At 43.0% G+C, this 72,089-nt stretch overlaps 1 protein-coding gene across 2 annotated transcripts; it reads left to right on the plus strand.

Annotated features, from left to right (window-relative positions):
* The first annotated feature begins 15,460 nt into the window (after positions 1-15,460).
* TBX18 (T-box transcription factor 18) lies at positions 15,461-55,886 on the plus strand. 2 transcript variants are annotated; one of them, XM_048495047.1, is made up of 8 exons: positions 15,461-16,083; positions 18,222-18,408; positions 20,760-20,861; positions 25,113-25,284; positions 35,029-35,196; positions 37,064-37,128; positions 49,712-49,806; positions 54,616-55,886. In XM_048495047.1, exons 1-8 carry the CDS (start codon positions 15,807-15,809, stop codon positions 55,338-55,340), a joined length of 1,791 nt encoding a protein of 596 aa, XP_048351004.1. In that variant the 5' UTR covers positions 15,461-15,806; the 3' UTR covers positions 55,341-55,886. The 2 variants fall into 2 exon arrangements, with proteins under 2 accessions (XP_048351004.1, XP_048351013.1); XM_048495056.1 differs by having other exon boundaries at positions 49,712-49,830; positions 54,616-54,710.
* Positions 55,887-72,089: the final 16,203 nt, after the last annotated feature.

The raw sequence follows: 72,089 nt of genomic DNA on the forward strand, positions 1-72,089 counted from the left end.
AAAATGCATGTTGAAAAAACTTGGGAGGCTGTCGGCCAGATGGAGTGAAGGCTCCTCCTGCGACCGTGTGCACGCACTCACTCACACCGTAGAGATCATTTGTACATAGAGAGGAGGGGGAGAGAGGGCCTTTTAAATGAGTAAACGGCTGCCAGCACCTTCCCGATATAAAACGCAGGCTCAGTTATCTCGTCCGGAGCATAATGGGTACGATTTGGAACAACAGGCGTCAAGCGGAAATCCAGGGGACAGTCTTGACGTCTCCCTTCCTGCGCTCCTTGTGCGCCCCGTTGGAAATCGCGGGTCTCCCTTCCCAGTAACGGGCGCTGGAGATATCGGAGTGTCAGTCAAGGGCCGTCGAACTGCTTCCCGAGCCTCCCCGCAGGGCCCTGGAAGGGACTTCGGTGCAACCGGGCAGCCAAGTGGCGGGCTCCATCCCGCCCTTTAACTCCTTTGACTTACTTGACCTAACATTGTAAGCGGCATTTTAAATATATATATATATTGGCTTAGGCGGGGTAGGGTGCGAGGTGGGGAGGTTAATTTGTTTTTAATAGCTGCAATTATAATCGTTTGATAATTTTTAACGAATGTCATTTTACCTCGTTTATCATATCTGGCTTTGTGAGCCGCCTGGAGTAGATTTTCTGGCGAGGTTGCATATTACAATTTCTAAATAAATAAATACCGTGCGAATAGAAAGGTAACAGGACTCAATCTGAAAACCAGAACTGGAAGCAAAGCGATACTTAGACGTGGCGTTTTGGGAGGAATAATTGAAAGACAAGGATACTCAAATAGCATAGATGTAAATCTCCGTGTCTGTTCAAGGAGTGTAAATGGGTTCGCTCGCTGTGTACCAAATTCTTAGAACTGAATCAGGACAGGTGTCACTTGAAGCTCGTCGCTGGTGTCAAATTGCTCGCTCGCTCGCTCCGCTCCCCCCCTTCCCTTGGGTTGTAACAGCGATGCTCCATTTTGCATACTTGAAAGATGCGTGGGGAGGAGGGGGGGTACCTGCGTGGGACTTTTCCTTTTTTTCCTTTTTGTCAAGGTTCAAACCTGACCCACCCTTATAGGCTGAAGGGAAAGAGCGCGCGTTGGCCACGTAGCCCCCCTTTTTTTTGGCCACCCGGCAAGGCCGGGACAAAAGGCCCTTTGACTCAGCAGAGGGGCATAAGGCAGGAATCAGCTCGGCTCCTGGTCCAGAGAGGGACGGAAGGCCCGGAGAGATGGCTAAGGGAGGGCGACTGAGGAACTGTGCAGAGAAGAGTTGTGGAGGAGGAGGATTGTAAGGATGCGGGTGGCGGGCGTGGGGCTGTTGCTTTGGGGTGGGGGGAGGTGGAGGGGGTGCAGTTGGCCGCACAGCGTTGAAGTGGAGGGGGGCACGTGCGAATTGGTTATAGTCGGTGCAGTGAAGAGGAAAATACTCCGAGGCATTTTTCCTGCGCGATTGCAGGCTCGGCAATGCAAACATCTGCTGGGGTTGACTGTCGGCGAGCCTTGCTTGGCCTGCGGGCTTGGGTCGGGGCTTGCGCTTGGGGGCAGCAGCAGGCGCTGGTTCTTCGGGTGATCTTCTTGCGGCTTGAAGGAAAACAAAGAGGGACTCTTGGGCGCCACGTTCTGCCAGCACCTGAAGGGTGCTGAAGGGAAGCGACCCAAACAGTGGAAGAGCAGAAGGAGTGGCTGGAACGGACCACGCCGCGAAAACGGTCTATTCTGCGTGTCTAGAGGTGGGCAGGAGTTTTGCCAAAGCTGGAGGAGGGGGGGGGGTTGACATTTAAAAACTTCGGTGGCCCGACCACTAGTCCTTATGGTCGTTGTCCGATGGGCCAAGGCCCCGATCCAGTCTTAGAGATCCTGTTGGCCTGTTAAGGACCACACGCACAAAAAAAAAACCCCTCAACATTTATGCAGCGCGACCCGAAACTCGGCTAAGGTGTGCGTGGGATTGAAACGGGCAATTGCGATCCTACGCCTGACCACAGCGCTAGACGATTGCTTGAGCGTTAGAGGACCATTCCACTGAATTCAATGGGGCTGGCAAGCAAGTGGGTCTAGGTGAGCTCGGTCCCAGAAGGGACTCCTCATCCCACCGAAGCCGATGCATTTAAACCAGGCAGAATGTTGTTTTGCCGTGTTGCTGGAGACTGGAGTGGGCCCGCCTGTCACTCCAAGCCTAACACGAGTATGGCAATCCGGTGTAGCACAAGCGGCTTGTGAATAGGGGTCGGGGGGCAGTGCAGAGGATTTAAGGCCGGTTTGGGGAATGAATTCTGAACTCAGAGCGTGATCTTAAAACACAGGGGGAGACTCTGTCTTGCTTCATTCCTTCCATAGAACTTGACACTCCTCAGGGCCCTTCCGCACATGCAGAATAATGCACTTTCAATCCGCTCCCAACGCACTTTGCAACTGGATTTTACTTTGCACAATAGCAAAATCCACTTGCAAACAATTGTGAAAGTGGACTGAAAATGCATTATTCTGCATGTGCAAACAAAATGCAAACAAAATGCCCTTCGGGATTAAGTGGGAGACCACAGAGAGGGATCCTTCCTTCTCTTTCGTGTTCCTTAGGCGCTCCTCCTCCGACCCTAACCGTCCTTGGAGGTCCCTTGCACAACTGTCCCAAAGCAACAGCAGCTTGGAGTGAACACAGAAACATAGCCCAATCTTCAACCGGTTTCTTTGGAAACGAACCTTTCGACGACATTTACAGGGCGTTAAGGAGGGCTGCGCACCGACCCTCTGCTTCCTAAGGCGATCCGCGACACTCAGATAGACTTCCTTGCAAGTGAGCGGACGGGAGGACTGCAGCCAGATTGCGACGGGAATTCATTCGTGAAATACGCTTAGGCTTTGGGAGTGGGGTGGGGGGATGATTTGCACAGGAGCCGTTTGCCCACTTGCTTCCAAGCAAATATAGCTCAGGTCGGGCATCTTGGCCACCATCGGCTGGTCCCTGCTTCCCAGAGGAGCTTCTTTAATAGTAGAAGCAAAGACCAGGCGAAGAGCTGGAAGGAAGTGTGTGGGGAGGGGCAGGGGAGAGTATTATGGGGTTCTTCCCAGATTTTTTTTGTTCATAATTGAAAGTCAGCCACTCGGACGACCGTGGAGGGAAAAGACGGCCATTGTTCCATTTCGACGCCGGTTTTAGAAACCCGCGGCCATCTCTAGAAGTACCGAGAGCGCACAAGCACCCAGAGGGTGTCCTGGATGGACTGGCAAAGCGTCACATTTCACGCACGCCAGCCCGTCCGCTGCCCCCTCCCCAGCCAGGCACGGTAAGGCTGCTGAGACAGTCCCAGGCGGCGGCTGTCCAGCCCCCGGGCGCTCCTGCGGGGAAGCTTGCTTGAAAGTGGCCCGTCGGAGACGTGTGAGAGAGCCTGGCCCGGCCCCGATGTCAGTGGCCGGGAGGACCGAGGGAGCAGAGGCTGGTGGTGACCTTGCAATGCATGCGCTGGGCTGGGCCAGGCCGGCCGGGCCGGGCCGGGCTGAGCTGAATGGGGGTGGGGTTGGGAGGGGAGGGGCAGGGGCAGGGGCAGGGGGCATGGCGTCCGACTCCGGGTCAATTTCCCTGGCTCGCCCTGGGCGAAGGTTCACCTCATCTGCCCTTCGCTCATCCGCGTAGTAGAGTTGGAGAAGAAGGTCCTCCCCAAATGAGGCGCCTCCTCCGCTCGGAGTCTTGCTCCTGAGAGTGGGAGCGGCATCCAGCCAAGCAATCCCTCCTTCTTGTTTGCTCGCCCCGTGCAAGGCCGGCCGCAGCGACCCTTCGCCTGGAAAGCGCTTCCCTGCCCTTCCGAAATGGCTTTCAGCTCCAGGCTCTCTGATCCAGGGCACGCGCACGCGCGCCCCCCGCAGCCTAAGGCACGGGCTCCCGAGAGGGTCTTCTCCAAAGGAGGCCGTGCTTGGCTGCCGGCAGGGTCGCCACCCCACCCCACCCGTCTCCGCCACAATCCAACAGTCCTTGGGGTAGGTCTAGCGAGCGACTCCCCCTTGGAGATCCACCTGCCCCTCCGCCTCTCTCCGCCTGCTGCCCACACGCCCTGTAGAGGCATGTCGCAAACCCCAAGCGCCCTGCAAGGCGAAGGCCAGCGCCCTGGGTGCCATCTATCCTAGGCGCCTGCTAAAGTTGAATTTCGCTGCGACTAGACCCTAGACGAACCTATGGCACTCCAGATGTTTATGGACTACAATTCCCATCAGTCCCTGCCAACATGGCCAATACCGTCGTGCCCTCTGCTTCATTCCCTGGAGCGATTTTCTACCCAGATTTCTATTCCACCCCCTTCCCCAAGGACCTTCGTGATTTTAAAAATAAACAAATAAAATCATTCTGCTCTGTTTCAGGAGAAGCCCATTGCTGCCTTTGCAAGTTAGGTTAAACACGCGGGGTAATACCTGCTCATTCAAAACCCTAGTTTGGGGAAGATCATGCATAAATGTATTTGGAAATATTGCTCCAAAAGGGTATGATTGCATGATTTTCGTGCTGTTGGCTAACTTGGTTCTCTGAGCTGTGGAAATAATACATCGTCCTCCCAGGGCGGAGAAAAGGAGCCGTCGCCGCCGGGCTTCTGAAAGGTAGGGAGCTTGCTGTTTACGAGGAGAGGTTTCCTAGCCGGTCCGAGGTGATCTCTTCAACTCCGCTTGGCCTCCAGGGGACCCAAAGGACTTCAGGCCATGGAGGGCGGAGCTGGAGGAGCCCCAGGAGAAATGCGAAGGTTCCCTAGATGCGTCCACCGCCCTTCAGCTCAGGCGCAGGAGGGAAAGGGAAGGGCTGCAGCAGCGACAGCAGCGCCTGCCTATTTTTTACTCAGATCTTTGCGTTCCCGCGAGGATACGTCGGAGCTCTTCGCCTGTCTGTCTGGCTCTGGTCCTGAAAAGGTTCGGTTTCTCCTGAGCATAAGTAGCCCAAAACTGGGTCACTGGTCACCTCCTCCCTCTGCAAGGGCCTTTTTAGCCAATAGGTGGCACACAGTGCCCCACATTCCTTGGCAACAAGACTACTGGACCCACCCACCCGTCGCACACTTTCAAGACACGCGCGCGCACACCTGGTGGGGGCTAGTTGTTTCCCTGCCCTTGGCAGCTTATGGGCTTCGCCTGCCTATCCCTCCGGGCCTCCCGCAAGCCGAGGTATCTTCCAAGGAAGGTATATGGCAGAAATTAACATTACAGATGTCACACAACCTGCGAAGCCTATAAAAAAAGCGTTTACAATAGCGACTTGAACATCGACGTTTATAACTTGCACATGGACTTTCCCGGCGCGATATCTGCAGTGCAGCCTCCATCTGTTTCCTCCTTACACCATTCATGGCTCTCCTTCCCTCCCCGTCTCCCCCGCCTCTCCCCCCCCCCACCCACGCAACCGGAGCAGGTAGGGCTTCTTCCAGTCTGTGTCGTGCAAGAGGAGAGCCCGCCTCCCTTCAAGACGGAGGTTTCCGTGAAAGACACGCACGCAAGGCTTTCAAGCCCCCTTCCCCCAGCGATGTTCTTGCGGACCCGCGGGAAGCCCCGGCCCGGCGGACCCCAAACTGCCCAGGGAGCGGCAAAGCCACCAGCCCGGTTGCCAGCCTCGTAGACGTCGGCGGCGCTTCCACTGAGCGCGCCCAGGCTGAACTCGGGTCCTTTTAAAGCCCTGCTTGAGCCCCCTTTGCTCCTTCTCTTTGGAGAAAACGTTTGCAGCACCCTTTGAACCAATAATATTCAAGGGGACTGACTCCAGGGTGAATGCACGCACCTGAGCAGGTGCCCTCAGATTTCCAAAGCTCACTCTCGGCTGGAAATAAATGTCCTTTTGCATCTTCTTGCACAGCCTCCGAGCCAGGCCACATAGCAAGAAGCATCAGTTGCTTCGGCTTCCAGGGGGACACACCAGGCCTCCAGAAATACCCGCGGAAAAGGGATACTCTCCGGGGATGGGGCGGTATAAAAGCCTAATAAAATAAATAAATAAAATAAATAAATACTGCTGAGCATCCCCATCCTAAATACAAGCGGGGACACCCCCCCCCCCCCAGCGGTCAGAATAATTGTTAAAATCCACCATAGGAAAATGTATTCTGGAAGGCTTTCATGGCCGGATTCAACTGGTTCTGGTGGGTTTTCCGGGCTGTATGGCTGTGGTCTGGTGGATCTTGTTCCTAATGTTTCGCCTGCATCTATGGCTGGCATCTTCAGAGGTGTATCACAGAGGGAGGTCTGCTTTACACTGTGTAACATCATAGGAAAGTTAAGAGTTATCTGGAGCCTAAAACAGCCCAGGGCAGTGATCCGAATGTGGTAGCAAGAACGAAACAGAGCAAACCAAATCCAGACAGATCAAAACAACAGCAATCGCCTTCGTCCTCCTGCCCCAGCCAATGGAGGGTGTGAAAGATTCGCCCCAGCTCACTTGAGTCGGTTACTAGAGAGAATCAAACTGGGAATTGACCGATTAGGGATTGAGGGAGGGCGGGGCAGCCATGAGCCTCCTCCCGTTCACTTTCCGGGATCTCTGGTAGGGGTCCGGTTTTGCGGGTCCGGTTTAACTAAATGCTGAGGGCACGATCACCTCTTCCCCTTCCCCAGTACATTAAAATGCGGAGGACCAGGGCTTAATTTGAGTTGGACTCTTCCAATTTTGTAGGACAGGGCTCATCTTGGAACCTTGGAAATGACAATAGGATGTCTCTGGGCCTGTGCAGAGTGCACGTTTCTCACTACTCGGTAAACAACACCTCTGCTTTCTGAATAACATTTGGGACCTAGCTTATTCTCTCTCTCCTCTTTTGATTATCAATGCTGATAATCAACACAATCCTACCCAAAGTTAGGAGCATTTCAGTTTCCTTCATGTTGATGGGCTTCATTACCCTCCTCCACCCTAAGAACACTTCTCTGGAGTAGTAGTGGCTAGTGGTTAAGAGCAGGCACACTCTATACTGGAGGATACGGGTTTGATTCCCCCTTGGGCTAGTTGCAGGAGCTTTCTCTGCCCCACCCACCTCACAGGGTATTTGTTGTGAAGGGGGGAGTGTAGGGAGAAACAGCACCTCATAGTGTGTTTTCCCGTTTGCACAAGGAGCAGGGTGCACAGAGGCTAAACACAGCAGAAGCTTACCTGTGCACCTGTGTGTGAGCTTATGAGTGAGCTTTGGCACACAAAAAAAGTAGGAGTCGTTTGTAGTTTCTAATCTAATAAAAAGAGTATTTATTAGTGAACTCCATTCTGGGTAGAAAGATAGGTTCACTAAGCTATCTTATTCTAGCTGGATGGAGACGGATGCACGGAGCACCCATCCTCTCTCTAGGCATGGTGAAAATGAGATGGAGAGGTGTTGGAGAAGAAGATGGAAGGAAGGAAGTCCTTGAAAGTATCAATCTAATATCAAAGGGATAGAACCAGCATGATAGAGTAAAGGCGTCAATCCCTAGGTCCCTATCCAGCCACTGGCTATCTAGTAAAACCCCCTCTGTAGGTTGAGGCAGGAAACAGCTTAAAGTCCTTCTCTTCCAACAGGGAGGAGATTGTAAGCCCCTTTGAGTCTCCAGAGGGGGGGGGGTATAAACCCAAACTCCTCCTCCTCCTCCTCTCCTAAGCCCCACTGAATACACCCCAAGAGCATTCTGCGTAGACCCGTTTAGGATTACTCTCTGAAGCTTAATGATGCCGGAGCTTGTGCCCAGCAGCACTGAAGAGATTCGAGTTTCCCTCCACATCTTCCCTTCGGAGGCCCTTTCTGCAAAACTGCCCCGCCTTCCCCTCCGGAATTCTGGTTTTGGGCAGCGGCCAGATCCTCGTTTGTTAAGATGCCTTTTCCTCTCCCCGCTTCCTTCTCCTTTCCCTACGGCTGACTGTGACCTCTTCTCCTCCGTCCATATAAAGATCCTGAGAGATCCATCGGCCTGCTCGGTCACCCTTGAGTCTCTTGGCCCACCCGTTTTTATTCTGCATCTCTGTTTGATTCACTGCAGGCGACAGGAAGTAGGGACGTAAAACAGATCCGTCCAAAATTGTGTGGGATGGAATTATGTGCAATTCATCCTCCCCGGCTCAGGAAACTGAGCGTGGCTGAGTCCTTAATTCATGTAGCTCCGGATTGGGCAGTACTGACCTAGTGAAAGGGGGCTGTAAGAAGCGCAGAGAGTTTCCGGATCTCCGGCGTTTTGGAGCTCAGTGGCTCAGTGGGGTGGAGAGTGGTTATCCGCAAAATCTCAGTCCTCCGGCTCTGGTCCTGTTCCACTGAGCCGGATCCCCATGGCCACCAGTCCCATGTATTTCCTACCAATCAGGAGCTGAAGCTCCACTGGGATCCGGAGCTGCTGCACTGAAGCCCACATCCGTTGAAATCCAGTTTGCTTTAATCGCCTGGCGGGCTAGTTAGCGCGGCGGCCAGCGCCATTCCCCATTCAGGCCTCCCGCTGAGCCGAGCTCGGACTTAAACAGCTGGGATGCTCCTAAATGCAGCACCCTCCGCTTTGCTGGCTCCGAGGGGGGACTTTGGGCGCGCCCGGCCGGGTCTATCAGTTTGCCCACGCGTGCCAGGATCTCGTGGCCCCCACATGGGTAGCAACACTTCCGGTGCATCCACATCACCTTCTTTCGAAAAGGAGCCTGCAGGCGGAGGAAGGAGGCGATCCTGAGTCGGTCCACAGTCTTCTTCAGTACACTGACTTGAAAGTAAATGACATCGCCTTCAGACTCAGCGGTGAGGCCCCTGGAAATGGAGGCTCATTCCGCACATGCAGAATAATGCACTTTCAAAATAATGCACTTTCAAACTGCTCTCAGTGCTCTTTGAAGCTGTGCAGAAGAGCAAAATCCACTTGCAAACAGTTGTGAAAGTGGTTTGAAAACGCATTATTTTGTGTGTGCGGAAGGGGCCAGAGGGAGCGCAAAGGCCGCTTCCCACCCGACCACTTGCCTCCCCGGCAGGAGCGCAACTCAGAATGGTAGTGGCACTTCCTCGCGAGTAAGATTAGTACACCGCAATCAGAGAAAGGATGCCAAGGGGGGGGGGGGGGTCAATGGGCTCCTTTGGTTTCCGTGGGGCCGATCCTCTGACTCGCTTCTGCCCAGTTTTCCTCGGAGGGGGAAAGATTGCTACCGAGCTGTCCTGCTGCTGCCCGCCCAAGGGGTCCTCTGAGGGACAAAAGTCTTTCCTCATTGAAAGAACGCCTGCTTGGGAGGGAGTCACTGGCGCGATCCTTAACTGCCCAACTCAGAAGTCCCATTTTACTCGTGGCATGGGGCTTACTCCCAGGGAAGTGTTTTTAGGATTGCCTTCATTAGATCAAACCTGTTAAGAAGAAGAAGAGTTTGGATTTATATCCCCCTTTCTCTCCTGTAAGGAGACTGGAAGTGGCTTAAGAACTCCTTTCCCTTCCCCTCACAACAAACGCCCTGCGAGGTGGGTGGTGCTGAGAGAGCTCCCAGGAACTGTGACTAGCCCAAGGTCACCCAGCTAGCATGTGTGGGAATGCACAGGATAATCTGAATTCCCCAGATAAGCCTCCACAGTTCAGGCTGCAGAGCAGGGAATCAAACCCAGTTCCTCTAGAGTACACCTGCTCTTAACCACCATGCCACTGCTTAAGTTCACACTCCACTCTGCCTAAGGGGCAACAGCGGATTGGGCCGCTCGGGATCCTCCTGTCCTGAAATGCCCCGGTAGTTTATTCTCCAGGAGGGCCGCTGGAGCGCGGAGATCCGACGGGAAACGGCCTGACGCCTAAAACTCCTTTTCTCCTCCTCCCGGCCCCTTTTTAAACATCTGATCTCTAATATTTCTGCATTGGCAGCACGACACTTGAAGTACCCGTCTTGACTGTGTGGTTTTTTTTAATGTATGAAGGCTTTGTGGGCAGGCAAGGAGCGGGGCGGGGGGGGGGGGGATAGGAAAAAACAGCCGCCAAGCCCCAAAGAGCCTTTGGGGTCATCCCCGGGCCCGGATGGCAGTGGGGTCTGGCTGAGGGATCCAGCAGGATCCAGCAGCTGTCCTCTGGGGAGAAGCAAATGAGATCAGGATTTTGCGGATGCTTTCGGGCCAAATCACAAAGCCCATGTTTGTAAGCGCCCAGGACTAGCTGAGTGAGTTGCAAAGGACCGATCTGCGCCTTGGGTCGTTTTGGGCGCGCCCTCTCCTTTGTTTAGGGCAAACTGGACGCTTCTGGCGCAGCCAGCCTTACCAGCCCCCTGACAATTAAACTGGATCGTGCCTGGGAGCACGAAAACTTGCGGACTTGGCGTCTTTTAAAAAGGAATTGTTTTTTTTAATCCTATAGGAACAAACACTTCATTAGGAGAGAAGCTCTGGTTTCAGGCAAATTTAACGCAGTGTGTAGGATCGTAGAGTAGGCACCTTTAGTTGAAAGAGGGGTCCTACGAAAATGAAGGAGGCAGGTGGAAAATCAGTTTGCAAACAGGTTGCAGTGGGATTCCTAGTAGTGTGGAAGCAAGTGAGACTTATCACCAGCAGAGGAACACCCCCTCCCCAGTATTAATCTGAATACATATATTTGGGAGCCTCTTGTTGGTTTAGGTTGAATTTTCTTCTGTTGGACCTGTTTACTAGGGTCTTTAGTGGGAACAGTTGTGGGATACAGTTGGTGGGATACGGACCTAAAGTGTAGGAAGATCAGTCAACTGAATAAGAGGTCTGTACCTCGAGTGGCAACACTTGGATGGAAACCTTAGGAAAAATCAAGCACTTCGGCTGAAATGTTTCCTTTTCTGAGGCTTCCGTACGGTCCTGCGGCTCCAGTGAGGTCCGGACTTAACTGTCTTTCCATCGTTAGCAAAAGTGCGGGCTTCATATGTGATGTCCGCCCGTTTACACCGACTGAAATCTCTGCCCGCTTAACAGGTTTGAACTGCAATGGGAGAACAGGGGCTATAATTGACCAACTAGCCTCATGCAACATCTCCTCATTTTTTTCCTTTCTCTCTTTAAACATCACCTTGCCGTCCTTCTACGAAAAATCATTATTCACAGATTATCGGTCCTGAGTAGACGCATCACCTTTTCAAAGTTTTCAAAAGTGGTTCGCTCCCAGACAGTCACTAAATCCCCCCCCCCCCCGGGCCTGAGATCGCTTTAGCCATTCTTTTTCTTTGTGTGTCATTTGTAAGAAAACTGCATGAATCGAGGTGTTTCAGTTATTCACTGACAGCCAGTGTGGCGTAGTGGATTGTTGAAAGAGGATCTGGGGATCCCTCGATCGAATCCTTGCTCTGCTATGGAAGTTCACTGGGCCAGTAACACACTTTCAGCCCCAACCCACTTCACAGGTTTGTTGCTGTTTGGATAAAATGGAGAGGGAAAGGAAGCGAGTGGATATGGATCCCCATCGGGGAGACAGGAGTGGGATAAATAAAGTCCATAAGTTTTAAAAAAATCATGCTATTAAAGAACTTTTTTAAATGTTTACTTTATTTTACAAAACGTTTCCCCTGCCTTTCTCCTCATGAAGTTCACCAGGGCAATTAACAGGTTTAAAAAAAAAAAACCTTCAACCCCATTTAAACCAACCAAAACCACATAATTTAAACAGCTAAAATATATACAATAACATAAAAACACCAATTCAAACACTGGGCTAGAAAGGGGGATCAACAACCGAGGCAACAACCGAGGCAACAAAAAAGTCTTCACTGACTGGCTGGAGAGAGAGAGAGAGAGAGAGAGAGAGAGAGAGAGAGAGAGAGAGAGAGAGAGAGAGTACGTGATGGCACCTTCACTGACTTGTTGAAGGGGGAAGACAATTCCGGGGGTTTGGTGCCACTACTGAGAAGATCCTGTGTCCAGCCTCAGAGGGCAGGGAAGCGAGGGCAGGGAAGCAGGGCCTCGGGAGACGCCGCAGTGGTCGAGTGGGTTCATGAGGCAGCAGGCGGCCCTTCACCTATGTTGGTCCCCAAACCCTAAAGTTCAACACAGGCACTTTCAACCGTACTCTGAAAGAGGTGGGGAGACAGTGTAGGTGGATCAACTTAAAGAGCAGGATTCTAGGAAGTCTCAAATGAAAGTAACAGTCGAAGGGACTTAGTCCGCGTTAAGTGAGAGCAGGATTCTAGTATAAACCCCCGTCCCGTCCCCCCCGCCCCTCCAGTGGATCTCGTGAAATCTTAGGGTAAGTAAGTGGACATTCCCATGGCCACATTTCGCCCCCGCTTCTTCCCTTTCCTTCTTCGGAGTAGGACGCGAGGGCTACTTTCAGTGAGGAACTTAAGGGGACGTTACTCTTAACTCCGGCGGCTGGGAAGGGGAAAGATTCTGCCCAAGCTCAGCCCAGCCAAATCCCGTAAGTGAACCAAACTCCAGACACTTCCGATTCATTAAAGCGAAGTTTGCCTCCCTTCCCCCCTCCCACCCCCCGCCCAGTCTTTGGTAGCATTTGTTACGAGGCAAAGGAGATTCTGGCGGCCAGAATCTGGCGGGTCCGTCAGTAGGTCTGCCTGCAGCCACACACTGAACGGGCCGTCCGACAAACACTTTCCTTGAAGTAAGCGCCACTGAATAAAATGATATTTACGTCCAGGTAGATCTGTTTATGCTTGTTCCCTAAAACCTCAACTGAGAACTCTCCCCCCCGCCCCCCGCGGGGGCAGGGTGTCCTTAATTCGCAAAGATTTTGAACCCCTCGCAGGGATTTGGGAGTACGCAACCTTCGGAGTCGTAAACCTGTTTGGGATCTGCAAAGGATGACTTGTAAGTCAAATCTGCAGGGGGGTTTCGCTGTCGGCAGGCTCCCGCGAAAGGGCGCAAGAGCTCGTGGTAGCGGCTGATAGTTTGGGCAGGATGTGGAAAATCGCCCCGAGGAGATCCCGGGGCTTCCTACCCTTCGCACACACCGAAGGCGGTGGCAGTCTGCTTTGTAGGGCCAAACAGCAAGGAGCTGGCCAACAGCTTTTTGACTTTGTGGGTCCCCCAAAGTGACTGGGAACGAAGGGCGTTCAGATCAGCGGCCCTCCCTTCACCACACGCCCGCTCACGGCGGACGTGTGTGTTCAAATGAAGAGCGAAGCCGGCGCTGCTTGAAAAGAAAGGCAGAATAAAAGCAGAATAAAAGCATTTCCTCTCGTAAATCCTGACCTCTCTAGCAGATGATGGCTTCCCATTTTGATGACATATTCCAGCCCATCCTCGGAACCTCCCTCATCATTACGTTGCTTGTTCTCCCAAGATGCTTCATTTTTATTTCCAAATTCAGAACCATTTTTAATAATAATAATAATAATAATAATAATAATAATAATAATAATAATAATAATAATAATAATAATAATAAGAAGAAGAAGAAGAAGAAGAAGAAGAAGTACGTTTGTTTCGGATTCTGCCGTGGAACTGCACCAAGTGTATTCCGTTTACTTAACATGTACTTTTTCCCCAGTTGCGGAAATGTAACTTGCTAGTCCGTGGGCTAAAAATGATGCTCCAAGGAAGCACCTCTACCTCTTGCTTAGTAAAGAGCTCGAGGGCTGCGTTTCTGGGGCTCTAGTTCATCCAAGGGAGCTTGTTCCGAACCACAAGGGCTAGAACCGTCAACCTACCAGGCAGCTTGCAGTGTATGTCTGCTGCTTCCAAATCTAGGCTCATTCCGCACACGCAGAATAATGCACTTTCAAGCTGCTTTCAGGGCTCTTTGAAGCTGTGCGGAATGGCAAAAACAGTTGTGAAAGCAGCTTGAAGGTGCATTATTTTGCGTGTGCGGAATGAGCCCTAGGGAAAGGCGTTTAAGGAAAGGCGACGTTTTAAAGAAGCATTGGACGGCCTGGGCATGACTGGTATACGATGATTATCGAGGTAAAATTAGCCATTGCTATATCGTTTGATCGATTTTATTTTGTTTCTGTTATATCACATACCTGGGGGAGGCCGGGGAGGCAAACTTCATTCCCTGGCCTAGGGCCATAATAAAAATAGATTGACGCTCAGTAAGGCTGGCTTCCAAGGAAATGGTGTTGAGGAAGCAGCTTGTGCAGAAAAAGGTGACCTCTAAAGCCAGCTCCTGGCACAGAGATTAAGGGCCCGTGTTGCTTATGAGTTCATAAATGGATGGAAAATATTTCGTTGGGATGTCTCACTTTGCTGAAGAGGGAAGAAATTATTCCCAGGCTGTCAAGCAACTGATAGTCATCCTCTACTTTTTTTTGGGGGGGGGGGATGTGTTCATTAAATAACGAGAATAAAATTACAACAGCTGGATAAGGTCCGTGAATGTAAAGTCGATATAATTTAGTGAGACAAATGCAACCAGGCCCACAACTCAGGTTCTACAAAATATTTAGTTAAGAAAGTTTAAAAGGGATCGTGTGGGAAATTATCCGTCCATAAGGAAAGGAGGGTAGGGGTGACTTACTACCGGCTTGTCAGAACAGAAAGAAATGCACACAGAAAGTTTCCTATTGTTTTTATACGTGTAGTCCATGAACGGGGGATTGTTACAGATTTCAACCCACAAATGTTTTGAAAAGGAGGGTTAGAGCAGGGCAGTGGGTGGCGTTGTGCCCACACTGGCTTTTGGGCATGGATCCTGAACACAGAGGAGGTCTACTCGACGTCGATTCAGTGGGGCTTACTCCCAGGCCAGGAAAGCGGTTTTTAGTACTGGCTTTGAAAAGCTGCCGGAGGTAGGACGCCGGGACATGTGGAACCTATTCTCACCGGAAGTGCTCCTGCGCAAGTCCTATTCACAAAGAAAGAAACCTCCTCCTGCTTTTACTCAGGATCTCTCTTTTTTAGCGAGAGAGAGAGGTATGCACAAGAGGATGTCCCAGTACATGGTGATCTTTGCCTTGGGAGCGGTATACAAGTTTGAAACATAATGCAGGTTCTGCCCCAGTGGAATGTTTAATATTTATCTATTATTCTAATTTCATTTTTAAAAGGCATCATGCAACCCATGGCCATTTGTTTTCTTTGTACTTGGGACGAAGAGAATGCCCTCTAATGACAAATCATTTCCCTCTTTTGTTACTGAAAGAGGGAAATGATTTGTCACTAGAGGGCATTCTCTTCGTCCCAAGTACAAAGAAAACAAATTTCACACTTAAAATTAATCTGTAGTTTTTAATTTTGTACTTGTTTGCATGGGGAGGGAATGACGGCATAAAAACCAGTGCGTCGCATGGGAAAGCTACTGCAGGTCGATATTATGTTTCCTTGCGGCAGCCCTGAGAGTCTGGTCACTGTTACTCCCATTTTACAGACGCAAGATACTTTTGTGTGAAGAAAGCAAGGAAAGGGGTTTGGGGGTGCCATAGGAAGAGAGGGAGACAAACACCCCTTAGGTCCCCTCTCTCCTTCCCACGCACTTTTGTAACCTTCTAAAGAAGCATCCCGCTTTGGCGGGGGGGGGGGGGAATCCTTAACTTCTGATTGGCCCAGGTCCTTCCGTGATTGACACCCGTTCTCCGTCGCCGGGCTCCACCCCGTCCAGTCACTTTATTGACACTAATGAGCAAGTTCTTCCCACCGGTCTCCTGCCTGGAAGTGCTGACAGATCAAGGCAACAAATTTCAATTACAAGCCCTAATTTGTGTCCGCAGAGCGTTTGTTACCCATGTCAGAGCTGCTTGGCCCCTCAGACGAGGCAGAGCTTGCAGCAGGAGAGAAGAAGGAGGGGGAGAAAAGAAGCGCCTCTTTTGCAAGAAGGAGTCGTTCGGCCTGGGAAGGAGAGCGAGAGGCAGCGGGAGAAAGCCGCGCTCCAGCCTCTCTCGGGCCGCTGCAAGTTGGATGTAAAAGCCGGAGGCGACGCGGAGGAGAACTCGGTGCGGCCTGGAAGGAGGCAGAGGCGACGAGCCCGCCGGCCCGGGCATGGCCGAGAAGAGGCGAGCGTCGCCTTGCACCATGCTGAGCCTCAAGGCGCACGCCTTCTCGGTGGAGGCGCTCATCGGAGCCGAGAAGCAGCAGCAGCAGCAGCAGCCGCAGAAGCGACGAAAGCTGGCCGGGGTGGGCGGCGAAGAGGCGGCGGCCGAGGAGGACGGCGGCGGCGACAAAGGCTGCGGCGAAGGCGCGGACAGCGACGGCGCAGCTTTGCAGTCCAGCTCGGCCGACGGCGACCGGAGCCGCAGCGCTCGGGCACTGCCCGTAGGTGAGTGAGCTGCCTTCGCCCACCCCAGCCCCACACAGCGAAACGCACCGGGTGGGTCTGGGCCACTTTCTCTCTCCCCCCCCCCCCCCCGGGGCATGGGATCCGCTGCGACCGTCCCATTGCAAGGGCGATCTTGCGGGCAGCTCCCCAGAGGCCAGCTTTGCATTCAGAAACCCGGCCCGAGTGGCGTCTCCTGGCATCGCCTCCTGGCATCGCCTCTGCAGTTTCTGGTTTCTTTCCCTTGCTGCAAACAGTCACGCTCGCTGCTCTGCCGATCCCAAGGGTCGAAAGGACAACAATCTCTGTCGCCTGAGCGGTAACACCCTTTGAAAACTATGCTGCTCCGAGGCTGCCCGCCTTCTCTGCTTTGAGCTGTGTGGGCAACGCACTTTCCCCGCCTGGTTTTCCTGAAATCGGTGGGATTTCCACAGGGCACTTCCCAGAAATAAGCCCCGCGGATCACATCGTTACACCAAGCCATGTGGTCCCACTCCCAACATCGAGTCCGATCCCAAAGAAGAGAGCTGTGTTTGAAAGCCGTCTATGCCTGACGGCTCTGGGGCTCATTAATTGTAATGGCACTGAGGCGTTTTTAAGTTCAGCCTTCCTGGTGTTTAAAACCCTGTTTGGGCTGTCATATACGGTTATTTAAAACGCTTCTCCCCCCTCTAGCTGTAGAATCAACAACTACTTCGATGTGGAGGGTGCCCCTCCACACATCAGTTTTATTAGTTAATACTAGTGAAGAGGATACCTGTTCAGCTTGAGGCTGACTTTCCATGAAGAGAGACGCTTCGTTGTGAATTGTTCCATTTGGGTGAAAGCCTCAACTATGGCTAATGAATAATCTTTTCCTCGTTTTTAAATATGTGATTTAATAGTTTGCAATGAAGCACTATCTCACAAGGAGAGAAGCAGCTGCATGTTTTATTAAATGACTTGTACTTTAATATGCAGAATAAATCTATGAAAGCTTATGTGGCAAATGGCAATATCAGGACACTATATTCCCGCTGGGACTGATGTTGTGCTGATTTTTCGCCACATAAAAATAAGAAAAGCGACTATCATAGTTTTGGAGATTTTTTAAAGACAAGAATAGACGCAGTTTAACACCTTTTTTTTTTTTACAGAGAACTTACTTCGGTTAAACCCCAATGAAATTGTCGGATGTTTATTTAACAGGTCTTGGAATCGCCAAACCTCCAAGTACTTGAACAGCTTTATTAAATCAACACACCAAGAGAAGACGAAGGACGCCTAAATGCCGTCCATGAATTTATAACCTTACGCTTACATAATGATTTCCGTAGCGGATGTAGGCGTTCGTCTCTTTCTTGGATTGCGCCCCATTATCAGTAAAATAAATGCAAAAGGAGTCCAAATAGGCCTGCGAAGCTCGCTTGCTTAAGGAAAAGCGAAGTTTGTAAAGGGCTTTTTCACGGGGCCGAGATCCTCTGAAAATCTAGGACACAAACTTTATCGCAAGGAATGGCCTTCCGCCCAGAAAGGGCCATGCTGAGCGAGCGAGATTTCCACGGGCACCCAGCGGGCCCCTCTGAAGCCACGGGCGGGTTGTTCCCAGGCCAGCGCGCCCGAGGGTCAGCGCCTCCCTTGGCGCGCTTTAAAAGCGTGGCGGTGTCTTTTGCAGCAGGCCCAGCCCCTCTCCTCGACCGTCAGCCTCTGGCCTTGGCGCTCTCCAACTGTGCTCGAGCCTTTCCACGGGCCTTTCATTCCCGCCATTTGGCCACCAAACGGCCGTCCCTGCATGAAACCCCTCTGGCCTCTCCCCGCTAGCAAGCAGAAGCTACTCGTGCCCAGGCCAGCCGCCTTTCTGTCTCTCGGCGCTCAGGCCCTGAGGAACCAAAGGCTCGAGGCACGCCAAAAGGAGCCCAGAAGGCGCAAAACCCTCGTGCCTCTCTGCGAAAAGTGCACGTGCGCATGGAGGCGAGGAAAGGGCCGCGGCGCGTCACGCGCCTCACGGCTTGGCCAGGCCGCAAACGTCCTCTGTGGGCTTTCTCGCCTCCTTCAGCAACCAAAGATGGAGGCCGTTACAGGGCTTAAGGAGGGGGGTGGGTTGGCGGTTCAGGAGGTGTTTCTCTGCCTGACGTGTTCTGTTTCTTTCCCACTCCCCGCAGGCGAGGAGAGTTTCTCGAGGGCCGCCTCCCCCCCGCTATCCCCCGGAGGTCCTGCCAAGGCTGCGGGTTCGAGGCCCGTTTCTCCTTTACTCGCCCCGCAGGTACCCCGGGTGGACCTTCAGGGCGCGGAGCTATGGAAGCGATTCCACGAGATAGGCACCGAAATGATCATTACGAAAGCGGGAAGGTAAGCCTCTCACCCTTCAAACAGTCCGTCGTGCACAATTCACGTATTGTGTAAATATTCAAGATTCAAAGCGAAAGGCCCAGTTCCTTCCAAGTGGGAGGAGATGCACCGAAACATCAACACGCAAAACTTTCACCTTATCCGCATTGTTCGTGGAAATACATCCAATTCACCAAAATAGGAATTATTTCCAATTGGCTTTGTGAACTGAGTGCAAATAAATCCAGTCAAGTTGATGTATTTTGTGTAGGATTGTTCATTAATGTACTTGACAGTGACTTATATTTTATTTTCTAGTGCCTAACACATATTTTAGTGGTAGTTTACAAGGAAGGGTGTTTGCACACTGAGAAAGCTTGGAAAGCCATTCAACTGATTTTCATTTGATTTGTTTCAGTGTAACACTTTTGGGGTGTAATCAGTGTAACTCAAAGCCATCTCCATGAACAATGATTCTGGAGTGTAAAATAGGACAGACTCCAGAAAAACAGTTTTTGGCATTTGTTTTTAAAAAAATAGTTTTAAAACGTGCAATTTCTAGCATTTTTTCATAATGAACGTTAACATAAATGCTTTAAAGTGGTCATTACAGAACATTTGAACATATCAAAAATTAGAAGAAACCATAGGCACCCTTTTGTGTTCAAGTTGTTGCTATCACATTATCTGTGCTCCTCAGTGTTAATGAAATAGAAAATCTTGCCTTGCAGCAGCTAGATGTTTAAATGGCTGTTAATTTCTAAAGACAACAAATGCAAATCCCAAATTCACAAATGTGTCAGAACAAATAAAGTAAATTGATTTATAAGCCAGCTCAGCAACGATAATTTTAGTTGATACAAAAATATGTGGAATTTTGGATTTCCCTTTCATTAGAATGAAGGGTATGAATGCTGCCTTCTTCTAAAAAGAACTTTTTTCTTCCCTTTCCAAGGGATACACATGGTAAAAACCTGTATGGTATAAAAATATCTGAACTTATTAGAAATTACAGAAACATATTTTATTGAATCCATATGTTACCTTCTACATTTCAGAGAGCTTTATTAATGATTGAAGTGCAGTCTTAAACAGCACAAGGAAACATTTGTCTTAAAAGAGGTCCTGTCAAAGGTTTTATTTTATTTTTTTTATCTTACAGGTGCACTGAAATAACAGTATGAACTAGCTGGCTACAGTTATTTGCCCTCTTGTTTAGCTAATCATAATATTTAATTACTTCTAAAATTCAGCTTGATTTCCTAGATTTGGAACATTAAAATATTTAACAAAATGGAATTTGTATGCTTGCTTACATAATGAGAAAAAGCATATGTATAAAATTCCTCAAAGTGAAACTTAAATAAATGCACACAATTAATTGTTATACATAGATTTGTGGCACATATCAAAAGAATGATTCTCATCTGATCTAAGAAAAATATTTGGTTCCTGTTGCTATTCTTAATTCAAGTTCTATTAATGCAAAAGCTTTCTCTTTTGAATTTAAAATACCGGTAATACTTGGGGCTGTATCCACAGATAGATTCACATTTGTGTGGGGCCCTGAAATCAGCGTTTTGTCTGCACTCTGTGAATCCTACATATATTTCTTTTGCAGTACCTATTTGATAGGGTTAAATAGGTAAGGAGTCTTCTATTGGGATAGACTTTTCTTTACTATATAGTCCTAATGATGTTCATGGAGAAGTTCCATTGGTTTCAGTAGGATTGTTTCTTAAGTCTTCATGTTTAGTATTGTAGTGGGATGGGGTCAGGGCTTATGCATCACTTAAGAAATTGATTATTATTGTCAGCTTAGACAGGTTCAAACAGATATGAGGGGAACTGTTTTCAAGCATTATATTCTGTCTTTCCCATGATAGTGCTGGTAATCTATTTGGCAGGGGGAAAAGCCCAGTTCTAGATGTAAGGCTTTTTTTGTTCAAGACCCTATGATTTGTAAATAAATGTCATTGACTTAAATGAAATTTCCTTTCAAGTAAATATGTTCTATTTTGTGTGAGCAATAGATCCTACCTGAATAAATTTCCTGATATTACCACTGTTACCATTCTAAAACAAAATTTTAGCATGAAAAGGATTTGCGGATCAGCAACCTACACTTGAATATTGTGATATAATCTGTATTCTGAGGGCATTTGAAAACATTGGTCAAGGAAAAGTCTGATGTCTGTTGAAACATCCGTAAAGAATTGTTTTATTAATTATTGAGTTATAATGATAAAGATTCTTGCTGTTAATGAGAAAATTCTGGAACTGTTTTTATAAACATGTCTCTGTTTCTGTACAAGTCTCCAAGTCTGTTTTTTATTAAAATGCTCTCTTTTTGTGTGTGTGTGTGTATTCAGACGGATGTTTCCTGCAATGAGAGTGAAAATTTCAGGTCTAGATCCACATCAACAATATTATATTGCTATGGACATTGTCCCAGTGGATAACAAAAGATACAGGTATAGTAACTGCAATTTTTAAAACTTGGAACATTGGGAACTGGAAAAGAGTGTGGTTGGATTTGGAAATTAACAGAAGGTTGTGCTTAACTCTTCCGAATTCCTATCTCCATCTCACTGCATAAAAAATAAGTGCTCTTTGCCAAGCACGTGAGAACAATCAAGAGATTTTTATTTTTTCCATTGAACTGCTTTGTACATTTGGCTCATATTTTGAACACATTCTAGATGAGCATTCGAATAATTTTTTTCCTATCATGTGAGCCATAGTCCTCTAGCGCTTTTATTTTGCCATGAAGCCATTCAGGTCAATTTGGGCTGTCTGTAGTCTATGCTGCAGGCTGTGCTAACCCAGTCAGATGACAGCATTAGTAATAGTAGAGTTTTGTGACTAGTCAGTCCTTACCACTTTTCAGCATAACTATTTATCCTGAACAAGTAAATGCTAAAGTCTACTTTAACACCATCAACTGTTTAAATTGTTTCAGGATATTTTAATAGGCACAGGTTGATGTGATAAAAGGGTGGTTTTTTTTGGTGGTTTGACTTTGTTGTTCAACAGATTTTCTCTCTATGCTGACATTTGCAATAATTTGTTATAATTTACTATAACTAACCATTTGGTTAAAAATTAACATAAGGTCTTGATGATGCAGACTTTTACCAAGGCAAACTACATTTATTCCCTTTAGAACTTCTGGCAAGAATTTCTAGGAATGGGGGAAGCATAGTTCAGTGTTCAGCAATTTAACAACAGTTGGCCCAGCCAGGTTAAAGAAGTATTTCAGTTGGAAAAGATCTGTGCATTCTATGAGTGTCATAACCTAGAGTGCCATTCACTATTAATCCTATGTTTTTTAATATATGGAAAGCAATTTCTTTTTGTTTACTGTTGCACCACAAATCCTATTATTTTCTTTATAAGCAGGTCCAATTCTGCATTTCATGTACCCTCTGAAGTTTTTGTATTCTTTGAACTTTGTTAAGGTCCCCATAATATATTAAAATGTTTTGATATTTAACAAATTCTCATATCAGAATTCAAACAGCGAGATCATAAAGTCACAAATGGCATAATTTCATCCTATTAATAGGCCACACAGTATCAAGAAACATGTTTCCCCAATCCAGTCACTCTGGTATGAGGGCTAAGGGGCTGACATGCACACAGCTTCGTTAGATGGAGTGTCCCCATTCTTTTCATTGCCCCTTTCAAATAGCGTTTGTAATCCATTGTAGCTGCTGGTTCTAATGGAATTTTGTGTCATTTCAGACACAACCATTGACTTGTGGCTGCTAATGGATTTTATTTACTTTTTCAGTCAAAGTCACTTGCATCCCTTTTACAAAGTGAGACTGAGTCCCTGTTTTTTGAAAACTCTTTTCTTCTGTTTTGAGGTATTCTTTGCACTTCTCCATTGCTGTGGTATGGTGCTTCAAAAGTCTGCAACAATTCTGAAAATGCTTCTTTTTTCCTGCCTTTTTGTAGGCTTTTTTTTTTGAGTTCTAACTGTTGTCCTGTAGCACTAGACCAATAGAACAATTAATTATATTTTGATACATATTCAAGTGTTTGTAGCTATCATTGGTGTGGTGCTGTAGTGCAGAGGTTAGAAAGGTCAGAAGAACAAAGTTGAAATACAATGCCCTGCAAGAAAGGGTGGCAAAAAAAGCAGAGTGGTTTGGAATGGGCAGATTGCTTCAAACAGAGCTTATAAATGGAGCTAAATATGCTGTCTGAAACGTCTACACCATACAAGGAATTGGACCGACAACCAATAAATATCCTGTTTAAAATAGGCTATGTCATGAATGCTTTGTGCTGCAATGTTCTGTCTTTTATGTTTGTGGGTATTCCTAAAGAGAAAGAAGTTCTTCCCTGATTAAACGGATGCACCTCCACAGTTTGGAGTCCTTTAAACTTTGAATTGTGGTCATTTCATGAAAGTGTGTGAAACTGAAATTGGTGGCAAATATAGAACATATAACTGTAGGAGGAAGGGGAAGAAAGGCCCTGCTTTCAGGTAGTGTTCTTAGGATTCAATCCAATGCTCCTTTAGGCTCATTCCGCACATGCAGAATAATGCACTTTCAAACTGCTTTCAGTTCTCTTTGAAGCTGTGTGGAATGGCAAAATCCACTTGCAAACAGTTGTGAAAGTGGTTTGAAAACACATTATTTTGCGTGTGCGGAAGGGGCCATAGTGAATTTAATGCTCATGACTCCTAATCTTTTTATTAACACTGTTTTGATATGTAAGGATATTAGATTGATTTAGTTACTTCATTTATATCTGCGTTTCTCCTCAGTGATAACCCAATGTGGGTTGCATTCTTCTCCTCTCTTCCATTTTATTTTCACAATAACCCTGTGAGGTTGGTTAGTATGAGAGTGAAACTGATCCATAGTCACTCAAAGGCTGATTCCGCATGGGCCAAAAACAGTGGTGTGAAAACGGTGTAAAGCCTTTTACACTGTTTTAAACCCTTTCACACCATTTTCACACCGCTGTTTTTGGCCTATGCAGAATCCGCCAGAGTGCTGCCATGGCAGAGTAGGAATTCGAACCTGGGTCTTCCAGATCTTAGTCTGATACTGAAGCTGCTACACCATGTAGGCTGTTGTGGATTTTCCAAGGAATTAAACCAAAGAATTTGGTTTAAGGGAATTTCTGAGCAAGGAAAGACACCATTTCCCCCTTCCTGCTGAATAATCCTTACTTGGTTCCTGAGTTGTGGCATAATGTTTTTCAAATACTGTGAATTCTGTGCAGTGATCCCAATCCTGCTTCTGTTCACATTGCAGGACACATTAATACTTAATCTCTCTTAATATTTTGGTGAATATCACCAAGGGATGTATGTGTGTGTATATACATACACACACACATGCAAATAGAAAATTGATAAATAATTTAATAATAGTTTAGACTGGATCACAATTGTAGCATTGAGGTATATTATAGTACCGTCATTACGCAAGTTCAGTGCCTTAGGTTTTAACAAGGAATTCCTGTACTGGGAGGGTTTCTGAATTCTCTTCCTTGGACAGGCAACTCAGAGTTCCATGTTTGCAATGGAGTTCATATTGGGCTCTGGATTATGGCACATATTTTTGTAAAACAACTCAAGTCCATTTTGATCATGTCAGTTTTGATTGCATGTGCCAAATTCCAGCTGATATGTCTAGGTAGACAAAGTTATTTTAAACGCACACATTTCATTTCAGTCCTTATGGTATCTAAAAGCATTCTTTAAAAAATATGGTACATTTTTATGATAAAGCACTACAGTTGATCAGTAGATAGTTTTAAATAGAAGGTGGTGTCATCTACAATCAGAATATTGTTTTTGTTATTGGATAAATGAAAACTGGAATTTTAATATGTGAATTTAAAAGTAACTTCTATATACTTCTCTTTTTTACTGAAATAATCCCATTACTGTATAAACATTAAAGTTCATGTTTCTTGGATTATTTCTAATGCTCATTTTATTTTTGCAGCCCCATTTTAGATTTTTTCACTGTTTAGTTTAAAATGTAATTGGCTAAATCAAAATAGCTTGAGCCAAGATATTTATTTGGATTGCAGTTTTCCCTACAGTGGGCAGTGGAACAAGGCTAGCAGGGTACATCAATAGTGAAAGAATTTGGTTCATTACTTAGGCAATTATTGACCAGCAATTTTAATATTTTATTATAAAGTCAAAATGCTTTCATAATTATAAGCTGATATGTTGTTTACCAAATCAAATTAGTTATTATGGTAGAGCAGTGGAATCAACTTTTAGAAATGCAGGGGATTATAATAATTTTTAACCAAATGTTATAGAAATGTACCCTAAGTACGAAAGTTATACTCAGCTATTTTCTACAGTTTTTATCCTGAAACACCCCCACAATCAATGTATAGTTAACAGTTTGAAAGCAAATAAATTGTAATAAAAACAAACAAAGAAAACAGTGTTAAAGATGAAAGTCAATTTTAAGGTACTTGTCTTAAAAATGATAATTTAGTGAAATAAAGAAGACAAGCTAGCACTTGAACTGTGGTAGTCTTCATGGAATATTTGACAGTATTTGTCAGGGTGTTGACTGGCATACCAATCAAACAGACAAATTGTACTATCACAGATTTTTACCTAAATATTTAACATCCTGTGTATTCTGATTTTTTTGCTGCAAAGTAGAAGAAGTGCCAGTGAAATATCTCCATTGTGTCTTTCATAAAAAGTGGATTTCTTTCCATAGGTATGTTTATCACAGCTCCAAATGGATGGTGGCTGGTAATGCTGACTCACCTGTGCCTCCTCGTGTATATATTCATCCAGATTCACCTGCCTCAGGAGAAACTTGGATGAGACAAGTAATCAGCTTTGACAAACTGAAACTAACAAACAATGAACTGGATGACCAGGGCCATGTGAGTATGTTGTTTTATGATGGTACAAAATGCTGTGTCCTTCTTAAAAAGGACCTTTGATTTAACCTCACATTCAAAAAACTTGGTTGACAAAACTTAAGTCAAATTACATGTACTTTTATTGTTATGATTTTTATTTATTACATTTGTATCCTGCTCTTTCCCAATCAAGGTCTGGCTCAGGACAGCTAACCATTAAAAAAAATTTAGACAATCAATATTTTGTATATCGTTAAAACCACAACTAAAATACCCACTGGCGCTCTAATTTCAGATGACCACCTGGGTGACTAAGAAGGAAGGAGGAACATAAAGCAGAAAATCAAACCAAGTTACTAAAGAAATGTGAGAAATAGATAAAGACAAAATTTAAATAAAAGAAACAATAAATATATGGGGTAGGGAGGCCAGCAAAGATGTAACTGATGCTGCTTCAACTGTAGGCCTGGTGGAACATCTTTGTCTTAAAAGCGCTGCAGAAATGAACCAGATCCTGCAGGACCTGGAGCTCAGTTGACAAAATATTCCACCATCAGGGCCAGCGCAGAAAAAGCTTTAGCACTGTTTGAGGACAGCTACATGCATCTAGAGCCAGGAAGCATCAGCAACTTTTTCCCAGCTGAGCGCAGCGCCCTTGGGGAGTTATATTGGGAGAGGCAGTCCCACAGATACAAAAGTCCCCGACTGTTTATAACTTTAAAAATTAATACCAAAACCTTGAACGTGATCTTGTATTCATCTGGGAGCCAGTGCAGCTGGCAGAGCACAGGCTGAATATGAGATCTTAACAACGTACCTGTAAGAACCCTCGCTGCTGCATTTTGGACCAGCTGAAGTTTCAATGAAGTCTCAAGGGCAGTCCTGCATGGAGAAAGTTACAGTAGTCTAGACTGGAGGCGATCATTGCATGGATCAGCATGGCTAGATCAACTGCTTAACCTGGTAAAGATGAAAGAAATACCAGTCTGGCTGTACTGGCAACCTGGGCCTCTATGGAAGGAAGGCATCCAGAATCACCCCGAGGCCCTTTCCGCACGGGCCATAAACGGCGCCCTGGGGACTGCAAAAACGCCGTCCCCAGGGAGCCGTTCGCACAGGCGGCGCTGCGAAAACGTAGCAGCGCCGACCTGGCTCCCCTCCCCCAGGGCGGCTCCCCTCCCCCAGGGCGGCCTGTTTTCCCTGTCTCTCTCCCACGCACCTCGTCGTCTTCGTCGCCCTGCTGGCCTCCGAAGACCCCCCCCTCGCTGTCCTCCGACCCCTGGAGGTCGGAGGGCAGGGTGGGCGGGTCTACGGAGGCCAGCAGGGCGACGACGGCGACAAGGTGAGTGGGAGAGGGACGGGGAAGAGGCAGCTCCGTGCAGAGCTGCCTCTCCTGCGCAGGCCTCTGCGGAGGCCGCTCGCACGCTTCTGTGCGAATGGCCCCCACCCCTGCACCAGCAGAATTCCTGCCGGTGCAGGGACGCTGGAATGGCCCGTGCGGAAAGGGCCTGAGGCTCATGGCAGTCACTCTGCTCCTGTTCTGAACCACAGGACCGCTGCCTTCAATTAATTAAATTTCAGTTGACTGCTTCAATTATCCCACTGTACCCACTGTATCCCAAGTACCTGACCAATGTTTCTGAGACAGTGGCTGATTCTGCATGGACCAAAAACAGCGGTGTGAAAACGGTATAAACCTTTTTACACTGTTTTAAACCCTTTTACACCATTTTCACACCGTTTTCACATCACTGTTTTTGGCCCATGCAGAACCAGCCAATGTCTGGCTGCCCTCCATCAGCAGATACAGCTGGGTGTCATCCGGATGCTGGTGACAACCGTGTCTGAAACTTTGTGTCAACTGGGCAAGGGGTTGCACATAGATGTTAAACAACATTATGGAGTGGAGTACCCCCTGAGAGACTTTATATGCCAAAGGCTTACTTTATATGCCAAAGGCAAAACTGATTTCTGCATTGTAGAAATTAAGTTAACTAAGTGAAAAACATAGAAGTGACATTCTATTTTGCCAGTGCACCTATAGTTTGAACCTTGCATTCTTTATAAGAAACATGGAGGAAACAATATGCCTGTCTTTTTTCCACATACAACAATTTTACTTTAGTAAAAAGTTTCCTTAAAAAAAACCCTTAAATCATTTGTGCAGAACTCCATGAGGTGTTAATAACGGTACTCAAAAGGAACAACATGAGAGCTGTGTTCACTCTGATAATGATTTATTACTTACCTTATGGAGCAAGACCTATTCACAGCTGAAGCTCATTACTTCTACAAAACTGGCAGGGAATTGTTCAGTTTAAGTGTTCTATTTGAAAGCTCCAAATTGTTTAGTCATGACATTACCTCACGTGACAAAATACATTATAAGAATATTCTCTATTGAAAACGACTGGAAAAGGGTCTCAAAAGTTCCTTTCAAGTAGTCTCCAATATACTCACATTTCAAACTTCTGTTAAATGCTGCAGTTATATGCCATGGATTTGAGATGAGGCTTTTTAATAGTATCTTTTGAAACTCCAGTCATAAATTGCACATTAATTCATTTGAAAGATTATGCTTATAGAAAAAAAAATCTAAGAACTGCAATATGTGAGGGCTGTCCTAGCATTCTAGTAGACAAACAAGACATCCTCTTATATTTTCAAAACTTCCCTGCACCAGTGGAAAACACACAGATGAAATAGTCACCAACTAAGACATTTCGCAGCTGTTATGTGTGTTTAAAGACCAGCAGCCTGAGACGGAATTTTTTGAAGACAGTCACGGCTGTTATTTAAATATGGTCCAAATACGTTGATCTCCAGTAATACTGGATTTCTTAATCGCATGGAATGAGCAGTTTAATCTGCACACCTATGGTTAATCTGTTCATAAGTAAGCATACTGCTGGTTGGATAGTAAAACAATACTGGTCTTCTATCAGCAGAAGCAGTTGTTCCAAGATGCTAGAAATGGTGAAAATATGAATTAATCTGACAACAGTTGGAGTATTTATAAGTAAAAATAAAGTTCAGTAAAGACTACGTGGATCTGTGCCACATATACTATGTTCATATTCTGCTAGAGTTTTTTGCCACCTGTTATTAATAGCTCAGGTATGAGCAACAATTCTCCATTTAATTTTAGGCAAAGTTAATAGTAGTGGGGAAACAGGCGCAGATAGTGAAGTGCTTTACAAAAGTAGGTATTTATTTTAGATGAGACATTTATCTCAGCAAGACAGTCAACACCTAAGTTGGTCTGTGCCCAGTTTGTCTTGTGTCTCTGGGTCTCAACATTACACTCTTTCAGTAAAGACTTGTGTTCATGTGTCGGGGAATTTGCTCCACTTTAGAAATTTCAGTGAACTTGTCTGGCTGCAGCACTTGAGGGACTGTGAAGTTGAACTTTTCTCAGCGGAAGGGTCTTGACTCCGCAGTTGGCCATGGATGGATTGATTACTCATAACTATTCTTTTCATTAGGCACAGTAGGTAATTTAATGTCTTTGAGCTAGATAATCAGAATCTACAATACATTCTCAAGATGGGTAGAGAGCAGCTTTTCACATTGCGTAATTGTAAAGATTTAACATTTCCCCTCTGAGTTAAAAACTGCATAGCTCTTCCCATAAATCTATTTATTCATTGTGTGGAATACTTTAGGATTACTCAAGCATTCTTCTTCACTTCAGTTTGGAAGAAAGTCAAATAGCTTTTTCCTATAGCAATTGAAAATACACATTGAATTGATTCAGGCCTAAAACATGCCTTTAAAAATGGAATATAAGTTTTGAAGACTAATAAAAAAATTGCATAATGAATTGGTCTTTCTAAAATCATTTTTTATTACTAGAAAATACAGAAACATAAACCAGAAAAATTTATGTTCCAAAGGATGCACTTTTATTCTTTGGACACGATAACATAATGAAGGTGTGTTATGAATGTTTGAATCAACAATATGAAACCTTTATTGGCATATAAATTTAAACAAGATTATTTTTGAAAATTAAGGCACAGCAGATACAAGACAGTCAAACATTAAAAGAGCTACAGTGCTAATATTATATAGTTAAGGACATTTAAGGATTACAAGGCAAAGAAATTTAGAAATACAGTTCAGTTCAAGAACTGTAACTTCATTATTTAAAAGAAATACAGTCTTTTCTTGCTCAGTAAGTTCATTCATTCATTTTTAGATGTATACCCCGCCCATTCCCGTACTCAGTAATAAGGTTTCTAGCAACCTAGACTTAGCAGTACTGTACAGGGGGCAATGATGTAGCACATGACCAACTTTTCATCTTGCAGATGCACAGTCTTTCATGGTGAGGGAGTTTCAGTTCCCTACCTCAAAGAAGGAAGGATGTTGCATCTTGCAAGTGAAAAAGCATGGTATAGTTTAGGTTCAGGTATTAGATATAAATATTTGGCCAGGCCAGTAGTTCTTACTGGAAAGCCTAAGGAAATGGGAGAGCAAAATTTACTCACCTGAGAAACCAAGTTCTGATGCTCTTGCTCAAACAGCTTACTTTTAATAATGCAAAGCGGTTCATTAGAAGGACGCATGACCAGGGTACCAACAGGGAGACACAAATCACATAATTTAGCTTTAGTGTGGACCCCCAGTCAGTGGTGTGTAGAAAAGATAATGCCTTAGCTGAGAGGCTAGTGTTGCCGTGGTTAAAACACAGGCAAATCCAAAATTGAAATGTAACACACCAAGCCCTAGTTTCCAGTAAATGCTGTCCAGCTTTGAGAGACAATATGGTATAGGCCTATAGGGCACCGGGTGGGGAAAGCTGAAGATGTTATATAGAAAACAAGACTGAACACACTGTACATCGCTGTTCCAGGCTTGTATCCAGAGAGGTAAGCCATATAGGAGCTGTTGGCACACTTTGGCATTAAATGCCTTTAGTACTGCAGGAATGTATTTGTGCCCTCTCTTATTAACACCCCCCCGCCCCGCCCCCGCATAATAGCCCTAGTATTTATTTTGCTGGTAGTAACAGCCAGCCTTCTATGGGCGGCCCAACTAGCCTGATGGTGAAAATTCACTCCAAGATATTTGAAGTGTTTAATTTGATCTATGAACTTGTTATTAAGTAGCCATTTGCATGGACTCCATTTGTTTGTGAAAACCAAGATCATAGATTTAGTGCTGTTAAGGGTAAGATTGTTGTTTTTACAATATTCGGTGCTTCGAGATAGAAGGCGCTTCAGGCCTGCTTTTGAGCAGGATAACAGAATGGCATCATCTGCATATAGGAGAATAGAAATGCTGGATTGGTTGAGGGTAGAGAAGTGTTTGAATTATTTATAAATCAGGGGAAAATGTTTCCCTATAAACGGAGAGATGAAGGTTAATTTTAAATTAAGAGATGGAGTTTGAAAGTAGCATTGTATAGTTTAGCATTCAGTAATGTACTCGTAGAGATATTGATGAACTGTGTCTAAGGTACTTAAGCAACTGCATGTTCTCAGTTGATCCAATGGGTTTGAGGGATTTAATGAGTTTCAATAAATGAACTTTTCATTTGATAGATGATAAAAGGTGATTTTTGTTCCCATTTTACTGTGGCAAAATTATTTTCTCTCCACCATTACCTCTATCACTTTCCAACCATTGTTGCAATACTTTGGAGTTTTGTGCAGAAGCAGAAAAAAATAAAAATATGAATGTAGTCCTTTGGATACAAATGCACCATCCTATTTCTCTTATTTTATCCTTTCTGTTTTCTGTTCACTTTTGCTTAAATCTTGCAAGCTAGCTTCCTGCTTAGAATTCATAAAATGGACAACATTGTTGCATTACTTAAAAGTAATATTGTGAAAGCCAATTATAAATTAGGTGAATAGCTATGCTTGTGGAGATACACTGAAGTATGTTACAGTTACACTTAACCGTTCCTAACAAAAAGGCTATGTGTAAAAGTTGCATGAATTTCAACCGTCATCTGAGAAAAAAATGATGCTCTTGCTCTCACAGTTGTGAATATACAGTTGAAAATGACAGTAATATTAGCAAAGGATCAGTAACCCCAACATAAAAAGCAAAGCTGATTTGTTTGTGTTTTTAACGTGGTGTTCAAAAAAGTTTTTTTTAAATCTACTATGACAATCCAGTGCAAATGTAGAAATGCTCAACCTGTTAATTTCTGTGTGTTAACTGTGTTTTGGGTTGCAGCTTCAGATTTCAAGGAACAAATTGTTAACTTTGATTATAGTCACAGGGGCTCATTCCGCACACGCAGAATAATGCACTTTCAAGCTGCTTTCAGGGCTCTTTGAAGCTGTGCGGAATGGCAAAAACAGTTGTGAAAGCAGCTTGAAAGTGCATTATTTTGCGTGTGCGGAATGAGCCTTAGTTTTGCTTTAACTTTGGAAAGATAGGCTCAGTATTCTGTTGTGATTTAAATGTGGAGTGACTATGAATGACCTTGTAAATTTTATGTTTGTGTAAGATGTAGCAGGTAGGAGAAAAGAGGTAGGGAAATTATGGTAAGGGCAGATTATCTGCTTCTATAGAGGACATGGAGAAGAAGCTGCTATTTCCCCATATGTTCAAGTAGGCGGCAAAAGAAAAACCAAGTCATATCCACAGACCCTCTCCTTTGTGTGGACATGTAAACCTTGCAAAAAGGTTTGCATCTACTATTTAACTAATGCAGAGTTTTGTGTGCAATAGGGTGTTCTCTTACTAGCTTTTTAATGGATGTTCTCTTAGTAGCTTTTTACTAGCTTATTTTTTGGATCGTTTTTATGCTGTGTCCAAACCTTTATTTTTAATGAATTGTCTTTAATAGGGTGATGTTGTTTTAGTTGGAAGTTGTCTCAAGCAGAACTCAGAAGTGGTAGCATAGAATTATCTGAATAAAATATTTTTTCTTGTGCGTGTAATCTGAATAATTTTAAATATATCAAATGCAATTCTAACTGTTCAGCGTTCCACATTTAAATGTTGTGAATTACTTTCTCATTATTTCACACACATGTACACAGATTTTTTAGATACAGCTGTGTAAACTAATTATTGAATTAGATTTTAGCTACTTTGATTTGAAGATAGTCTTTACACTAAAGCTGAATTTTTAGTATATGTGAAAAGGGTTTTGGAATAAAAAAAACAGGAGTGAGAAGTGAATTTACAGGTCTTTCTTTATAATACCGAATCATCTGTGCTTTGATTTTAATTTTTTTAGTAGGAAATAAAATGCAGCAGAGTGTTGACAATTATGAGAGGAAGTCAGGGCTGCTGCGGAGCAGAGCTGGCGTCTGCTTGGACGCTGGCGTGGGGAGGGGGTGAGTCGGGGTGCTCCTGGGGATAAAGCTGACTTTGCTTCCACCGGCATTCCAGCCCAGAGGAATACCAGCCCCTGGACCTGCAAACTTACACCGTCCAAAAGTGTGGCGTAAACCTGTGTAACTGAGGGGGCAGTTCATGCAGCGGGAGGGTTTTTTGTTTTCCCTCCTTTCCGCACTGCCTAAAGTCCCTTTGGAGGCAGTGCTGAGCTGCCTTTGATTTGCTGCCTCGGGCCACTGCAGTGCTCCCCACCCCCACTGGATTGCAATGTTATAAAAATTCAGATGAAGTCCGATTTCCCTTTCTGCAGTTTCTGTTAACAGTTTTTTTTAAAAAAACTTGCCCTCTAGTCAGGTTCCAATTTACAGTTTTCTTTTCAGTTTTTCTTGCTTTCTTTTTGTATTCTTTAAATCTTGTATCACTGGAATAAACTTTTTAATGATTTCAGGGCACTTACTATTGTTAAGACATGTTAGCATATGCACTGAAAACTATCTTTTTTTCCCAGTTGATCATTCTGAACCTTCAAAATATTTCTTTTTTATGAGCTGCATGCTCCTTGACTTTTTAATTATTTCATGCCAGTTTTAAATATTCATGTAGTACAACGTATTCTACTGAAATTAGTGGAACTCTTTTTTCCAATATAGGATGAATACACACTATTCTTCCCTTTTGGTTCATGCCTGCAAGCCTCCCACTGAAGTAAAAGTGGCTGTACAATTATGTCTGCCAGTCTGTGATCCTAAGCACATGGAAACAAAGGCCACTAATTTCAGTAAAGCTTATTTTTTATAAAAAAAAATTTCCCCTAGGCAGGGAAACACAAGAGGGCAATTTCAACATACAGCCAAGTTTTATTATTATTCCCTTGCTGTGGTGCTTTTTGTAACATGGAACAAGTAAACCTCTATTAGCAAAAAGGATAATTTATTAATATTGCCAAACATTCATCAAAAGAATTATATCAGAAAAGGTCTGGTAGGGTTGTGGATACTGTCCTTCCTTCTAATTTTAACAGACACACACTCCAAATATGAAAATGGCTAGAAATGTTTCTTGAACATTGAGATCACTAGCATTTTTTCTGGCATCTTGCTCTGCATTAGGATGTAGAAGGGGAAATCCCGTATTATGGAAGAAAAATATCTGAGCATAATATTTGGTTGCTTCTGATGTGATGTCAAAAGCCTGACTTCACTCTAGTGAAAGTTCAAGTATCCGGAAAGTTGCTTATTCAAAACAGTGTCAGGTCTCCCAGTGAGGAATGAATTCATGTAAAATCATCCCAACTAGCCAAGGTCTTATTTGTTCAAATATAAAGCCCTTCTTTTTGACTGGGCAAATTCAGTTTCATGGCATTTGGCATGAAGGTTGTGCCAGAAAGAGGAGGTAGTGGGGAGGATGACATACAATGGTGATTTCATATTCTGTGGCCAATAATGAAACAGGAAATTAAAAAATTTCCTCCTTTGAGTTAGATTTTCTATCAGCTGGTAGCCATGAAACCTTTATGGGCATTAGTAGTTCTCCAAAAGTAATAATAACGTTTTTGGATTTGAACTGTTAAAAGCAATTTCATAGATAACATAAAATGAATGAAAGTTTTTTTTCTAGGCCTGCCTGGATACAGTCCTAGGAAGAGTTGTACTTGTACCCTTCTAAATGCAATTATTTCAGTAGGCTTAGATGGATGTATTGATTCTGTAAGTGGTTGATAACCTTAGAGATCAGTGTTATGTTGTCCTAGTGCTTAGATACAAATATTTTTAGAATTAGTATTCCCTGACCTGGATGGCCCAGGCTAGTCTGATTGCGTCAGAACTTGGAAGCTAGGCAGGGCCAGGCCTGGTTATTTGGATTCGAGACCACCAAAGTTGCTGTGCAGTGGAAGACAATATTAAACCACCTCTGGTAATCTCTTGCCTTGAAAACCCCATAAGGAGTTGGCTGCTACTTGACGGTCCTTTACATGCGCACTCAAGTATGCGCACACACATAACACATACTTCTTATTATGACAGTAGTATAGATTCCTAGAAAATTCATTTTTGCATCTACAATACAGAAACATAAGATCTCCTTGATACTGTGGCTTTTTGAAATGTAGCCTGTAGAGTGGTTGAATTTTCACTTGTTATTCAGTACATTTGTTCTTCAGACAGAAAATTCCAGAGTGCTTCTGAAAATTTCCAGATAGATTTGGAAAGAATTCTGTTACAATCAAACCGCCAGTTATCTTCCAGTTCATGTTTACTCTCTTCACATAGTTACAAAATCATCATCCTAAGGCACTTTTGAGTTGAACCCAGTCCAGTTTTGTGATACATCAAAGTTATCATGGTTTGCAATAAACAGGAACGAGAAGCAATACAATTTTATGAATCCAAGCTACAGTTGATACAGAAACTACAGAGAGCCATTTCTAACACATTTTTCCTTTTGTTGTTGTCGTAGATTATCCTCCATTCTATGCACAAGTACCAGCCACGTGTCCATGTCATTCGGAAAGACTGTGGGGATGATCTATCCCCAGTCAAGCCCATTCCTTTGGGGGAGGGGGTGAAGGCCTTCTCTTTTCCTGAGACAGTGTTCACAACTGTTACAGCATACCAAAACCAACAGGTAACTGATTTTGTTTTATTTGCATGAATATGAATTATTGTCTTGTCACTGAATTCTAGATGGACAAGAAGAAGAAAAATAAGATTTCCACTATAAAAAGTTGTTTAATACCCTGTAGATTAGGGGTTTCCAACCTTTTTAAACATGTGGACGCCTTTGAAATTCTGACACGGGATGGTGGGCGCAACTGTAAAACAGCTAGCACAGGAGATGTGAGTGAACCACACAGGTTCCACAAGTGGTGGAACCAACCACAAAATGTCAAGGAGTGAGGCTATGTGTAACTGTAATGGTAACTTCATTATTTCAGGAAGGAGCTCTATTTAGCAGGATGCCTTTTAATCTGTACAGCCAATCAGAAGCTTTGCTGGGGAAAAGCCCCACCTAGCCCTGCCCACTCTCTAAAAGAATCTGGCGGGTTCCCAGACAGGTGTCCCTGGGCTGTATGGCTGTGTTTCAGTAGCATTTTCTTCTGACATTTCACCTGCGTCTGTGGCTGGCATCTTCAGAGGATCCAGCCACAGATGTGGGCAAACTGTCAGGAGAAACTGCTACTAGAACATGGCCATACAGCCCGGAAACCCCACAACACCCCAGCGATTCTGGCCATGAAAGCCTTCGACAATACAAAACAATAGATAGACAATTTCTCTCTGGTTAATTTTTTGTTAACTTTTTGATTTATTTCTGTTTTGTATGGTGTATTGTTTACATTTGCATTGGTTTCCTTGTTACTTAAGTTCTTCAGAAATTAAACCTGTTCAATGGTGAAGGAAAATGTTCGTAACTACTGAATAATGGCTGTGGTCCAAAGAACCGTTCAGTTAATGCTATACACCCAAGGGTGCTTTGAGCTTGATGGTTTTTGAACATATTGTATGTGAAAGTGCTTTTAAAATAGATGAGGCTTTCAAAATTGTGAGGTTGCTATTCAAAGAGAAAAAGTAAGAAGAAATCCAAATAGGCATCTCAAAATAGTTCTTTGGATTCTGATTTGCATTACCTAGTAGCAATAAATAAGAGTTCTCAGATTGATGATGTATTTGGTGATGAGATAGGTCACCAGCTACAGCCTGATTTGAGTCCCTAATTTTATGAGAGATGTAAGAGTTAACCATGAGAGTTAATTACTATAATCTAATGTCTTTTTAATTAATTTTTGGTTGTTGAGGGTTTCAGCAAACACAGTGGTCATACAATTAAGCTTTCTTTTTTAACTGTACAAACTTTCTCCCTTACAACATCATCGTTGTGAACTGCCTTTAAAAATACAAGCTGAGTTAGGTTGGTTTCTTTGGGCCAACGCTGTGACTTTATTCTTGTCCCATTCTATCACAGTGGTATCTACATGCCAGCACTGCAGCATGAAATAAAGGGTGAAGACAGGTATACCATAAATAGAGTATTTTCAGTGAATTTTTCTGCAGTGTTGGCCTGCAATTGAATTGACAGATGTACGTAATAGAAAATAAAATTCTGGCTGTGCCAACAGTCACTTCCGAGGGCTTTAGAAAAACTGCCTGCCCTGGACATTTCTGTCTGTTTATTACTGCTCCATTACTACTGTTCCATGCTTCTACAGCCGTGTAAAGTTAATAAAGAACAACCACAGAAACATTCCTCTTTCTTTTTCTGAGTGCTGTTATACTGGGAGAAAGCTGTCCTTGCTTCCATTTCAGTGCAATGCTAAGGATACTTGCCTAGGAGTAAGCCATGTTGAGTAAACACAAGTAGATTCTGGGTGGCCACAGTCCAGTTAGCTGTATACTAATAGATCCATGCTTCAATAAGATGTCGGCTTTGTGATTTTCAGACTTCAGGACCCTCCACACTGGCATTTTGTGATTATGTTGTGTTCTCTTGATAGATCACAAGACTTAAGATTGATAGGAATCCATTTGCCAAAGGATTTAGAGACTCTGGACGAAACAGGTGAGCTTTAAAGTATTTAATTCGTTTTTAACAACTGTGAGAGATTTCTTACTAATAGTAAGGTGCAAAGAACACTAAATTTGGGGTGGGAATGTTTATTGAACATTATGCTTTCCCTGTACACAGGTTAGAATTTACAAGGTTTAGTTACATTTTACAAGTTAAATTCCTAAATATGGATATCGTGAAAGTGAATTGAATATTGTCCTTGTTTCATAAGTAAATATTATGTATTGATTTATAGAGAGTAAAGCAGTAATCTTACGGTTGGAAATGTTTTCAGAATTCTTGCCACTAACTATGGAAAGAATTAAGGTATTTGCCTATTTTGCATATTAACTTATTGTTTGATAATTTGCTTTTACACAACACTTTGTTTTCTGCTAGAGGCAACATATCTATGCATTACCAGTAGCTTTCAACTTCTGACTTTTTATAGATTATGTATTACCCCAAGTTATTAAACACTACAAATTTATAGCCGTTTTATGCAAGTTTCACTGGTGCAACTTCCTCCCAAGAATCCTGTTAGCAATACTATGGCCCATTCTGCACAGGCCACGAAACACGGGTTTAGGACCCTATATAGCCTGTTTTTTTGGTGGGGGACTTCTTACAGGTTCTGCCTTCAAAATGAGTCTTCCCCGTTTCGATCCTTTTGAAAAATCCCGGGTTGGAGCTGCTCCTGAGTAAATGGCCAGGGAGGAGGCACTTTATATCCCTCCCTTCCACTCCAAAAGGGAGTCTCCTTTTCATTTTTTAAAATTTTGTGGCTTGCATCTCCGTAGCTACACAGGTGGAGCTGGTCATATTGTGGGACATCGCTATGGCTGTGGAGGTTCATTTCAGCCTGCCTGAATAGCTATGCATGTGTTGCAGGACAATTAAAAAAGAGCGAGAGAAGTGTCTCCACATGAAGGCGCGACAGCAACCCGGATTGTTTCTGTGGCCTCTAGTTGCTGCCTGCATGGAATGCATGAGAATGGGAAAACAGGAAAACGGGTTCCTTTATCCTGACTGCAACCCATTATACGTTTGCTATGCGGAAGGGGCCTGTGTTGAAATGCTGAGAATTCTCTATGGGAGATCTCTCATCTGCCCAACCGCAGTTGTGGGAGGAAAGGAACAACTGTTGAACAAGCTTAGTCTAGTACTTTAGATATTCCCTTAAAGATGCTCAATTGATTAATATACAGATTTCCCTTGCCTTTCAAATGCTTGCTGTCCATATATAACAGCAAAAAAAAATGACTGGAAGAGCTTCTAGACTGGTGTGTTTTTTAGACCAGAATTAAATTTAGGTCAATTAATTATAATGTCCTATTTTGTTTATTCGACTTAAATTTCTGTTTTTCTATAATTGATTATATTTGTAATTACCATATATACTCGCATGTAAGTCGAATTTTTCAGCACATTTTTTGTGCTGAAAAAGCCCCCCTCAACTTATACGCAAGTGAGGTGTATTTTAAAAAAATATTTTAGGGTTTTTACTTTGTTGGCTGCCAGGGGGTGTAGTTTTTAGGCTAGCAGCACCAACATTTCAGGGTATCATAAGGGGACACTCCCGATGAAACCAGCCAAGTTTGGTGAAGTTTGGTTCAGGGGGTCCAAAGTTATGAGTCTCCAAAGGGGGTGCCCCCATCCCCCATTGTTTCCAATGGGAGCTAATAGTAGATGAGGCTAAATTCTGAGGGTCCATAACTTTGGACCCCTTGAACCAAACTACACTAAACCTGGGTGGTGTAATAAGGATAATCTCTTGCTGATACCAGCCAGGTTTGGTGAAGTTTGGTTCAGGGGGTCCAAAGTTATGGATCCCCAAAGTGGGTGCTCCCATCCCCCATTGTTTCCAATGGAAGCTAATAGTAGATGGGGCTACCCTTTTGAGGGTCCATAACTTTGGACCCCCTGAAGCAAACTTTACCAAACCTGGCTGGTATCATCAGGAGGGTCATTCCTCCCCTGACAGGCACCCTCAAATTTTCCCCAGATTCTCCCTTTAAATCACCCCCCCCTTTCTGAGTGGATTTAAAGGGAGAATCAGGGCTTACAGAGCTAGTGTACTGTTTTTCTTTGAAATAAATATTCAAAAACATGTAACCTACTGATGCCTCAATTAATGTAATTTTATTGGTATCTATTTTTATTTTTGAAATTTACCAGTAGCTGCTGCATTTCCCACCCTCAATTTATACGCGAGTCAATAAGTTTTCCCAGTTTTTTGTGGTAAAATTAGGTGCCTCGACTTATGTGCGGGTCGACTTATACACGAGTATATACGGTAGTTTTATAAATAACTTCAAAATAGATTTGTTTTATGAAAGATGCAAGAGTGGGTAAAAATCTGAATCCCCATTTACCCTTAAATTTTTCCTTCTGCTCTATCATTCTAAATGAAAATTGACATTTGAAAGCACAAGTAGGTATTACAGGGTTCATGCTGAACTGGTTCAAGTTATTCCTTACGGATCACACTCAGAGTGTTGATCACCTAATCTATGAGACCTAATCTGTGGAGTTCCACAGCCCCCATGCTTTTCAATTTCTCTATAAAGTCTTAGGACAATTTTATTCATATTTTTACAGTTGGTTTCTTCAATATGCACATGATACCCAGCTCTGTTTATATTTATCCAAATTCCCTGGTGATGGACAAGAGGTCCTGAATAACTGCCTGGCTGCTGTGGTAAACTGGCAAGAGTGAACAAAACCAAACCCTGTAAAGACAGATAATGCTGGGTTGGAAAGGCAGAAGTCTTGAAGGGTATTGTGTCCTTCACTGACCCTTGCTGACTCAGGGAGGAGTCTTGCAATACTGGGCCCTACATTATTACTGGAGAAGTATGTTAATGCAGCGGCAAAAAAAAAGTTTTCTTCCAACTTAGCTTAGCGCAAAAGATGGTCTTTTACCTAAATTTGGCTGATCTCGCTACCTGAATCCATGCCACAGTAACACTGAGATTAGTCTTTTGTAATACGCTGTATATTTCTCTCCCCTCAGAAACAATTTGGAGATTCCAGTAGCTGCAGAATGCCATGGCTTGGCTGTTATTGAGACCTAGAAGGACCATTCATATTACTCCCAGTCTGCAGTTACTCCACTGGCTACCCATCAGTTACCAGACTGAATTTAAAGTATTATCCAATTATTACTAAATCCTATTAAATAGTTATCCCCACTAAACAGATTTGAGGTTTCAGAGTCAATCTGTTTAGGATGGCATTGTAAAAACCTGCCAGAACAAGGTAGAGAGCAATAATTCACTATTTCAGAAGATAATAGTGAAAGATGTAATGGGCTCATATTACAGATAGATATTGCACTTTAGATATTTTCAGGATGTAAGCTGTAATTAACTCATGTTACAGAAACTTTTTCTAGTTTAGATATTTTCAGAATCTTTATTTAATGCAAAAATGAAAATACCCCCCAAAATAATATTTTGGAGAGTTATATTCTAAACTTATTCATTGGTAAGCAGAATGAATTTAGTAAATATTTTATTAGTATTAGTATAATTTGATTTGATTCAATATTCCACCCTTTCCCAGCACAAGGCCAGGCTCAGTTGATTACTTAATTTGATAAAATCAATCAAATCTGTTACTTTAAGTAACAGCAGCCAGCGTTGGTAGAAGTGGCAGCTTCTTATTCAAGAAATTGCCTTGCAGTCTGACCAGAGGTATAGCTGGGCTATACTGTGTCCGGTGCGTACTCTGCATTTTCTGCACTGCTGCCCCCCACCCCCACGCCACCCCACACACTCTTACCTTAGTTCAGCCTGAAAGTGCAGACTGGAAAAAGCGGCCTGTTCACTTAAGGTTGAAAACGGCTTGGTGGGAACTACACCTCCCAGGAGACCCTGGGGCTTGCAAGGTCTCCTGGGAAGTGTAGTTCCCACGAGACCGTTTTCAGCCTCTTTTCTAGCCTGTACTTTCAGCTGCTTTTCCAGCCTGTACTTTCAGGCTGAACTAAGGTAAGTGTGGGGGGAGTGGGGAGTGGGGAAGCTGTGGGGGGCAGTGAACTACTACACCGTGGAAGCAAATCCTTAGCAGGTCTACTCAGAAGAAAGTCCTGTGTGAGTCAGGGGCTTATTCCCAACAAAGCGCCTTTAGGATTGTAACCTAAATCAATTCAACATTAGTGTGACAGATTATCAGCTAGTATACAAGTACAATACCAACAACTGATGTTAATTTACTCCAAACAGTGATCTGTCTTAGTGTTTCAGGATATTTATTTGGAAACAAACCCCTTAAGCCATTGGAGTATATATGTCATGTAAATTAGTTTAGGATTGCATTGATCTATTAGTCCTCCTCTTCTACAGCAGTCTTATGTATGACTACTGTCCAAAAGTTACTTGGCATGGGGAGGCGGGGTAGGGGGACAGCAGTAGCTTCCAGTGCAGCATGAGGGGTTCCAAATACTGGGTATACTTATGGTGAAGGGCTTTGGGTGCTGTTTGGATCCCAGATGGGCAGCCCTATCCAAATCAGGAGGCAGCACTGCTTCCAATAGGGCTTTCTTTCAGTGCAAGAAGCTCAGAAAAGCCCTGAAATTCCTCCACCTCCGGAAAGTTCCATAGGTGGCGTAAGTCCGAGGGCCAGTGCATTACTCAGCCAGCCCTAAACTCTGGAAGGGAATAAACTATTGTCAGCTCTGACCCTGGGAATGCCCTACCCCCTCCGCCCCCCCATGCTGGTGGTTAAGTAGGATGCCAGTGCAGCCCTGCCACAGCCCAGACTTCTGGATTTTGTAGCGGTGGGGCTGTAGGATGTGTGGCCACCAGTGCATCTGCCCCCTCTGCGGTATAAGTGCTATGGGGAGGGCAAATGCTCCAGCATGAGGTTGTGCCGTTTCAGCCCCTCACCTTTGATTGGGACTGCTAATCCAGTGACATGTCCACTTCAGATTTCCCTCCAGATGTCCCATCTTTCTGCAGAACTGCATACTTAACAATATCAGCATGAAAATTGTTACCGGAGTGTAGCTTGGCATAAATGCTGTTTTATAATCTTTTTAAGGATGCTTTAGGAAAATCCTTTGAAAACATTCTTTTTCTGATAAATGTTTTGCAATGTGAAATAAAATTTATATAGTGAGAATAGTTAGATCCTTCACATAGGCCATAGAAAATGATCCTATAAATTTTTTTTTTACTCGGGGAGGTATGACAATTTATTTAAGTGTTCCAGGAGGAAAAATATGATGGCTTAGTTAAATAAAATTGGCCATTTGGTAGTATAAATTAGGATAGTGGTAAAATGTGGAAATGGTTCGAAGGCATCTTGTATAAATTATCACCTTGGCTGGACTCCTCCAGGAGGTGGGCTTTTATCTCTGTTTTAACTAGAAATGAAAAGCCTCCATTACCACAGAGAGAGAAAAAGAAGGCCGTTTTTAAAATCCACTTTTAGTGAAGGCCTTAATTCTTTCTTGAAACATTTCTGAGATCTTTCGGCAGCCTTCTAATTAAAGAAGCAGTATGAGGAGAATATGTATGTTGATTCAAACTATTTTGATAAAATATAATCCCAGTTTTTATTATCTCCCCAAAATGAATTCTCTAAGTTGACTATGCGCTGTACGAAGAAGAGTTTTCTTTCATCTGTCTTAAATAAGCAGCCAATCCATTTCTGTGACTGGCCCTGAGTTCTGGTACTGTGAAAGAAGGAGAAAGATTGGTCTCAAGTCCCTTTCTACACCATTTTTTTTTTGCATTTTTAGGTTTTTATTGAGGTTTTTTACAAATACAAATAATCAATATATTATAGTAATCTTTACATTCAAATCCCCCAAGTGAAAGAAAGGAAAAAGAGCGAAGATGGTGCAATATTGAAGAAAAAGAAGAGAAATAAGTGAGAAATAGTAAGTGGAAGAGAAGAAGATAGAGAACAGGAGAGAGAGAAAGAGAAATAAAGAAGAGAGTAAAGGAGAGAGAAGAAAAGAGGTTTACAGTTCCAATCTGTATTTACATTTCTTCAAACAATAAAAGATAATCATTCAGCAAATTTCTATTCGTCTTCTTTGGCTTCTTTGGCTTCCATCTGTACATACATTAACATTGTCATGTACAATTACGTATCCACCTATTTGTTTTGGACAGCATATTTTTGTTCTAAATAATTATTCCATTGATCCCACTGATTTTTTAGATTATAGGTTTTTTCTAGTGTTTCGTTCCCTTGAAGTTGAGCAATCTTTATAAGCTCTAACATTTTCAAATGCCAATCAAACAAGGTTGGAATATTTGAATTTTTCCAGTTCTTCGCAAGTACCAGTCTGGCTGCTGTTGCCAGATATTGGAATATCACATTTTTTTCTTTATCAGTTATTTTACTACACATTCCCAATAGATACAACTCAGGTTTACATTTTAGTGATATTCTAAGCATTTTTTCAACTTGTTTATGGATTTGAGTCCAAAACATTTTTATTCTTGGGCAAGCCCACCACTGGTGAAAAAATGTACCATTTGAAGAACCGCATTTCCAACATACCGTTGGTTTCTTTGTAATTTTTGATATTTGGGTTGGCGTAAGATACCATCTAAATCTAATTTTAAACACATTTTCTTTAATATAGCCACTGTTTGTAAATTTCAACCCTAGCTTCCATGCGTTTTCCCAGTCATCAAACATTATTGGATGGCCCAGGTCTTTTGCCCAATTGACCATATAGTCTTTGACAGGTTCATCTTCCTGTTCTATCTGTAAACAAATCTTATACATTCTCTTGATTAGATAATCCTCTTTCTTTATCAATTCTTGTTCTAATATATCTTGTTCCCCTTGATTCCAAGGGGACTTGATTTCTTTAGTGATATATTATGAATTTGATGATATAGCCACCAGCTAACTTTCCATCCTTCTTCATGAAGGTTTACAATTGATTTAAGCTTCCATTTTGTATTCCCCTCATGGGGATTTCTTTCTAGTAAGTTGGCATATTTAAGCCATCCTTTTTCTAAATTATTTCTGTTTAATAGGGCTTCATGTGGGGAAAGCCACATTGGAGTATTTCTATATAATAACTTTCTGTTTTTTTGCCAAATCCTAAAAATGGCAAACCTGAAAGGATGATGTAGAAATTGTTTATTAATCTTTTCTTTGCCATACCACAAGTAGGCATGAATACCAAATCTTAGGTCGGCTTCTTCTAGGGTAAGTAAATTATTATTTTTCAATATAAGCCATTCTTTTAACCATGTTAAACTAGTAGCTTCATAATATATCTTTATGTTAGGGGCAGCCATTCCTCCTCTGTCTACAGAGTCACTAAGAGTTTTGTAGCGAACCCTTGGCTTTTTTCCTCCCCACAAAAATTTTAATAAGTCTTTTTGCCATATTTTAAATGGTTTGTTAGTTTTGATAATGGGCAGATGCTGGAAAAGAAACAATAATTTTGGGATGACATTCATCTTTAAAGCTGTTATTTTACCTATAATAGACAGTTGGAGTTTCGTCCATCTAGTAAAATCTTGCTTGATCTTTTTCCATAGCACTTCATAGTTATTTTCATAAAGATTTAAATTGGTTGGAGTTAGGTAAACTCCCAGATATTTGACTTTCTGGGAGATTTTTCCCCCCCATTGAGCTTCAAATTTATCTCTTTCTTGCTTTTTCATATTTTTCACCAAGATCTGAGTTTTTTCTTTATTGACTTCTAAACCAGAAATTTTACTATAAAGATCTAGGTGTTCTTTTATGTATTTTAGACTTTGTAGTGGATCTTCTAAAATTATAACAAGGTCATCTGCAAATGCTCGAATTTTATAGTTCTCTTTTTTAATCCTGACTCCTTGGATTTGCTTATCCCCTCTAATTTTGTCGATAAGCAATTCGAAAACCAGAATAAATAATAAGGGAGATAGGGGGCATCCTTGACGGGTGCCACAATGTATTTGGCATTCTCGGGTTCTTTCTCCATTAATTATTATCCTTGCAAATTGGTCTGTATAGATTCTTTCTATCCATTTAGTAAATTTATGGCCAAATTGCTTCTTCTGTAATACCTCTATAATTAAATCCCAATTTAGACTATCGAAGGCTTTTTGCATGTCCAGAAAAAGAAGGGCCAGCTGTTTCTCCGGATGGTTTGCGAAATAGTCTATAATATTAATAATTATTCTTGTGTTGTCTTTCATGTGCCGTTTTGGCAAAAAACCTGCTTGATCGTGAGGTATAATTTCGACCATGACTTTTTTGATTCTATCAGCCAAAATTTTAGCAAAAATTTTATAATCGACGTTAATCAATGAAATAGGTCTATAATTTGCAATGTCAGTTTTATCTTTACCTTCTTTTGGTATAAGAGAAACGTTACCATGTTTCCATGAATCGGGTATACCTTGTTCTGGTATATCATTAAACAATTTCTCTAGAAATTCAATTAATTCTTCGTTAAATTTCTTATAGAATAGACTTGTTAAGCCGTCAGGCCCAGGAGTTTTATTCAATTTTAAGTTTCGAATTGCCCCAAAAATTTCTTCCTTTGTAATATTTTCATTCAAAAGATCCTGGAATTTAGTTTGTATAGGTTCTATTCTAAACCGTTGAGCTAATTTGTGTATATCGTCTTTTCCACTCAGATAGACTTTTTTCTGATACAGTTTAGAATAGAATTTATGGAATTCCTCCTTAATTTGCTCATTGTCAGTAATAAGTTGTTCGTTTACTTTAATTTTAGGTATCGTTTTTTCTGCCTTTTTTTCTTTCAGTTTCCATGCAAACCATCTGTTTGGTTTATCAGCCTGTAGGAAAGTTTGTCTCTTAGATTTATATTCTTGTCTATAGGTATCTTTTGTGAGCTGTATTTGCAGTTGTTGTTTTAGAATTGCAATAGCTTGTTCTATTTTATTCCTATCTCCACCTTTAATCATTTGTTGTTCTTTGTCTTTTATTTGTGTTTCTATGTTTAATATAGCCATATTCATTTCTTTTTTCTTCCTAATTTTATGACTGGTTAGGATTCCCCTAACAAATGCTTTAAACGCATCCCAGATTAATTTTTTGGGAAATCTATCTTCAGTATTAATCGTAAAGAACTCTTTAATTTTTTCTTTGCAATCGTCTAAGATATCTTCATCTAGTAATAGTCTATTATCCAAAAACCATCTAAGCTCACAATTTGCTTCTTTCCGATTAATTTTTAGAAGCATAGGCTTATGATCAGTCATGGTACAACCCAAAATTTCCGCCTCCTTAACCCACTTGATAAGCGATTGAGATGTTAACATCATATCTATCTGAGTACCTGTATGAAATTGAGAAGAAAAAAAGGTAAAATCTTTTTCTTTGGGATGTTTGAAGCGCCAAATATCTACCAAATTAAACATTTCTAAACCTTCAAAAAAAATTTTGGGTAACTTTCCTTGATCCATCGAGGATGCTGGTTTCCCTCCATAATATTTGTCTAAATCAACATTGACAACTCCATTCATATCACCTATAAATAAGAGACCTTCGCATTCAGTCCAAAATTCCATAACCAAATCAAACAATTTTCCGTAAAATTCATTTTTGTTTGAGTTAGTAGCGTAAACACCAACTAACAAAAATTTCCAACCCATTTATAATAACAGTTATCAAAAGAAATCGACCTTCTGGGTCTTTACCAACTAGGTAAGGTTCAAAAATATCTTTAACATAAATCACCACTCCAGCTTTCTTGCCTTTCTCTCTGGCTGCTACAAATTCTTTTCCAAGTTTCAAATTTTTAAGTAAGCCAGTATCTTTGGCCAAGACGTGAGTCTCTTGCAAACAAACTATATGAGCTTCTTTCTTATATAAGTAATTAAAAATATTTTTCCTTTTAACTGGATTGTTACATCCATTAACATTCCATGTAATAATATTCATTATTTATTAATCAGAAGTTAGTTTTGAAAACCAAAAAGTTGTGTACAAAAACAAAAAAAGTTAAAACCAACCAAAAAGGTTAGTTAGTTCAGATATTAAGTACCGCTTATTTCAGTTCTTTCTTAAACTTTTTCAAGAACTCCAGTGCCTCAGGTTTGTTCGATATGAATTTCCTGCTTCCCTTGAACTGAAAAGATAAACCATCTGGAAATTCCCATTTATAGTAGATGTTCTTCTTCTGAAGAGTAGCTGTTAAGTCTATATATTCTCTTCTGGAATTTAATATTTTAGCAGGTATTTCCTTAAGAATAATAATTTCTATCCCTGCCACTTTAAGTCTCCCATCATAATGTTTGTGGAGAATTTCATTTCTAAAAGATTTCTTTAGGAAGGAAACAATGATGTCTCTTGGGAGATTTCTCTCCCTCGCTACTTTAGAGTTGATCCTGTAGATCTCATCGATTTCTTGTTCCACTTCTTTGTTTTTCCCAGAAATTCTGCTAATGCATTCACCATTCTAGTTGTTAAATCTTCATTTTCCTGTTCTGGAAGCTTCCTGAATCTCAAAAACTTTTCTTTGTGTTTCATCTCCAGCCAGAGGTTGTCATCCAAAGAAGAGTCTCTGTCTGTTTCCAATTTTTCAATTCTATTTTCGACACCTTCTAGTCTCTGGTCCATATGTTTCATTTCATCAATCATCTGGTTCAGACCACGTTCTAAAGTTCCTATTTTTTTAACTTCAGTTTTTATTCCAATTAGGTCTTCTTCTATCTTTTTAACTTTATCCTTGGTTTCTATAATTGTGTCAGTGATTCGATCCAGTTTGGCCAGAACCTCGCTGATAGCAAGCTTATCAGGGGTGCTTGTTTGGGCTGAGGGCTGAGTTCTCTGGTTCTGTTTTCTCGGTGTCATCTTTGGTTTCTTATGCCCTCCCGCATAGAAGTAAATTTAAGGCACTTAAAGGCACAGGGGTATGGCACAAATCTCTGACTAACGAGTCTATTATAAAGCAGTTCAACTTTTGAGCTTTATTCAGCTCTGTAAAAGTCAATAAGTATGCACAGATTCCGAACTTAAACAAAATCAGTTGGCTAGACTCTTCTTATTCGGCGGTGCGTTTGGCAGAGTTACGCCTATTGGCTTTAGACACACTCGGGAGATGTTGCTAGGGAGAAGGTTTTTGAGGCAACGCCCCTGCACCCCGTGGCGCTTGTGAGTGACGAACAGGGCTCCCGCACCCCCGGAATTCGCCCTCCGTTCGCCAAAGTGCTCACCGCTCTTCGACACCCCACCTTGGTGTCTCACTTCGCGGGGCTGCTGGTTTCTAGGCGCTCGGGCTGCGGCGTTCCGGAGCCCCGGGAACTCGCCGCCTCCGTCGTCCGCGCCGCGCTGGGTGTGCCCGTCGTCTCTGCAGACTTCTACCTGCACGAAACCCTTCACAGAGCTCTTTATACCTGAGCTCTGAAATAAATTGCAGCCTTTACCAACTGTAAAAGGCTGTTAAATGTGCCTCTCACGCTCCGACCGTTCTCGGAGCTCCTCTCTCCACTGGAAATCGCACCGGAAGCCCCTTTCTACACCATTCAGGATTTTATAAGCTTTTTCAGTTAACATTTTTCTAAACTAAAATGCCCCAAATGTTTTAGCCCTTTCTCATGGAGAAAAGGCACCATGCCTCTGATGGTTTTGATTTCCCTTTCCCGTACTTCCTCCAGTTCTAAGCCACAGATATAGTAGTGTATTTGTACATGGGCTTAACTTTTTAGCTTTCAAAACTCTTGGAGATGCATGTGTAGGGCAAGGCAGAGTGGGTATCTCTTTTCTGAAAGTGTGGTTACTATGCCCACCAATTTTAAATGAGAGACATGTCCCAGTCGTTTCTATTAACTTGTATACAGTGGTTCCTTGGTTATCGTTGACTTTGGTTTTCGTCGGTTTCGGTCGACTTTTTCTGGGCAAAATTTGTCTCGGTTTTCGTCGATTGCCTCAGTTTTCATCCTCAAACACAGAAAAAAATTGCCCAGAAAAAGTCCATGAAAACCAAAACCGACGAAAAGTCCACGAAAACCAAAAACAGCTGGGGTTTGAGGAAGCCCAGCAGGGAGGCAGAGGGAGCTCCTTATTGGGGCAGTGACATCAGGGGGTGTCACTGCCCAAATAAGGAGTTCCCTTTGCCTCCCGGCTGGGCTTCCTCAAACCCCAGCCAGCAGAGAGGCAGAGGGAGCTCCTTATTTGGGCAGTTTTCGTTGATTCCTTTCGGATGAATTATTGACGAAAACTGAGGTACCACTGTATTTAACTTCGTGAAATGCCAGACAAATGTATAGTGTCCACTATTCTGGCAATTTGAACAAGCATTCACATGGAAAAACAATGTTAGGGAGGTATTTAATCTATTTTTAGTCTTTAAAAGTATTTTATTTAGCAGCAGCCACAAGAAGAAAAACCAGCACCTGGTTTTGGGCTTTTGTGTGCCACAAGTCCATAAAACTGGAGAGTGGTTACTATTGGGTTTAAAATATTGTAAAATATTGTATATGAAAAAATTAGTAACATTATAGTTACAAAGTGAGCCTGACTCTATAAGGTAGGATTCTTGTGTATGTGTGTGTGTTTTTATGTGGAAGTGTGAGAGAAAGAGAAAAGAGGTACAGCATTGCGTAACATCAGAAGCGCATTACAGATTATTCTCACAAAATGTTCTTCTGTTGCCTAGGATGGGATTGGAAGCATTAGTGGAGTCTTATGCATTCTGGAGACCCTCGTTGAGGACACTTACATTTGAAGATATACCCGGGATTGCTAAACAAGGTATCAGTGTCATTTAGGGACTTGGTGAGCACAAGGTTGGTTGCTGTGCATGCAGTATGCATCCTCCTCAAGACAATGGGAAAACGTCCGTCTATTGAATAGGTGGAATAGGTGGAAATTGGGCGTCTTAGTTGATAGTTCCATGGGAATGTCAACTCAATGTATGGCAGCTGTGAAAAAGGCAAACTCTATGCTGGGGATAATTAGGAAAGGAATTGATAATAAAACTGCAAAGATTGTCATGCCCTTATATAAAGCCGTGGTGCGACCGCACTTGGAGTACTGTGTTCAGTTCTGGTCGCCACATCTCAAAAAGGATATTGAAGAGATAGAAAAAGTGCAGAGAAGGGCAACAAGGATGATTGAGGGACTGGAGCACCTTCCTTATGAGGAAAGGCTGCAGCGTTTGGGACTCTTTAGTTTGGAGAGGAGACGTCTGAGGGGGGATATGATTGAAGTCTATAAAATTATGCATGGGGTCGAAAATGTTGACAGAGAGAAATTTTTCTCTCTTTCTCACAATACTAGAACCAGGGGACATTCACTGAAAATGCTGGGGGGAAGAATTAGAACTAATAAAAGGAAACACTTCTTCACACAACGTGTGATTGGTGTTTGGAATATGCTGCCACAGGAGGTGGTGATGGCCACTAACCTGGATATCTTTAAAAAGGGCTTGGACAGATTTATGGAGGAGAAGTCGATTTATGGCTACCAATCTTGATCCTCCGTGATCTCAGATTGCAAATGCCTTAACAGACCAGGTGCTCGGGAGCAACAACCGCAGAAGGCCATTGCTTTCACATCCTGCATGTGAGCTCCCAAAGGCACCTGGTGGGCCACTGCGAGTAGCAGAGAGCTGGACTAGATAGATTCTGGTCTGATCCAGCTGGCTTGTTCTTATGTTCTTATGTTCTTAAATTGAACCCCGAGTTTATAATCAAATCAGACTAATTGCATATATTGATTTTGTCTCTTAATCACAAGATGGCAAATGACATTCATCAAGTACTCATATGAAAAATAAGTAATGATTATTAAATGTAATAATCATAACGACCATTTTCCCGTGTCACCAATATATTTAAATACATGTAACACTCTTACAAATCCTTTTCAACACTTTTTGAACACACACAAAAAGAACGTATAGGCCGGGGCTACGTAATTGCCATATTTGGTCATTGCAAAATATGACCATTGATGTATTACAGCATATCAGGCTAGCACAATATATATCTTTTCCATCAATAAAATTTGTTTAACTGCCAGGAGGTCACGAAACTGCTCTTCTGTTAATGTCTCACATTCCAGGCTTTGGTGTTCCATGTTAAGATGTTAGCATCCCGGTTGTGAAGTCCTGCACTGTGGTCTGTTTTTATACAGTTTATTAAAAAGAAGAAGAAGAAGAAGGCTTTGGCCAAAGAACTTTTCAGTTGAAACATAAACAGGGAACTGAAAGAATGTTCAAAGAAGGCAATAGAGAATAGTTATACATAAAGGACAAATTACAGTTTAGTAAACTGAAATCAGTTTAAGATGTACAGATGTAAAAGAAGAGTTGGTTTTTATACCCCGTTTTTCTGTACTACAAGGAGTCTCAAAGCCGCTTACAACTCCTTCCCTATCCCACAACAGATACCCTGTGAGGTAGGTGGAGCTGAGAGAGTTCTAAGAGACTGGCACCCTGCAGGCTTCATGTGGAGGAGTAGAGAAACAGCCAGTCCACCAGATTAGAGTCTCCAGCTCATGTGGAGGAGAGGGGCACCAAACCTGGTTCTCTAGATTGAATTCCACCCCATTCTTCACTTCCATACCACGCGTGTGACAATGGCTAGAAATCTGAGTTTAAATCTCCATGTGGTTATAAAGTGACTTACTTTTTCCCCCTTCACTTATCTCCCTGGGGATAAAAATGGAAAAGTTGGAGCTATCCTGAACAGGTTTACTGAGAAGTAAACTCCAGCTGTTTAGTGGAACTTATTCCCAGGTAAGCTGCTTTAAGATTGCAGCCTATGTCTTGACCTTCATGGAGTAAAGATGGTATAGAAATGTAAATCCAAGGCTTTGATTCTCATTTTATTCTAAATGCTGCTTTTCTGTAACTGCAGAGTCAGATTGATTGTGAGAAAATAACAAATCTCAAATTTGTCAGAACAGAGTGATCTTACACAGATTGGTTTTAATATTTTTATATCAGTTATTTTTCATGTCTGTTTGAAATGAAAACAAAGCAGCCCTGAAATAGTTGCTGCGATTAGTTGTATTTATTGTTGTTGTTATTAATGCTAATCTAATGTTAATTGCTTATTGCTATGATTTCAGGCTGAGCAGTATTACTTGAATCTGTAGTTCACTTCCAATTTTGGTTGTCTTGCTTAGGTTGCTTGGTGCTAACTGGGAAATGTTACTAAACCTGAATTACTGAATAACTCAGCTCTTTTATTGTAAGGCTTTGGATCCAAGCTTACAACTCAGATTTTGCAGAGTTCTCTTTATTAAATTGCAGTGGAGTTCTGGTCTTGAACATTTAATAGAAGAATGGAGCTTTCTTTGCAAAGAGATTTACTTTGACCTATCAAATTTGGCTTTTGGAAAATTACGTGGTTTGCCAAAAATATTGTTTAGGAAACTTTGATGAAGTGAAACTGACTAGAACAAAATAGGAGGCAGATCAGTTTTAACATTGGATATCTACCATGAAAAGTGAGAGATCTGTCTGGTCTGCTTCAGTGCACTCATTCTTGACTCCAGAGGTAGGATCCAGCCAAAGTTAAGCATTTTGGATTTCAGTGGGTGTGTTAAGCATGCATTTAAATATCTCTCCTTGAAATCAATGTGACTTTAAAGTGCTTAACTTCACTTGGACAGGTCTCAGGCATTTTTATCTACAACTGTCACTCCAAGATCAAGCTCAGTTAAGTAATTTGTAGAGTAATTTTTAAAATAAACGTCCTCTACCACTGTAAAAAAAAAAATTCTCTCCAGTCTCCACCCTAGCCAAACATCCAGATTTTTATTTTCCATGCTAAGTTATTTAAGTTGCGTCAAATAACAAAAGCTTTGAAAACCAAGCAAAACATACCATTTCTTGTATTTGTTTCTTTTTAAAATAGTCATATCTCCAAAATACCCAGTTTTATTTGTTCCAGAATTTCCAGAGAAATTCTGTACTGGAGTAAAAGCACTTGTTAGCAAAAGCTTCAGGTTGGTGACATTTGACAAATTAAGGGGAAATACGTGTGCCAAGAAATATTTTTGGTGGAAAGTTATCTTTGGATCTGACACCCACATGATAGAGGTACTGAAGTATGTTCAAGCCCCTTAAGATCACATTGACTGTTTTTTCTTCCATATTAATTGCTGGGGTTAATGGGTGTATAAAATTAATGCCCCTTCTAAATAGTGAAAGGAACAGTCAATTTCATTATCAGAGCTCATGCTAATGAGCTGTCTCTCAGCCACTTCAAGAAGTCAAGTATCTCTTTCAAGGACAAAGTCTCTTTCCCCACACCTTTTATGAGGGCACAGAAGTTGCAGAAATTGTTATTGGTGTTAGCATGAGTGTGGCATTAAACAGAGAACTCAGGCAAAGTTTTTGATATCACAGACAGTGTAGTGTCGTTTTTAGACTGTTGGACTCACACAGGAGCAGCAGTGGCGTAGTGGTTAAGAGCAGGTGCATTCTAATCTGGAGGAACCGGGTTTGATTCTCCGCTCTGCCGCCTGAGCTGTGGAGGCTTATCTGGGGAATTCAGATTAGCCTGTGCTCTCCCACACAGGCCAGCTGGGTGACCTTGGGTTAGTCACAGCTTTTCTGAGCTCTCTCAGCCCCACCTACCTCACAGGGTGTTTGTTGTGAGGGGGGAAGGGCAAGGAGATTGTAAGCCCCTTTGAGTCTCCTACAGGAAAGGGGGGATATAAATCCAAACTCTCCCTCTTCCTACATTCCTGCTGAGTGACCATGGGCTAGTCACAGTTGATTCAGAACTCTCTCAGCCCCACCTACCTCACAAGGTGTCTGTTATGGGAAGAGGAAGGAAAAAGAATTTATAAGTCCCCTTGAGTCTCCTTACCGGAGAGAAAGACAGGGTATAAATCAAACTCTTCTTCTACTTTTCTTCACTGTCTTCTTGACTGGGGGGTTTCCTATAGAACATGTGTTCATCCTGTGGACTTTTAATTTTTTTTTAGTAGTTAGTAATGGACCACTTGTTGGAAAACCACTGTGATTCCGTTACACGACATGGTCTGATCCAGATTCTGTAGTTAATAAGAACGTCATGTTAAGATCATGGGTTTTAGACAGTTTATGTATGCTTACGTAGCTGATAAAGGAAAAACACACAGAATGAGAGAGGCCTGATAGTTGTCATTGTATGAATTGTGCATCCACAACTGCAGCTGATTTCGTCATATTTATCTATTTTGCCAGTTTCAAAGATGTTTAATCCCTAAGAGAACCTATACGGGACTTGTATTTGTAGACCCTTCAAGGAATGTACTTTTTAGATAGTGAAACTGAAGGGGGGGGCCGGGGGGGGGGAAGGTTCCCCTCTACTGGAAGCCATTTGGGAGCTGTGCTGTCATTGGATAGGTTTACACTTGAATCAGAGGTTTCTGTCTCTCATTAGCAATGCTGGTCATTGGAGTGCCTTGGGTTAATCACTATCTCAGCCTAATGAACATCAGGACTTATCTGAATTCAAGGGTGTAATCCCATTTAGGTCTCTCTGAGGGCATGATACAAATGTGAAAAAGAAATTAAAGTTTTTTCTCCTTTGACTCTATTCTGATACTGTCTTCCAGGAAATACTGGCTCTTCCTCCTTGCTCCAGGGAACTGGTAATGGAGTACCAACCACTCATCCACATCTCCTACCTGGGTCTCCTTGCTCCTCTCCGGCATTCCATCTTGGTCCCAACACTAGCCAGCTCTGCAGCCTTACTCCAGCTGACTACACAGCTTGTGCCCGTTCAGGGCTGGCTCTGAACAGATATAGCACTTCCTTGGCTGAAACCTACAACCGGCTTACCAATCAAACGGCTGAGCCCTTTGCCACCCCAAGAACTCCCTCTTATGTGGGTGTGTCAAGTAGTTCAACTGTGAACATGTCTGTGACTGGCAGCGACAGTGATGCCTTTAGCTGTCCACAGACAGGCTTGTCGATGCAGATTTCAGGGATGTCTCCACAGCTTCAGTATATTATGCCTTCTCCATCGGGCAACGCCTTTGCCACAAATCAAACCCATCAGAGCTCCTACAACACTTTCAGACTGCACAGTCCTTGTGCTCTCTATGGATACAACTTCTCCACGTCCCCTAAACTGGCTGCTAGTCCTGAGAAAATTGTTTCTTCCCAAGGAAGTTTCTTTGGTTCGTCACCAAGTGGAACCATGACCGATCGGCAGATGTTGCCCCCCGTGGAAGGAGTACACTTACTTAGCAGTGGGGGACAGCAGAATTTCTTTGACTCTAGGACCCTTGGGAGCTTAACACTGTCATCATCTCAAGTATCTGCACATATGGTTTGATAAAGCCTTTTTAAAATATAAGCATAATGCATTGATTTTTACAATGTATTCCTTTTTGGATTATGCAAAGGTGATGTACCTGATAAGGCATTTATATAAAAAAGCATTGCAGAAAGTTTTTGAATCCCTTGCATATGGGCAGATATTTGGATATGCTGAAGGGTTCTAAGTTCAGCTGAGTTTGCTTGCAGAACAGCCCAATTTAGTTTCCTGGTAGCATACTCTTCATTTTAGAAAACACATTTGGCCATATGCAACAAATTAAGCAACAGTTCTTCCAGCATTCTCTCCTCTGAATATTTTAAAGAACAAAACAACACTCGGGTCTGATTTAGATGAAACACACAAATACGTTTATCTACCATTTTATAACAATTATCCTTTAAATTTTCCTACCACATTGAGTTGATGCTGAAAGGCACGTGTTATTTCTCTGTTGTAAGAGAGATAATAACACATGCACATTGATTAGGCTAAGTCCAGAAGTCTGTGTGAGAGAGAGAGAGAGAGAGAGAGAGAGAGAGACATATATATGTATATATATATTAAAATAAAGGGACAGGGTAATGTTCTTTCTAAAGCTATGGAGTGTCTTGGATTTTCAGTGTGAAGCCTTTGCTGTTAGAAAGTAGAGCCACACATACTGGCCTTGCATCATTTACATGGGATTGCAAATGGCGGTGGTGACACTCTAAATGCAGCAGTTAAAAGGGCAGTTTGGTTGGATTTTCTGTACAGAGGATTTTGAGGGAGAGTAAATCAATGTGAAAAGAGTATAATGGTTTTCTATAGATTATCTGCTTTCTGATATTTTTAAAATTAAATATATATATTTTTGAGAGGAAAAGACAAGGTGGGATTGCTAAATATTTCCATAAACTAGGCAAGATTTTTTGGGGGGAGCTGGTGGCTTTTGTAAACAGAAGGCAAAGAGTAGTATTCATTCCCATCTTGTCATTACACAACAATAATAAAGTGTACGTTTTATCCAGTGATAATGTGTACTTTTAGGTAGATGATTGTGATCTTATTGCCATTTTGTTTAGAGTCTTACCAAGAACAGAAGTTGACTTGGGAACACTTGCAGCTTCTTCCTTCCATGTCCAGCTTTCTTAAAACATGATCCCAAATTTTGAGGGTGTCTTGGCAGTTGATGCAGGAGATGCAAGGAGCTGCAGAGGGAAAGGAGAACACATAGATGCTTTTGTGCAAATGCAGAAACACCAGCCTAAAACACACACATATTAAGCCTCTGTGGATAGCTGTGTGTGTTAGATTTGAGTCCAGTAGCATAGAGACAAAGAGAGCCAGTGTGGTATGGTGGTTAAGAGCAGCAGACTCTATAATCTGGGAAACCAAATTTCATTCCTCGCTCCTTCACATGAGCGGCAAACTCCAATCTGGTTTGTGTCCCCACTCCTACACATGAAGCCTATTTGGGTAACTTTGGGTTAGCCAAAATTCTCTTACAATTCCCCCAGCTCCACTTACCTCACAAGGTTGTGGAAAAGGGAAACTGATTATAAGCTGCTTTGAGACTCCTTAAAGGTAGAGAAAAGCAGGGTGTAAAAAACAACTTGTCAATACACTCTCCCGCTAGGCAATGCACTTTACCGCTCCAAAAATACTAGAAATCCCTTGATTGGAATTAGTGAGGGTACATTGAATTTGTCATTCACATACTTAATTTTGACTATATGTCAAAATGGAAAATACCACTGGTATAGGCAAAATAACTGTACAGCAGTGTCTTAGAGTTTCAGTAACAACATACAGAAAAGGCCTTCTAACTTCAGTAACAAGATTTAGAAAATCGAGCAACAAAAGCATCCTTACAGTAATTGCAGCATGAGGTGGTTTTACTATTATGAAAACAAATACAGCTACATTTTTGTTTTACTGCTGGCAAGTGAAAAGTTCAGCTTTCTGTTAGTTACCAGTGATTAAGCCCCATTGAAAACCATATTTAAGAAAAACTTCCTTTTAGTGAAAGCAGAGACTGAGAATATTCTTCTACTGTAGTGTCTCCAGACATTTCTAAATTGACCCTGCAAAACTGCAGGTGAGACAGCAGCTTCTTATTGGAGTAGACATTAGTTATTTAATAGATTCCAGTAAGTTGTATTAATGATGCTGATTTTTAGAATATGTCTTTGCTAGCTGCAGTCTAACCTTTACTTTTTGGGGAGCAAAATGTAAACAGACCCCAATGCAGCATACTGGTTTTGACCTGCAACCCCATGTAAAAGCAGAAGGTATTGTCTTAGACAGTATTGAATCTTCTACAGCATAGGTGTCAAACTCGCGGCTCTCCAGATGTTATGGACTACATTTCCCATCATCCCCTGCCAGCATCATACTGGCAGAGGATGATGGGAACTGTAGTCCATAACATCTGGAGGACCACGAGTTTGACACCTGTGTTCTGCAGCATCTTAAGGTACAGAGAGAAGAGTGTCTGTAGTGACTGAACATCCCCTATAAAGTACACGCATGAGAGACCTGGTTGATACAGTGTCCTTAAGCAACATGACATAACTTGAGTGTGCCATCTCTGGACATCTACTGCCTTGAAAACCCAATGGGGTCACCATAAATCATCTGCAATTACAGCAATATTTACTAAATGTATCAAGTGAGCTTTCTTGCCCTCCCTCTCTGCTTCTGAAATGATGCCTCCCAAAGTGAGTGCATTTACTTGGAATACTGTACACTGCAAAGTGGGTGTCTGCCACAGTGGCTGTTTTCCAGCAGCAGATATAGCCCAGCAGTGGAAACCATGGGAATGACTCCCAACCCCCAAATGTGTGGTTTGCAGTTATGAATACCTTTACTGCAGTGCTAAATGCACAAAAGAACAAGAAAATAAGGACTATATTTTGAATGTTACCTTGGCAAAAATTTCTAGGCCATAGTTGGAAGCAAACAGCAGACCAAATGTTAAGCTTCTCCTATATTTCAGCATTGTGATCTGATGGGTCCTTTAGAGTTTTGGTATTTCAATTCACCATCATATCTGTTTTTAATAAAAGGTATATATTTCAAACAACTGCCTCAACCGTTCAATCAGTGTTACATTTGTTACATAGATACTCCTATATTCTGTGATGTTTCAAAAACATATTGGGAAAGTTTAGCACAAAAGTTGTGATTATAGTGGATCCCTGCTGTAATGAAATTGGAACCTGTTACATGAAGCTTGACGTTACATATTTTTCTGGTCCTGGACAGACAAATGATTTTAAATTGTAGCCATCTTAACATATGTTAAGGAAAGCTGGTGGTGGAAGTCACACTGCTTTGCAGCACATCTGAACCCATTTGGTATATATACACAGGTTATAACAGTATCTGCATTGTAACTTCCATTGGATTTACATTATCTTGCCTTTTTGCAATATGTTTGTCATATCTTATAAAGCCATAGTATTGTTTAAAACATCTTTCAACATCGTACTTGTAAATAGTAAATGGTGCGTGATTGCAAAATTCAGCTTTTCATGGAATATAATGAATGCCAATTATGCAGTATATCCATAATTATATATAGCTGTATTTTGTTTTTTAAGCCACAGAAATGATTAAAGTGTGTATCTAAAACACTTTTATTAAATTTTGAAAATAAAATTGTTTTAAAAATTAAATCTACAGCACCCTCCTTAGACACGTGTCCTAGGTCTTGTTTACATGCTTTATCTTTGGAGAAATTTTACTATGTATATCTGCCTGTGGTTTTTTCCTGAAGGTTTATATTGACAATGCAAAAATTGCATTTTAGGTGCCACCAGGGCAATTTGCATTCTGTGAACTTACCACTTTTTCAGCCCAGTTCTACACAAATTTGCTCTGAGACAAGTCTTACTGAGTTCCATTTGTTTTTAGTCTTGGTTTGGAGTTACAGTCTCTGTCTTGAAGAAACAAGATGCAAATATCTCGGATTCATAATAAATACTATAGAAAGGAACTGAGGACAGACTTTATAACATTCTGTGCTTGGACCATGGAAAAGACAAAATCAAAACCCCCTGACATATCATGGGGGGAAGAAATGCAAAGATCTATCTGGTTTCAATGTGATGCTAAAATTAGTAGATAAATGCAACCAGCTGGAAGTTCCTTAGGGGTTTGAAGTCCCACAGTTCAGGCTATCAAGCTAGGATTGCTGCTGATGCCAGGATCGCTGTAAAGGTCTCAAGTATTCTTAGTCCATTTTTTAACAAAATGCCTGTTGTCCCAAGTGTAAAAGAGAGGAAATAGTGAAGTATAACTTGTATACAAGATTTGTAGTATCCAATGGCAAATAGAAGAAAGGTCCAAGAAGTAATGTTTAAACTTGTTGCTGTCAGTCATTTGAAGGTGAAGGTCATGATAAATGCAGAGCATATGAAGATTCTAATACTGACAGCCAACCAGCAAGGACTTTATTTTGGAACACAGGAATGAATGGCTTGCAGAGCTGACTAGCTAGTTGCTGCTGCATGCCTAAATTCATTCCAAAAGACGTGATGATGAGCCAAGAACTGTCTGTCTGCCAAAGCTATACCCTTTCCAACAAAAAGAACTAAGTAGAATTGTAACTTCATAACATGCTAGACTGTCTTTGTTTTAGAATGCTCGGAGCATTCTAAAACAAAGACAGTCTAACACATGCCAGGGGAAGTTACAATTCTACTTTTTGTTTAAAAGGGTATAGAAAATATCACATTTGTGCAGATTGGGGTGGGTGCTGTGGTGGGATTCAAATAATTTAACAACTGATTGCTTACAAGCACCATTTGAACAATCTGTTCTGCAGAAGTGGTGCGAACCTGCTGAATCCCGCCACTGGGTGAGTGCAGAGGTGAGGGTTGGGTTGGAGGAGGACGGAAGGTAGTGGCTTGGGGTGGCCAGAGGGTTGAAAGGTGAGGCTTGGGGTGGCAGATTGGCAGAGGGTGGACCAGAGAGGCTTCGGGTGGGGGAGGTCAGAAATATGAGTGTTCTGGTGGGGCAGGGTGGCAAAGTGAGGCTTCGTGTGGGGGAAAGGTTGGAAGGTGTGGCTAGAGATGGGGAGAGGGTTGGAAGGTGAGTATTAGGAAAGGCAAGGAGGCTTGGCTGAACCTATGGAGACACCCGCTGCAGATCAGCTGTTCCTCAACCAGGCTGACTGTTGGGGGTGGGGGAAGGCGGGAGGACTTCTGGGGGGCTCACAGAGCAGTGGCGCCAAGGTTCCACTGCTCCATGGGCAAGAGGGAGTTGAATTTTGCCCACCAATGGTGGACCAGCACTCACTTTGTGAGTCCTGCTCCCCCATTGGTGGAGGAGTCATCATCGTGACATTTGATTTTTTATTGTTTTATTATTTAGAATTTTCCCATCTTGCTTGGAGAGTATGAATCCACTCCAGATCCTTTGTTACATAGACCTGCTCAGTCATGCTTTTGAGTCTTGCAACAGATATAGCAGCTCAGTAAGGAGATGACTCATGTCTCCATATCCTAATACATTAGATCCATCCCTGGATTGTATTTGGATTGTGATCCACTGGTCTTTCCCTTGGTTATTCCTTTTCTTCATTCTCACATTTGTGGTCTTGGTCTTGTTTTCTGAATTTTTGTATGCCATCTTCAGTGCCATCTTTCTCTTTGATATTTTGAATTTAAGGCTGATTTTGCACTTTCTAAATGCTCCCTGGCTTAGCCAGGGAGCGTACCTACTGCGGGGCTTCTCACCCTGCTTGTAGTTCCCCACTGCTGCCCAGCTTTTTCCTTCGCTTGAGTCAGGGCTGGGGAGGGAAGCCCTGAAAGGTTCCGGGGCTTTCCCAAAAGCACCGTGAGCACTTCCATAGTCTCTTTCATGCATGCGCAAGCAACCTCCATTTCCTGCATTCAGATTGGCTGAATCTCACCCCATTCCCCTTTCTCACTTTCACTATTTTAGTTTTATGTGACTCTGAATACAAATCAGGTGTTGAGAATTGGTGCCCTACCCCTCACATGTCTAAAATCCTTGCATGTGCAATGGGATCGCCATCCTCCACCCCCTCCATCTAAAATGTAAATCTAAAATCCTTGCATGTGCAAGAGAATTGCCGCCCTCCCGTTCGCAGCGCCTGCACACGCCACTTTTCTGTCCAAGGTTTCTCCCTCCTTTATAAAAAAACAAGGTTTCTCCCTCCGGTTTTTTTCACTGGAAGGGGGGGAGGGCACCGCTTCTCAGCACCTGTCCTTTGGTGGGGCGGGCCAGAGCGGTGAGGCAGAAAAACTGGCCCCATTTCTGCTACGGAGGAGTTTTGCACGGCAGCAGAAGCCTCAAAAGCAACAAAAGGGCATTTCGAAAGGACCTCAACCTTTGCGTTTCAGGAAATTCGTGGAACAAAGCCATTGCCGCGGGGCAGCTCCAGGACAGAAACGTGGCAGCCACGCTGCAGCACCGGGGGTTGTGCAAAACTCCCGATTGCATCAGGGCATTCCCTGTGCCAACAGAGGGGAGATTTCAGTGTGCAAAATCGGCCTAAGTCTCTTTTACTACCTTTTTCACCAATTGTTTCTATATTTTTCTCTGTTCATTTTCATGGGTATTTCTGTCTGCTCTGCATGCCTAAAGAGAACTCAATACCCCTCCCCTTGGGGGAAAGATTTCCACCCAATGGTCATGTGATGGGAGCGAGATGAGTGCTTTTTTGCTTCGGTTCTGCTGATTCCTCACCTCAAATCAGGCCTTCGGCTCAGCGAGGTTGTCTTTCATCAAAATTGTGAGTTTTTTCTCATCCACCATGAAAGCTGAGAAGAACTCTGCTGTTTTCAAGAAGCATGTGACTTCTATTTTGAAAATGGCTAATAATGATTGTCACAAAGAGTGCCGGTACTGATTCAGCTTTGACTTCTTTAGCAAGGCCTGTGCCGCTCTCACACTGAAGGCCAGGGAGGATAGGGCCTGAAGACAGCCCTGTATAAAAAGTCTCTGGCTCCTACAGTCATTTCAGAGCGAGTGGAGAAGAGGGCTCATTCCCCAGCCTCCATTTCTGTCCCTCACAGGACCTTCAAGGCTTTCTTTGACCAGGGGTGCTTCAGAGCCCCTCAAAAGAAGGGTCATAAGAAGAACAGTGAAGTTTCATTAAAAGACCGGTCTCGAAAGGAGATCATGTCCCCCAACCAGGCAATTGGTCAATACAAATGGCTCTTGCTGCCAATTGCGGTCGAGATCACTATCAAGGTTTTCTGCAGTGTTGAGAGGACATAGTCTAAATAGGTGTTTGCTGTTGGGTGATTCGATGTCTTGCCATCAACATTTGTTGTCAGTAGATTCTTGCCATTGAGATACTCTCTTGCTGCCAGGTTCTCCCCAGCGCCCAGTTCATTTGCCTCTGAGCTCTCAGGCTGGCAGTACCTCACCGGTTTTAAGCACTTTGCTTCAAAGGGGCCATAGTCGATCATTGCTGACAGTCTTTTCGCAACCGACACATCATATTCCTTGAGTTGGAAGTGCCTGATCCAACCGGCCTTCATCAGATGACAGCATCATGGAGATTTCACAGCAGCCCATTCAGGCAGCCCCTCCATTGTACTGTCAAAAGCTTTCACAGCTGGAATCACTAGGATGTTGTGGGTTTTCTGGGTTGTATAGCCATGTTCCTGTAGTATTTTCTCCTGACATTTTACTTGCATCTGTGGCTGGCATCTTCAGAGGATCCCAGCCAAACATGCAGGTGAGACGTCAGAAGAAAATACTACTGGAACATGGTCATACAACCCAGAAAACCCACAACATCCTAGTCCATGCATTGTCGCAACCTGGGCCTAGGACTCAGCTACCTCTGTCAGGTGGTCCTTGCCACAGTGTCCTTTTCAATTTTGGGAATACTAGGACTACTGTCTCTTGTAATGCCTGAACCCAATTTTTTCAGTGTTTTATTTATTTATTTATTTATTTATTTATTTATTTATTGTTTCGATTTATAAACCGCCCCATCCCCTGGGGGCTCTGGGCGGTGAACAACATTCACATATACAATTAATTAAATCGATAACAACAATATAATACTAAAAACCATTAAAAGCTACTTAAAAACAGCGGTTAGCATCATAATAGGTGCCCTATTATGGCCAATTCAATTTAGATCACCCCAGTAAAAGAAAAGGGAGGGGTCAGGTTCCTCTCTGGGAGGATAATAGGTGGTAAAGTGCAACAGATGGTATGTGCAAGAAGATGCAGGGGGGGAAGGAGAGGGGGAGGGGGAAGGGGGCGCCACTCAGCGACTGGACACTCCAAAGGCCCGGTGGAACAACTCGGTCTTACAGGCCCTGCGGAACTCATCAAGGTCCCGCAGGGCCCGGACAGCTGGAGGAAGAGTGTTCCACCAGGCTGGGGCCAGGGCCGTAAAGGTCTTGGCCCGTGTGGAGGCCAGCCGCATCATCGAGGGGCCAGGAACCGCCAGCAAATTGGCCTCTGCTGATCGCTCACATTGCTGACACCCTCAAATTATAAAGCTTTGCGATTCTCTTTGATAGTGATTCTGATTCTTCTGCCCCACAGTTTTTAACTTTTTCTCATTTTGTCAGATCTGTCCCTCCTCTCCCTCTTTATTACTGGCTGGGTGTAAACATGCAGAAGGATAAGGTAGCGGCAAGCTGGTTGAATACTGCAATGGTAAAATGATCATTTTAAACTATAGGCGAGGAATAGTATTTTTAATGTACTTAATTGTACTTTAAATTTCCCAGGCCATTTATGTGATCTCCTTCACTTTTTGAGAGTACATTCCCTTTGGGTTTGATTTTCATGTACGCATGCTTTCCCACGCCACAGTTTTTGAAAGCTCTTTAAATGCAACTTTTTCTCTCACTTCTCAGAGAAAGCGAAGGAGATCACCATGCATTTAGCTTTCCTTGAGTTTCCTTGCTCCTCCCTGCCTTTCCCCGCCCAGACCACAATAGTTCTTCCCACTCTTCAAGCTACCATTTCAGAAGGATCAGAAGGGATTTCCTGTTTTAAATGTTCACACTGAAGGTCTATTGCTGGAGTGGTAAACTAAGCTAAATTAACAAGGGGGGGGGATGTTTTAAACCAGATGGTTCTAAGAAGAAATGGCCATTGAAAGGAGGGGAATGAAAGGTTTATGGCCCCAGGAGGAAAAGGAGAGGGAAGGGGGAGGGGAAGCTTTATACAGAACTCAAGAAAGGTTGCTTCCAGTCACTGACATACACATCAGTCACCACCACGCCCTTGATGAGAAGACTTTAGAGGGTGCCTGCAAGAGAGTCTGAAAGTGGGAGGATCTCCTATCCACAAAGCTATGGATAAATCAAACCCTTCCTCAAAAGGCAAGGAACCTCATCATGGTGATGAAAAAGAAGGTAGGGAAAAAGGCAGATCAGCCATGATAGAGACACTTTAGGGGAGGTTAAAGATTGGGGGGGTGGAGTATAAATGACTGCTTCTCAGCCGCACAGAAAGTGTTACATAAAGAGCCTAGATTCCAAAAATCCATTCTTTTGAGTTGTTTCTGCATGTGTTGTATGAAAATGTGAAAAATTATGTATTGAAGGATTGTGAGGCTCATATACAAGATGGAAATAGAAAATCATGTGCAAAAAAGTCTCACTAGTTCTAGCTTCTAGAACTTCTAGCTTCTAGTTCTAGAATTTCCTTAAACCTTTGCTGGCTATTTGCCGGACTTGTCTCAAAGAAAAGATGCTGCAAAAGACCTCTGACCAGTGCTGGATCCAATAGAGATGTTTACTTATAAATGATGGCTGATCCATTGGTTGGCAGACAGGACAAACTTAGGAAGAAACCATAACCAGGAGGTTGAGCAATCAGTGGTACTTGAGTCCATGCTTTCCAAGGGTGAAGAAGCAAGCGACACTTGTCAGAAGGCATCTGGTTCAACCTTGTTGATCCTGATAAGGCTTAGTTCAATTTGTTCTCTGCCACTGAGGCTGAATGTCTGGCCTCCCAGTGGATCTTAGGAGCATCATAGGAAGAATTCTGGCTGAGGTAATATAATGGGCACATTGTTTGATTATTTGCTTTTGATAAGATGCTGTGCTTTTGTATTTAATTACCCAGTTTAATTAGTAAATCTAATTGTTTTCAAGCTACCTGAGGTCCTTTAAATAAATAAGACGGGATCTGAATCAGAGACCTTCTGAATGCTTAACACAGGCTCAGCCATTTAGACCCAGTCCCTCCTTAATGGTGACAATGTCTATACAAACTTTCAGATTCTTTTTGTAGGCTGCTGTGCTGTTGACTAGATATGGGTGAAGCAGGAGGGGGACCAGTAGTGAACGGTGGACAACTTTCTTGACCTGTTAATGGTTGGCAAAGTATTTGATGACAGTTGCAAGAATCTGATGCACAGCAGTATCCTTTACAGCAGGTTAATCTTTGTCATCAAATCCTCCGGCAGCCGTGATTAATAGTGGCACTTGAGCCTGTTTTGAAAGTTGTATATTTGGCAGCTACGAACTTTGATCTATGGTTTCACTTTAAAGAATCACTGTGACACAAGCATCTCCTGGAGATCCTTCCATCTAATTAAACCACACACAAATACAGCATGGAGAAATCTGATGCTATTGATATAAGCCCTGTGTTTATTACAATATTTTAGGCACTTTATTAAAAGTCGACTGTTGTTCCCAGCAAGATAGCAGATAAGCTACTAAGAACAATAATGTCATCCCAGAAACACGATGAATCAGAATTTCCCAAGACCAGAGTCGGCTAGAAATTTGCTTTGTTGATTTACTCAGCACCCCAGTTTCAGTTAAGGGCTGAGACATTTTAACCTGAGCTAAAATTACTTTAATTTAGTGAATCCAGCCTTATTCATTTTTTCCCCACATGTATGCAACAATTCAACTTTACGTGACTAAAACTTGATAAATGAAATGTCCAATTGAAATTTGTATGGGAAATTTATAAAGATTCTTCAAAAGTATCATTTTATAGTGCCCCTCCCCACAAAAATACAAGGTTTATTTTTCTTTCAAACACAGGAATGTTTTGCTTGATGATATTATCTAATATGGCACTTGACTGTCAGCTTTATGAAAACTAGCAATTTGTTTTTAAATTCATGATTATTCACATTAAGTTCTGACAACATTAGGCTGCACTTTCATGAAAACAAAATCACAACTTCTGGTTTACGTTTCATGGAGCAAAAGCTGTAATGGTCATGGCGTTGCAGCACCTACATTACAGTGTGAATGTGAGCAGACTGTTGCTTAAATCTGCTTCAGTACATCAACAGAACTGACTCTCAGGCCTAGTTCTGGATTTGTGCTTATTTAAAAGCTTTTGTCCTGCCATTATAAAATCAGAGAGTTGGAAGGAGCCCTATATGCCATCTAGTCCAACTGCCTGCTCAGTGCAGGATCTGCCTAAAGTGTCCTTGACAAGCGTTTGTCTAGCTGCCGCTTGATGACTGCAAATGAGGGGGAGCTCACTGCATCCCTAGGCAGCTGATTCCACCCCTGAACTGAAAAAACAAACCCAACTTTTTTCCTAACTACCAGCTCAGACACCTTGCCTTTCCTGTTACTATCTCTAGATGAGCCTATCCTCTTTTTCAGGGAAAAAAAACTGAGGCAAAATAGGCATTGAACCATTTTCCCAATAGGGATCCAGTGAGGTGGTGAACTTCTGTCAGAGCTAACAACCTTTTCTGTCTGTTGCTGAGGGAGTCACATGACTGAATAGTCCTCCTTACAAATAAACTCTCAACACATAGAATGCAAGATACCGGAGAAAGAGCACAGCCTAGCCTTCTCAACTCTCTGGTATTCTATGTGCAGTTTTTTTAAAGGAAGGAGGAACATTCTGTGTAGGGATCCATCACGCAGGCTTGGAGGGCTGTGCTGAGCGGAAAACATGAAGTCTTCTTCTCCCACTGCCACTGCCAACACAGCTCTATTGAAAGATGTCAGTTTTGTCCCCTTTTACACGGACAGCAAAAACGCCGTCCCTAGGGAGCTGTTTGCATGGGGGCCGTAGCTGCATCGCAGCGCTCCCCCCCAGCGGCGCAAGGCCGCTATTTCCCCCCCCTTTCCCGATCAACGTACCTTCTCTGCAACCTTCTGGTGCATTGCCTGGGCCTGGGGACATGCCCCCCCTGCCCTGCGACACCAGAGCGGTCGCGCAGGGCAGGGGGGCGTGTCCCCTGGCCTGAGCGACACACCGGAAGGTCGCAGGGAAGATACGTCGATTGGGCGATGGCGCAGCGCTGCGCCGTCTTCCCTGCCTTTACTGGGACCGTTCATGCGAACGGTCCCGGGGGGGGGTGTCGGCGTCATATACCCCAGCGTTGCCGTGCGGAAGCAGCCATAGTTTAATAGTACATATAAAATATTTTAAACCCACAAGTCTCATTAATGCTATCAAATTGCATGAATAATTCTAAAGATTTCATTGTATATTCTCAAATTATCTCTATAGTTCAAGTCATATTGATGCATACATAATATTGCCATGCATGGCAAATCACATGGCTCTAGGTTTCCATTTATGAATATAAGCACAAAACCTTTTTTCCCCCTAAACTTCTGGAAAACTGTTCACTGTTTAATACTCAGAAGCCTTGATCAGCCAAACAGTAGGATTACAAAACTGGTGTGAACAGTGCCATTTAGTCAGGTTCGAGGGCTAATCCAAGAGTGGGTTACGGCAGCAAAACTGTAATAGAAGAGAGCAGTAATACGCCCGTTTAGTAGGCCTCTTTAACCTTCTTGCATGCAATTTGCTACTTAAACCAATTTAAAAGGCTCAAATTATACCAGTACTCTCTGGCTCATCCCAATGGCCCTCTGAAAGGCACATCACTGCAGAATGGCAGAAATCTCTGCAGACTTACAGCTAAAATGATGCTCCCTCAGGACCAGTAGCACCATGGCTAGACTGGATCCCACAACGAAGATGAGGAGAGATAAGGGAGCCCCTTGTAAAGCCACTGTGGAGTTTTCCTGCCCAGGTCTGTGTCCTGCTGTGTCAGCGTAAGGATAAATGGGTCTGCATTCATAGAGAACAAAATAGAAATAAGAATGGCTTGGCCCTCTTACACAGTTTACAACAAATGAGAATGGCAATATACCATAGTTGTGTGTGACATGAAGTAAGAAGGAAGTTGAGTTGTTGAAATGACAGACATTGTTGCTGAAGTCTGTTAAGGAGATAACAGCGCTTCCGCAGGAGGAGGATGTCTGAGAAAAGAAAGGGAGAGGAAAAAAAACCTGAGCAGCTGCTAGACCAACAAGATCTTTGGCAGAGATTAAGGATTCCTAAACAAGCAGATAATTAGACAGAATCCAAGCATCTTCAGCCTACAAGTGATGCCACATTGTATGCCTAGCAAAATAATGAGCACTTAGGCACAGTCTGTTTGGAAATTGTTTCACTGAATTTGTATGAACATAAAAAGAGTTCTTCTAGCTCAGGGGTCTGCAACCTGCGGCCCTCCAGATGTTCATGGACTACAAATCCCATCAGCCCCTGCCAGCATGGCCATCAGCTTTTCTGATGGAGAAAAAATATCTCAAATCCAAATCATCATAATCCAGCCTCCAATTGGCCATGCTGGCAGGGGCTGATGGGAATTGTAGTCCATGAACATCTGGAGAGCTGCAGGTTGCAGACCCCTGTTGTAGCTCATACCATCTAGTCCAGCCTCTTCTACTTCAGTGGCCAACCAGTTGCCCTGGAAGGCCAACAAGAAGGGCATAAAAGAATTTCCTGTTGCTGCCTCCCAACACTGGTAATTCAGTGCTTTTCTGCCCTTAACTATGGAATGTTCCTTTTCTCATTATGTTGATAGCTTTTGCTGGACCTCTTAGGGTGACTAGCTATGGACTGGGAAATAACTGAAGATTTGGGGGTGGAACCTAAACAGAGTAGGATTTAAGGAAAGGAGGGACCTCAGTAAGGTATAATGCCACAAAGTCTTCCTTTCAAAGCAGCCATTTTGTTCAGGGAACTCATATCTGTAACTTGTTTCTAGTTGTAATTCCAGGAGATCTCCAGCCAGTACCTGGAGACTGGCAACCGTAACCTACATGAATCTGTCGTACCTTCGGGACCGCATCACCCCATATGTCCCAATTCGGCCCCTGCGTTCTGCAGAGGCCAACCTACTGGTGATCCCCGGCCCCTCTATGATGCGGCTGGCCTCCACGTGGGCCAGGACGTTTACGGCACTGGCCCCGGCCTGGTGGAACACCCTTCCTCCAGCTGTCCGGGCCCTGCGGGACCTGGGTGAGTTCCGCAGGGCCTGCAAGACTGTGTTGTTCCACCGGGCATTTGGAGTGTCCAGCTGCTGAACGGTGCCCCCTCACTGCTCTGTGCCTGGGACAGTTACATCAGGGTCCCCTCATATTGAGGGGCCCCACCGCCCCCCCCCATGAGGGTTTTAAATTGGGGTTGGACGCCTCCTGTTGTTATTATGTATTATGGTTATTCGCTGTTTTTATGAGTTTTAAGCTATTTTATGGGATGGAGCTTATGTATTTATATTTGTATGACCGCTCCTGTTGATGTTCAAATAATGTTGTTCACCGCCCGGAGCCCTTCAGGGATCGGGCGGTATATAAATTTAATAAATAAATAAATAAATAAATAAATAAATAAATAAATAAATAAATAAATAAATAAATAAATAAATAAAAAAAAATACTCCCTCTCTGTAAAGCATCTCTGCATGTGGCTATCACTACATCAATTGGCAGCAAGTTCTACAATTCAATTATTCACCGAGTAAATAAGTATTTCCTTTTATCTGTCCTGTACTTACTGCCCATCAACTTCATTAGGTGTCCTTGAGTTCTAGTATTATGGGAGAGGGAAAGAAACTCCCTCTATCCACTGTCTGTATCCCATGAATAATTTTATAACTTACATCATGTTGCCAGATTCTCCGGTTTTCCCTCATCGGAAAGGTGATCCAACCCCCCTTGTTATTTTGGTTACCACCTTCTGTGCTTTTTCCTGCTCTAATATAATTCTTTAAATTCAGCAACTCAAACTGTACCAATCCCTTTCCACGCCAGGGACTTTGCCTTTTTCACTGCTGCTGAACACTGAATTTTCATCAATGTATCCACTATAATGTCAAGGTCTCTTTTATTTTTTGGTCTCATCTAGTTCAGAAGCCATCACCTTGTATTGAAAGTCAGAATTGTTTGCTCCGATGTATATCACCTCATACTTACCAACAGTTAATTTCATTTGTTATGTTGTTATCTGTTTATTGTCTGTTTAACCAATTTAGATGAATCCTCATCTAGCTCTTCACAATCTTCCCATCTCTGCATCTCCCCATATTGCCCTACAAGGCAATATGTGCCCCGGCCTGAGGGATATCCGGCTGGCTTCGGCAAGAGTCAGATCTTTTACGGCCCTGGATCTGGCCTGGTGGAACAAATTGCCTGGTGATGTCAGGTCCCTGCAAGACATGGCTGTTCCACCCGGCCTTTCCCAATCAGCCAGCCAGATTGTTTAAACATGATGACATCTTTTCAGTCTTTGGCAGGAGGGGGAAAAGGATAGGATGGATGGATGGATGGATGGATGGATGGATGGATGGATGGATGGATGGATGGATGGATGGATGGATGGATGGATGGATGGATGGATGGATGGATGGATGGATGGATGGATGGATGGATGGATGGATGGATGGATGGATGGATGGATGGATGGATGGATGGATGGATGGATGGATGGATGGATGGATGGATGGATGGATGGATGGATAGATGGATGGATGGATAGATAGATAGATAGATAGTCCGTCCACTTTGGTCTCTGCTATCCTGATACTTCAGTATCATCTGAAAACTTGGTCACTATACCACATTACCTCCAATTCCAAATCATTTATGAACAAATGAAATAGCACTTGTGGTATACAAAGCAAGCTCAGCATGGTTCTGTATTTGGGGCTTTCCGTACTACAGAAGGGAGCTAAGGTCGACTTGGTTCCCTTCAGTGGGGGGCGATTCCAGGCTGTCCGCACAGCAACTTACTTGGCCCCCTGGAACCGAGCTAAGTGGGCGGGATCATCTTGGTGTCTGTTTCGCTCCTCGATCGTGATTGAAGCTTGTGTTACCATGGGAAACAGGAGCGTTCTTTTTTTTTTACAGTTTTTTTCAGTTTACAGTTTACAGTTATATGCCCGCCACGACTCTCCCGTTCTGCGCATGCCACAAAAGCGGCTCCTGATTGGTTGAACGGATGAGGTGTCGTTTCGATGTGTCCACACTTCGAAGCTTCAAAGCGGTATCGACCTTGTTCCAGCAGAAAGGTGCAGTTCATAACTGCGACAGGGATGTCGCAGTTCTGAGGGGGGGAACTGAGACAAAACAACGTTGAGCTCAGTTGCAGTGCGGATACACTGAGGTGAACCTAGATAGAAACCAGTACAACTCTGTCAGTGCGGAAAGCCCCTTTGTGTACTGAACTCAGTTTTTCACCAACATCCTGATCATGTACAAGACACATGCTGAAAACAGCAAGTATATGCTTTTGCTTTCTGGATTATCACCTTTCCATTGCACCAATGTGGCCTCCAGAATCCAAAGATCTTTGTAAGTGTTGCAAACATTTTGGGTTTTTAACTTGAGGAACTCATTTATTATGGGGAGGGCAATTTCTCAAAAAACGATGCCTTTCAAAAACTGTCAGACTTTTAAATCATGGGTAGGGGGAGAGATGGGGACATTGGAAATGAATTTTCTTACCATCTAATAGCTTAAATTCACCTACTTGGTAGGA

This window comes from Sphaerodactylus townsendi, linkage group LG01 (genome assembly GCF_021028975.2).
Source record: "Sphaerodactylus townsendi isolate TG3544 linkage group LG01, MPM_Stown_v2.3, whole genome shotgun sequence".
Taxonomy (NCBI): domain Eukaryota; kingdom Metazoa; phylum Chordata; class Lepidosauria; order Squamata; family Sphaerodactylidae; genus Sphaerodactylus; species Sphaerodactylus townsendi.

What these genes read in the sequence shown, in the direction of transcription:
- TBX18 (XM_048495047.1), top strand. Translation starts at nt 15,807, where the DNA reads ATGGCCGAGAAGAGGCGAGCGTCGCCTTGCACCATGCTGAGCCTCAAG. An exon ending in CGCTCGGGCACTGCCCGTAG is followed by an intron (nt 16,084 to 18,221) that starts GTGAGTGAGCTG and finishes CACTCCCCGCAG; the next exon opens with GCGAGGAGAGTTTCTCGAGG. An exon ending in GTGGATAACAAAAGATACAG is followed by an intron (nt 20,862 to 25,112) that starts GTATAGTAACTG and finishes TTCTTTCCATAG; the next exon opens with GTATGTTTATCACAGCTCCA.